This window comes from Salmo salar, chromosome 12 (assembly GCF_965601325.2).
Source record: "Salmo salar chromosome 12, fSalSal1, whole genome shotgun sequence".
Taxonomy (NCBI): Eukaryota; Metazoa; Chordata; class Actinopteri; order Salmoniformes; family Salmonidae; genus Salmo; species Salmo salar.
The window spans coordinates 104,796,976-104,869,064 of NC_138302.1; the positions used below are offsets into that span (position 1 = coordinate 104,796,976).

The window sequence follows — 72,089 nt, forward strand, 5'->3', positions numbered from 1 at the left end:
GAAACCCATTACACTGTCTAGTCTTGTAAGTAACCTCTCTCTCTAACCCATTACACTGTCTAGTCTAGTAAGTAACCTCTCTCTCTCTAACACATTACACTGTCTAGTAAGTAACCTCTCTCTCTCTCTAACCCATTACACTGTCTAGTAAGTAACCTCTCTCTCTCTCTAACCCATTACACTGTCTAGTCTAGTAAGTAACCTCTCTCTCTCTAACCCATTACACTGTCTAGTCTAGTAAGTAACCTCTCTCTCTCTAACCCATTACACTGTCTAGTCTAGTAAGTAACCCCTCTCTCTCTAACCCATTACACTGTCTAGTAAGTAACCTCTCTCTCTATAACCCATTACACTGTCTAGTCTTGTAAGTAATCTCTCTCTCTAACCCATTACACTGTCTAGTAAGTAACCTCTCTCTCTCTCTAACCCATTACACTGTCTAGTAAGTAACCTCTCTCTCTAACCCATTACACTGTCTAGTCTAGTAAGTAACCTCTCTCTCTCTCTAACCCATTACACTGTCTAGTAAGTAACCTCTCTCTCTCTAACCCATTACACTGTCTAGTAAGTAACCTCTCTCTCTCTAACCCATTACACTGTCTAGTAAGTAACCTCTCTCTCTCTAACCCATTACACTGTCTAGTCTAGTAAGTAACCTCTCTCTCTCTCTAACCCATTACACTGTCTAGTAAGTAACCTCTCTCTCTAACCCATTACACTGTCTAGTAAGTAACCTCTCTCTCTCTCTAACCCATTACACTGTCTAGTAAGTAACCTCTCTCTCTCTAACCCCTTACACTGTCTAGTAAGTAACCTCTCTCTCTAACCCATTACACTGTCTAGTAAGTAACCCTCTCTCTCTAACCCATTACACTGTCTAGTAAGTAACCTCTCTCTCTAACCCATTACACTGTCTAGTAAGTAACCTCTCTCTCTCTAACCCATTACACTGTCTAGTAAGTAACCGCTCTCTCTCTAACCCATTACACTGTCTAGTAAGTAACCTCTCTCTCTCTAACCCATTACACTATCTAGTCTAGTAAGTAACCTCTCTCTCTCTCTAACCCATTACACTGTCTAGTCTAGTAAGTAACCTCTCTCTCTCTCTAACCCATTACACTATCTAGTCTAGTAAGTAACCTCTCTCTCTCTCTAACCCATTACACTGTCTAGTAAGTAACCTCTCTCTCTCTCTAACCCATTACACTGTCTAGTAAGTAACCTCTCTCTCTCTCTAACCCATTACACTGTCTAGTCTAGTAAGTAACCTCTCTCTCTCTCTCTAACCCATTACACTGTCTAGTAAGTAACCTCTCTCTCTCTACCCCATTACACTGTCTAGTAAGTAACCTCTCTCTCTCTTACCCATTACACTGTGTAGTAAGTAACCTCTCTCTCTCTAACCCATTACACTGTCTAGTCTAGTAAGTAACCTCTCTCTCTCTCTAACCCATTACACTGTCTAGTAAGTAACCTCTCTCTCTAACCCATTACACTGTCTAGTAAGTAACCTCTCTCTCTCTCTAACCCATTACACTGTCTAGTAAGTAACCTCTCTCTCTCTAACCCATTACACTGTCTAGTAAGTAACCTCTCTCACTAACCCATTACACTGTCTAGTAAGTAACCTCTCTCTCTAACCCATTACACTGTCTAGTAAGTAACCTCTCTCTCTCTCTCTAACCCATTACACTGTCTAGTAAGTAATCTCTCTCTCTCTAACCCATTACACTGTCTAGTCTAGTAAGTAACCTCTCTCTCTCTCTAACCCATTACACTGTCTAGTAAGTAACCTCTCTCTCTCTCTAACCCATTACACTGTCTAGTCTAGTAACTAACCTCTCTCTCTCTCTAACCCATTACACTGTCTAGTAAGTAACCTCTCTCTCTCTAACCCATTACACTGTCTAGTAAGTAACCTCTCTCTCTAACCCATTACACTGTCTAGTAAGTAACCTCTCTCTCTCTAACCCATTACACTGTCTAGTCTAGTAAGTAACCTCTCTCTCTCTCTAACCCATTACACTGTCTAGTAAGTAACCTCTCTCTCTCTAACCCATTACACTGTCTAGTAAGTAACCTCTCTCTCTAACCCATTACACTGTCTAGTAAGTAACCTCTCTCTCTCTAACCCATTACACTGTCTAGTAAGTAACCTCTCTCTCTAACCCATTACACTGTCTAGTAAGTAACCGCTCTCTCTCTAACCCATTACACTGTCTAGTAAGTAACCTCTCTCTCTAACCCATTACACTGTCTAGTCTAGTAAGTAACCTCTCTCTCTCTCTAACCCATTACACTGTCTAGTAAGTAACCTCTCTCTCTCTAACCCATTACACTGTCTAGTAAGTAACCTCTCTCTCTCTAACCCATTACACTGTCTAGTAAGTAACCTCTCTCTCTCTAACCCATTACACTGTCTAGTCTAGTAAGTAACCTCTCTCTCTCTCTAACCCATTACACTGTCTAGTAAGTAACCTCTCTCTCTAACCCATTACACTGTCTAGTAAGTAACCTCTCTCTCTCTCTAACCCATTACACTGTCTAGTAAGTAACCTCTCTCTCTCTAACCCCTTACACTGTCTAGTAAGTAACCTCTCTCTCTAACCCATTACACTGTCTAGTAAGTAACCTCTCTCTCTAACCCATTACACTGTCTAGTAAGTAACCTCTCTCTCTAACCCATTACACTGTCTAGTAAGTAACCTCTCTCTCTCTAACCCATTACACTGTCTAGTAAGTAACCGCTCTCTCTCTAACCCATTACACTGTCTAGTAAGTAACCTCTCTCTCTCTAACCCATTACACTATCTAGTCTAGTAAGTAACCTCTCTCTCTCTCTAACCCATTACACTGTCTAGTCTAGTAAGTAACCTCTCTCTCTCTCTAACCCATTACACTATCTAGTCTAGTAAGTAACCTCTCTCTCTCTCTAACCCATTACACTGTCTAGTAAGTAACCTCTCTCTCTCTCTAACCCATTACACTGTCTAGTAAGTAACCTCTCTCTCTCTCTAACCCATTACACTGTCTAGTCTAGTAAGTAACCTCTCTCTCTCTCTAACCCATTACACTGTCTAGTAAGTAACCTCTCTCTCTCTAACCCATTACACTGTCTAGTAAGTAACCTCTCTCTCTCTTACCCATTACACTGTCTAGTAAGTAACCTCTCTCTCTCTAACCCATTACACTGTCTAGTCTAGTAAGTAACCTCTCTCTCTCTCTAACCCATTACACTGTCTAGTAAGTAACCTCTCTCTCTAACCCATTACACTGTCTAGTAAGTAACCTCTCTCTCTCTCTAACCCATTACACTGTCTAGTAAGTAACCTCTCTCTCTCTAACCCATTACACTGTCTAGTAAGTAACCTCTCTCACTAACCCATTACACTGTCTAGTAAGTAACCTCTCTCTCTAACCCATTACACTGTCTAGTAAGTAACATCTCTCTCTAACCCATTACACTGTCTAGTAAGTAACCTCTCTCTCTCTCTAACCCATTACACTGTCTAGTAAGTAACCGCTCTCTCTCTAACCCATTACACTGTCTAGTAAGTAATCTCTCTCTCTCTAACCCATTACACTATCTAGTCTAGTAAGTAACCTCTCTCTCTCTCTAACCCATTACACTGTCTAGTAAGTAACCTCTCTCTCTCTTTAACCCATTACACTGTTTAGTCTAGTAAGTCACCTCTCTCTCTCTCTAACCCATTACACTATCTAGTCTAGTAAGTAACCTCTCTCTCTCTCTAACCCATTACACTGTCTAGTCTAGTAAGTAACCTCTCTCTCTCTCTAACCCATTACACTGTCTAGTCTAGTAAGTAACCTCTCTCTCTCTCTAACCCATTACACTGTCTAGTAAGTAACCTCTCTCTCTCTCTAACCCATTACACTGTCTAGTCTAGTAAGTAATCTCTCTCTCTCTCTAACCCATTACACTATCTAGTCTAGTAAGTAACCTCTCTCTCTCTCTAACCCATTACACTGTCTAGTAAGTAACCTCTCTCTCTCTCTAACCCATTACACTGTCTACTAAGTAACCTCTCTCTCTCTCTAACCCATTACACTGTCTAGTCTAGTAAGTAACCTCTCTCTCTCTCTAACCCATTACACTGTCTAGTAAGTAACCTCTCTCTCTCTAACCCATTACACTGTCTAGTAAGTAACCTCTCTCTCTCTTACCCATTACACTGTCTAGTAAGTAACCTCTCTCTCTCTAACCCATTACACTGTCTAGTCTAGTAAGTAACCTCTCTCTCTCTCTAACCCATTACACTGTCTAGTAAGTAACCTCTCTCTCTAACCCATTACACTGTCTAGTAAGTAACCTCTCTCTCTCTCTAACCCATTACACTGTCTAGTAAGTAACCTCTCTCTCTCTAACCCATTACACTGTCTAGTAAGTAACCTCTCTCACTAACCCATTACACTGTCTAGTAAGTAACCTCTCTCTCTAACCCATTACACTGTCTAGTAAGTAACATCTCTCTCTAACCCATTACACTGTCTAGTAAGTAACCTCTCTCTCTCTCTAACCCATTACACTGTCTAGTAAGTAACCGCTCTCTCTCTAACCCATTACACTGTCTAGTAAGTAACCTCTCTCTCTCTAACCCATTACACTATCTAGTCTAGTAAGTAACCTCTCTCTCTCTCTAACCCATTACACTGTCTAGTAAGTAACCTCTCTCTCTCTTTAACCCATTACACTGTTTAGTCTAGTAAGTCACCTCTCTCTCTCTCTAACCCATTACACTATCTAGTCTAGTAAGTAACCTCTCTCTCTCTCTAACCCATTACACTGTCTAGTCTAGTAAGTAACCTCTCTCTCTCTCTAACCCATTACACTGTCTAGTCTAGTAAGTAACCTCTCTCTCTCTAACCCATTACACTGTCTAGTCTAGTAAGTAATCTCTCTCTCTCTCTAACCCATTACACTATCTAGTCTAGTAAGTAACCTCTCTCTCTCTCTAACCCATTACACTGTCTAGTAAGTAACCTCTCTCTCTCTCTAACCCATTACACTGTCTACTAAGTAACCTCTCTCTCTCTCTAACCCATTACACTGTCTAGTCTAGTAAGTAACCTCTCTCTCTCTCTAACCCATTACACTGTCTAGTAAGTAACCTCTCTCTCTCTAACCCATTACACTGTCTAGTAAGTAACCTCTCTCTCTCTTACCCATTACACTGTCTAGTAAGTAACCTCTCTCTCTCTAACCCATTACACTGTCTAGTCTAGTAAGTAACCTCTCTCTCTCTCTAACCCATTACACTGTCTAGTAAGTAACCTCTCTCTCTAACCCATTACACTGTCTAGTAAGTAACCTCTCTCTCTCTCTAACCCATTACACTGTCTAGTAAGTAACCTCTCTCTCTCTAACCCATTACACTGTCTAGTAAGTAACCTCTCTCACTAACCCATTACACTGTCTAGTAAGTAACCTCTCTCTCTAACCCATTACACTGTCTAGTAAGTAACATCTCTCTCTAACCCATTACACTGTCTAGTAAGTAACCTCTCTCTCTCTCTAACCCATTACACTGTCTAGTAAGTAACCGCTCTCTCTCTAACCCATTACACTGTCTAGTAAGTAACCTCTCTCTCTCTAACCCATTACACTATCTAGTCTAGTAAGTAACCTCTCTCTCTCTCTAACCCATTACACTGTCTAGTAAGTAACCTCTCTCTCTCTTTAACCCATTACACTGTTTAGTCTAGTAAGTCACCTCTCTCTCTCTCTAACCCATTACACTATCTAGTCTAGTAAGTAACCTCTCTCTCTCTCTAACCCATTACACTGTCTAGTCTAGTAAGTAACCTCTCTCTCTCTCTAACCCATTACACTGTCTAGTCTAGTAAGTAACCTCTCTCTCTCTAACCCATTACACTGTCTAGTCTAGTAAGTAATCTCTCTCTCTCTCTAACCCATTACACTATCTAGTCTAGTAAGTAACCTCTCTCTCTCTCTAACCCATTACACTGTCTAGTAAGTAACCTCTCTCTCTCTCTAACCCATTACACTGTATAGTAAGTAACCTCTCTCTCTCTCTAACCCATTACACGGTCTAGTCTAGTAAGTAACCTCTCTCTCTCTCTAACCCATTACACTGTCTAGCAAGTAACCTCTCTCTCTCTAACCCATTACACTGTCTAGTAAGTAACCTCTCTCTCTCTTACCCATTACACTGTCTAGTAAGTAACCTCTCTCTCTCTAACCCATTACACTGTCTAGTCTAGTAAGTAACCTCTCTCTCTCTCTAACCCATTACACTGTCTAGTAAGTAACCTCTCTCTCTAACCCATTACACTGTCTAGTAAGTAACCTCTCTCTCTCTCTAACCCATTACACTGTCTAGTAAGTAACCTCTCTCTCTCTAACCCATTACACTGTCTAGTAAGTAACCTCTCTCTCTAACCCATTACACTGTCTAGTAAGTAACCTCTCTCTCTAACCCATTACACTGTCTAGTAAGTAACCTCTCTCTCTAACCCATTACACTGTCTAGTAAGTAACCTCTCTCTCTCTCTAACCCATTACACTGTCTAGTAAGTAACCGCTCTCTCTCTAACCCATTACACTGTCTAGTAAGTAACCTCTCTCTCTCTAACCCATTACACTATCTAGTCTAGTCATTAACCTCTCTCTCTCTCTAACCCATTACACTGTCTAGTAAGTAACCTCTCTCTCTCTCTAACCCATTACACTATCTAGTCTAGTAAGTAACCTCTCTCTCTCTCTAACCCATTACACTGTCTAGTAAGTAACCTCGCTCTCTCTCTAACCCATTACACTGTCTAGTCCAGTAAGTAACCTCTCTCTCTCTCTAACCCATTACACTGTCTAGTAAGTAACCTCTCTCTCTAACCCCTTACACTGTCTAGTAAGTAACCTCTCTCTCTAACCCATTACACTGTCTAGTAAGTAACCTCTCTCTCTAACCCATTACACTGTCTAGTAAGTAACCTCTCTCTCTAACCCATTACACTGTCTAGTAAGTAACCTCTCTCTCTCTCTAACCCATTACACTGTCTAGTAAGTAACCACTCTCTCTCTAACCCATTACACTATCTAGTCTAGTAAGTAACCTCTCTCTCTCTCTAACCCATTACACTGTCTAGTAAGTAACCGCTCTCTCTCTCTAACCCATTACACTGTCTAGTAAGTAACCTCTCTCTCTCTCTAACCCATTACACTGTCTAGTCTAGTAAGTAACCTCTCTCTCTCTAACCCATTACACTGTCTAGTCTAGTAAGTAACCTCTCTCTCTCTAACCCATTACACTGTCTAGTCTAGTAAGTAACCCCTCTCTCTCTAACCCATTACACTGTCTAGTAAGTAACCTCTCTCTCTATAACCCATTACACTGTCTAGTCTTGTAAGTAACCTCTCTCTCTAACCCATTACACTGTCTAGTAAGTAACCTCTCTCTCTCTCTAACCCATTACACTGTCTAGTAAGTAACCTCTCTCTCTAACCCATTACACTGTCTAGTCTAGTAAGTAACCTCTCTCTCTCTCTAACCCATTACACTGTCTAGTAAGTAACCTCTCTCTCTCTAACCCATTACACTGTCTAGTAAGTAACCTCTCTCTCTCTAACCCATTACACTGTCTAGTAAGTAACCTCTCTCTCTCTAACCCATTACACTGTCTAGTCTAGTAAGTAACCTCTCTCTCTCTCTAACCCATTACACTGTCTAGTAAGTAACCTCTCTCTCTAACCCATTACACTGTCTAGTAAGTAACCTCTCTCTCTCTCTAACCCATTACACTGTCTAGTAAGTAACCTCTCTCTCTCTCTAACCCCTTACACTGTCTAGTAAGTAACCTCTCTCTCTAACCCATTACACTGTCTAGTAAGTAACCTCTCTCTCTAACCCATTACACTGTCTAGTCTAGTAAGTAACCTCTCTCTCTCTCTAACCCATTACACTGTCTAGTAAGTAACCTCTCTCTCTCTAACCCATTACACTGTCTAGTAAGTAACCTCTCTCTCTCTAACCCATTACACTGTCTAGTAAGTAACCTCTCTCTCTCTAACCCATTACACTGTCTAGTCTAGTAAGTAACCTCTCTCTCTCTCTAACCCATTACACTGTCTAGTAAGTAACCTCTCTCTCTAACCCATTACACTGTCTAGTAAGTAACCTCTCTCTCTCTCTAACCCATTACACTGTCTAGTAAGTAACCTCTCTCTCTCTCTAACCCCTTACACTGTCTAGTAAGTAACCTCTCTCTCTAACCCATTACACTGTCTAGTAAGTAACCTCTCTCTCTAACCCATTACACTGTCTAGTAAGTAACCTCTCTCTCTAACCCATTACACTGTCTAGTAAGTAACCTCTCTCTCTCTAACCCATTACACTGTCTAGTAAGTAACCGCTCTCTCTCTAACCCATTACACTGTCTAGTAAGTAACCTCTCTCTCTCTAACCCATTACACTATCTAGTCTAGTAAGTAACCTCTCTCTCTCTCTAACCCATTACACTGTCTAGTCTAGTAAGTAACCTCTCTCTCTCTCTAACCCATTACACTATCTAGTCTAGTAAGTAACCTCTCTCTCTCTCTAACCCATTACACTGTCTAGTAAGTAACCTCTCTCTCTCTCTAACCCATTACACTGTCTAGTAAGTAACCTCTCTCTCTCTCTAACCCATTACACTGTCTAGTCTAGTAAGTAACCTCTCTCTCTCTCTAACCCATTACACTGTCTAGTAAGTAACCTCTCTCTCTCTAACCCATTACACTGTCTAGTAAGTAACCTCTCTCTCTCTTACCCATTACACTGTCTAGTAAGTAACCTCTCTCTCTCTAACCCATTACACTGTCTAGTCTAGTAAGTAACCTCTCTCTCTCTCTAACCCATTACACTGTCTAGTAAGTAACCTCTCTCTCTAACCCATTACACTGTCTAGTAAGTAACCTCTCTCTCTCTCTAACCCATTACACTGTCTAGTAAGTAACCTCTCTCTCTCTAACCCATTACACTGTCTAGTAAGTAACCTCTCTCACTAACCCATTACACTGTCTAGTAAGTAACCTCTCTCTCTAACCCATTACACTGTCTAGTAAGTAACCTCTCTCTCTCTCTAACCCATTACACTGTCTAGTAAGTAATCTCTCTCTCTCTAACCCATTACACTGTCTAGTCTAGTAAGTAACCTCTCTCTCTCTCTAACCCATTACACTGTCTAGTAAGTAACCTCTCTCTCTCTAACCCATTACACTGTCTAGTAAGTAACCTCTCTCTCTCTAACCCATTACACTGTCTAGTAAGTAACCTCTCTCTCTCTCTAACCCATTACACTGTCTAGTAAGTAACCTCTCTCTCTCTCTAACCCATTACACTGTCTAGTAAGTAACCTCTCTCTCTCTCTAACCCATTACACTGTCTAGTCTAGTAAGTAACCTCTCTCTCTCTCTAACCCATTACACTGTCTAGTAAGTAACCTCTCTCTCTCTAACCCATTACACTGTCTAGTAAGTAACCTCTCTCTCTCTAACCCATTACACTGTCTAGTAAGTAACCTCTCTCTCTCTAACCCATTACACTGTCTAGTCTAGTAAGTAACCTCTCTCTCTCTCTAACCCATTACACTGTCTAGTAAGTAACCTCTCTCTCTCTAACCCATTACACTGTCTAGTAAGTAACCTCTCTCTCTAACCCATTACACTGTCTAGTAAGTAACCTCTCTCTCTCTAACCCATTACACTGTCTAGTAAGTAACCTCTCTCTCTAACCCATTACACTGTCTAGTAAGTAACCGCTCTCTCTCTAACCCATTACACTGTCTAGTAAGTAACCTCTCTCTCTAACCCATTACACTGTCTAGTCTAGTAAGTAACCTCTCTCTCTCTCTAACCCATTACACTGTCTAGTAAGTAACCTCTCTCTCTCTAACCCATTACACTGTCTAGTCTAGTAAGTAACCTCTCTCTCTCTAACCCATTACACTGTCTAGTCTAGTAAGTAACCCCTCTCTCTCTAACCCATTACACTGTCTAGTAAGTAACCTCTCTCTCTATAACCCATTACACTGTCTAGTCTTGTAAGTAACCTCTCTCTCTAACCCATTACACTGTCTAGTAAGTAACCTCTCTCTCTCTAACCCATTACACTGTCTAGTAAGTAACCTCTCTCTCTAACCCATTACACTGTCTAGTCTAGTAAGTAACCTCTCTCTCTCTCTAACCCATTACACTGTCTAGTAAGTAACCTCTCTCTCTCTAACCCATTACACTGTCTAGTAAGTAACCTCTCTCTCTCTAACCCATTACACTGTCTAGTAAGTAACCTCTCTCTCTCTAACCCATTACACTGTCTAGTCTAGTAAGTAACCTCTCTCTCTCTCTAACCCATTACACTGTCTAGTAAGTAACCTCTCTCTCTAACCCATTACACTGTCTAGTAAGTAACCTCTCTCTCTCTCTAACCCATTACACTGTCTAGTAAGTAACCTCTCTCTCTCTCTAACCCCTTACACTGTCTAGTAAGTAACCTCTCTCTCTAACCCATTACACTGTCTAGTAAGTAACCTCTCTCTCTCTCTAACCCATTACACTGTCTAGTAAGTAACCTCTCTCTCTAACCCATTACACTGTCTAGTCTAGTAAGTAACCTCTCTCTCTCTCTAACCCATTACACTGTCTAGTAAGTAACCTCTCTCTCTCTAACCCATTACACTGTCTAGTAAGTAACCTCTCTCTCTCTAACCCATTACACTGTCTAGTAAGTAACCTCTCTCTCTCTAACCCATTACACTGTCTAGTCTAGTAAGTAACCTCTCTCTCTCTCTAACCCATTACACTGTCTAGTAAGTAACCTCTCTCTCTAACCCATTACACTGTCTAGTAAGTAACCTCTCTCTCTCTCTAACCCATTACACTGTCTAGTAAGTAACCTCTCTCTCTCTCTAACCCCTTACACTGTCTAGTAAGTAACCTCTCTCTCTAACCCATTACACTGTCTAGTAAGTAACCTCTCTCTCTAACCCATTACACTGTCTAGTAAGTAACCTCTCTCTCTAACCCATTACACTGTCTAGTAAGTAACCTCTCTCTCTCTAACCCATTACACTGTCTAGTAAGTAACCGCTCTCTCTCTAACCCATTACACTGTCTAGTAAGTAACCTCTCTCTCTCTAACCCATTACACTATCTAGTCTAGTAAGTAACCTCTCTCTCTCTCTAACCCATTACACTGTCTAGTCTAGTAAGTAACCTCTCTCTCTCTCTAACCCATTACACTATCTAGTCTAGTAAGTAACCTCTCTCTCTCTCTAACCCATTACACTGTCTAGTAAGTAACCTCTCTCTCTCTCTAACCCATTACACTGTCTAGTAAGTAACCTCTCTCTCTCTCTAACCCATTACACTGTCTAGTCTAGTAAGTAACCTCTCTCTCTCTCTAACCCATTACACTGTCTAGTAAGTAACCTCTCTCTCTCTAACCCATTACACTGTCTAGTAAGTAACCTCTCTCTCTCTTACCCATTACACTGTCTAGTAAGTAACCTCTCTCTCTCTAACCCATTACACTGTCTAGTCTAGTAAGTAACCTCTCTCTCTCTCTAACCCATTACACTGTCTAGTATGTAACCTCTCTCTCTAACCCATTACACTGTCTAGTAAGTAACCTCTCTCTCTCTCTAACCCATTACACTGTCTAGTAAGTAATCTCTCTCTCTCTAACCCATTACACTGTCTAGTCTAGTAAGTAACCTCTCTCTCTCTCTAACCCATTACACTGTCTAGTAAGTAACCTCTCTCTCTCTAACCCATTACACTGTCTAGTAAGTAACCTCTCTCTCTCTAACCCATTACACTGTCTAGTAAGTAACCTCTCTCTCTCTCTAACCCATTACACTGTCTAGTAAGTAACCTCTCTCTCTCTCTAACCCATTACACTGTCTAGTAAGTAACCTCTCTCTCTCTCTAACCCATTACACTGTCTAGTCTAGTAAGTAACCTCTCTCTCTCTCTAACCCATTACACTGTCTAGTAAGTAACCTCTCTCTCTCTAACCCATTACACTGTCTAGTAAGTAACCTCTCTCTCTCTAACCCATTACACTGTCTAGTAAGTAACCTCTCTCTCTCTAACCCATTACACTGTCTAGTCTAGTAAGTAACCTCTCTCTCTCTCTAACCCATTACACTGTCTAGTAAGTAACCTCTCTCTCTCTAACCCATTACACTGTCTAGTAAGTAACCTCTCTCTCTAACCCATTACACTGTCTAGTAAGTAACCTCTCTCTCTCTAACCCATTACACTGTCTAGTAAGTAACCTCTCTCTCTAACCCATTACACTGTCTAGTAAGTAACCGCTCTCTCTCTAACCCATTACACTGTCTAGTAAGTAACCTCTCTCTCTAACCCATTACACTGTCTAGTCTAGTAAGTAACCTCTCTCTCTCTCTAACCCATTACACTGTCTAGTAAGTAACCTCTCTCTCTCTAACCCATTACACTGTCTAGTAAGTAACCTCTCTCTCTCTAACCCATTACACTGTCTAGTAAGTAACCTCTCTCTCTCTAACCCATTACACTGTCTAGTCTAGTAAGTATCTCTCTCTCTCTCTAACCCATTACACTGTCTAGTAAGTAACCTCTCTCTCTAACCCATTACACTGTCTAGTAAGTAACCTCTCTCTCTCTCTAACCCATTACACTGTCTAGTAAGTAACCTCTCTCTCTCTAACCCCTTACACTGTCTAGTAAGTAACCTCTCTCTCTAACCCATTACACTGTCTAGTAAGTAACCTCTCTCTCTAACCCATTACACTGTCTAGTAAGTAACCTCTCTCTCTAACCCATTACACTGTCTAGTAAGTAACCTCTCTCTCTCTAACCCATTACACTGTCTAGTAAGTAACCGCTCTCTCTCTAACCCATTACACTGTCTAGTAAGTAACCTCTCTCTCTCTCTAACCCATTACACTATCTAGTCTAGTAAGTAACCTCTCTCTCTCTCTAACCCATTACACTGTCTAGTAAGTAACCTCTCTCTCTCTCTAACCCATTACACTGTCTAGTAAGTAACCTCTCTCTCTCTCTAACCCATTACACTGTCTAGTCTAGTAAGTAACCTCTCTCTCTCTCTAACCCATTACACTGTCTAGTAAGTAACCTCTCTCTCTCTAACCCATTACACTGTCTAGTAAGTAACCTCTCTCTCTCTTACCCATTACACTGTCTAGTAAGTAACCTCTCTCTCTCTAATCCATTACACTGTCTAGTCTAGTAAGTAACCTCTCTCTCTCTCTAACCCATTACACTGTCTAGTAAGTAACCTCTCTCTCTAACCCATTACACTGTCTAGTAAGTAACCTCTCTCTCTCTCTAACCCATTACACTGTCTAGTAAGTAACCTCTCTCTCTCTAACCCATTACACTGTCTAGTAAGTAACCTCTCTCACTAACCCATTACACTGTCTAGTAAGTAACCTCTCTCTCTAACCCATTACACTGTCTAGTAAGTAACATCTCTCTCTAACCCATTACACTGTCTAGTAAGTAACCTCTCTCTCTCTCTAACCCATTACACTGTCTAGTAAGTAACCGCTCTCTCTCTAACCCATTACACTGTCTAGTAAGTAACCTCTCTCTCTCTAACCCATTACACTATCTAGTCTAGTAAGTAACCTCTCTCTCTCTCTAACCCATTACACTGTCTAGTAAGTAACCTCTCTCTCTCTTTAACCCATTACACTGTTTAGTCTAGTAAGTCACCTCTCTCTCTCTCTAACCTATTACACTATCTAGTCTAGTAAGTAACCTCTCTCTCTCTCTAACCCATTACACTGTCTAGTCTAGTAAGTAACCTCTCTCTCTCTCTAACCCATTACACTGTCTAGTCTAGTAAGTAACCTCTCTCTCTCTCTAACCCATTACACTGTCTAGTAAGTAACCTCTCTCTCTCTCTAACCCATTACACTGTCTAGTCTAGTAAGTAATCTCTCTCTCTCTCTAACCCATTACACTATCTAGTCTAGTAAGTAACCTCTCTCTCTCTCTAACCCATTACACTGTCTAGTAAGTAACCTCTCTCTCTCTCTAACCCATTACACTGTATAGTAAGTAACCTCTCTCTCTCTCTAACCCATTACACTGTCTAGTCTAGTAAGTAACCTCTCTCTCTCTCTAACCCATTACACTGTCTAGTAAGTAACCTCTCTCTCTCTAACCCATTACACTGTCTAGTAAGTAACCTCTCTCTCTCTTACCCATTACACTGTCTAGTAAGTAACCTCTCTCTCTCTAACCCATTACACTGTCTAGTCTAGTAAGTAACCTCTCTCTCTCTCTAACCCATTACACTGTCTAGTAAGTAACCTCTCTCTCTAACCCATTACACTGTCTAGTAAGTAACCTCTCTCTCTCTCTAACCCATTACACTGTCTAGTAAGTAACCTCTCTCTCTCTAACCCATTACACTGTCTAGTAAGTAACCTCTCTCTCTAACCCATTACACTGTCTAGTAAGTAACCTCTCTCTCTAACCCATTACACTGTCTAGTAAGTAACCTCTCTCTCTAACCCATTACACTGTCTAGTAAGTAACCTCTCTCTCTCTCTAACCCATTACACTGTCTAGTAAGTAACCTCTCTCTCTCTCTAACCCATTACACTGTCTAGTAAGTAACCGCTCTCTCTCTAACCCATTACACTGTCTAGTAAGTAACCTCTCTCTCTCTAACCCATTACACTGTCTAGTAAGTAACCTCTCTCTCTCTAACCCATTACACTATCTAGTCTAGTCATTAACCTCTCTCTCTCTCTAACCCATTACACTGTCTAGTAAGTAACCTCTCTCTCTCTCTAACCCATTACACTATCTAGTCTAGTAAGTAACCTCTCTCTCTCTCTAACCCATTACACTGTCTAGTAAGTAACCTCGCTCTCTCTCTAACCCATTACACTGTCTAGTCCAGTAAGTAACCTCTCTCTCTCTCTAACCCATTACACTGTCTAGTAAGTAACCTCTCTCTCTAACCCCTTACACTGTCTAGTAAGTAACCTCTCTCTCTAACCCATTACACTGTCTAGTAAGTAACCTCTCTCTCTAACCCATTACACTGTCTAGTAAGTAACCTCTCTCTCTAACCCATTACACTGTCTAGTAAGTAACCTCTCTCTCTCTCTAACCCATTACACTGTCTAGTAAGTAACCGCTCTCTCTCTAACCCATTACACTATCTAGTCTAGTAAGTAACCTCTCTCTCTCTCTAACCCATTACACTGTCTAGTAAGTAACCGCTCTCTCTCTAACCCATTACACTGTCTAGTAAGTAACCTCTCTCTCTCTAACCCATTACACTATCTAGTCTAGTAAGTAACCTCTCTCTCTCTCTAACCCATTACACTGTCTAGTAAGTAACCTCTCTCTCTCTCTAACCCATTACACTGTCCAGTCTAGTAATTAACCTCTCCCTCTCTAACCCATTACACTATCTAGTCTAATAAGTAACCTCTCTCTCTCTCTAACCCATTACACTGTCTAGTAAGTAACCTCTCTCTCTCTCTAACCCATTACACTGTCCAGTCTAGTAAGTAACCTCTCTCTCTCTCTAACCCATTACACTATCTAGTCTACTAAGTAACCTCTCTCTCTCTCTAACCCATTACACTGTCTAGTAAGTAACCTCTCTCTCTCTCTAACCCATTACACTGTCTAGTAAGTAACCTCTCTCTCTCTCTAACCCATTACACTGTCTAGTCTAGTAAGTAACCTCTCTCTCTCTCTAACCCATTACACTGTCTAGTAAGTAACCTCTCTCTCTCTAACCCATTACACTGTCTAGTAAGTAACCTCTCTCTCTCTAACCCATTACACTGTCTAGTAAGTAACCTCTCTCTCTCTAACCCATTACACTGTCTAGTAAGTAACCTCTCTCTCTCTAACCCATTACACTGTCTAGTAAGTAACCTCTCTCTCTAACCCATTACACTGTCTAGTAAGTAACCTCTCTCTCTCTAACCCATTACACTGTCTAGTAAGTAACCTCTCTCTCTAACCCATTACACTGTCTAGTAAGTAACCGCTCTCTCTCTAACCCATTACACTGTCTAGTAAGTAACCTCTCTCTCTCTAACCCATTACACTGTCTAGTAAGTAACCTCTCTCTCTCTCTAACCCATTACACTATCTAGTCTAGTAAGTAACCTCTCTCTCTCTCTAACCCATTACACTGTCTAGTAAGTAACCTCTCTCTCTAACCCATTACACTGTCTAGTAAGTAACCTCTCTCTCTCTAACCCATTACACTGTCTATTCTAGTCATTAACCTCTCTCTCTCTCTAACCCATTACACTGTCTAGTAAGTAACCTCTCTCTCTCTCTAACCCATTACACTGTCTAGTCTATTAAGTAACCTCTCTCTCTCTCTAACCCATTACACTGTCTAGTCTATTAAGTAACCTCGCTCTCTCTCTAACCCATTACACTGTCTAGTCTAGTAAGTAACCTCTCTCTCTCTCTAACCCATTACACTGTCTAGTAAGTAACCTCTCTCTCTCTCTAACCCATTACACTGTCTAGTAAGTAACCTCTCTCTCTCTCTAACCCATTACACTGTCTAGTAAGTAACCTCTCTCTCTCTAACCCATTACACTGTCTAGTAAGTAACCTCTCTCTCTCTAACCCATTACACTGTCTAGTAAGTAACCTCTCTCTCTAACCCATTACACTGTCTAGTAAGTAACCTCTCTCTCTCTAACCCATTACACTGTCTAGTAAGTAACCTCTCTCTCTAACCCATTACACTGTCTAGTAAGTAACCGCTCTCTCTCTAACCCATTACACTGTCTAGTAAGTAACCTCTCTCTCTCTAACCCATTACACTGTCTAGTAAGTAACCTCTCTCTCTCTCTAACCCATTACACTATCTAGTCTAGTAAGTAACCTCTCTCTCTCTCTAACCCATTACACTGTCTAGTAAGTAACCTCTCTCTCTAACCCATTACACTGTCTAGTAAGTAACCTCTCTCTCTCTAACCCATTACACTGTCTATTCTAGTCATTAACCTCTCTCTCTCTCTAACCCATTACACTGTCTAGTAAGTAACCTCTCTCTCTCTCTAACCCATTACACTGTCTAGTCTATTAAGTAACCTCTCTCTCTCTCTAACCCATTACACTGTCTAGTCTATTAAGTAACCTCGCTCTCTCTCTAACCCATTACACTGTCTAGTCTAGTAAGTAACCTCTCTCTCTCTCTAACCCATTACACTGTCTAGTAAGTAACCTCTCTCTCTCTCTAACCCATTACACTGTCTAGTAAGTAACCTCTCTCTCTCTCTAACCCATTACACTGTCTAGTAAGTAACCTCTCTCTCTCTAACCCATTACACTGTCTAGTAAGTAACCCCTCTCTCTCTAACCCATTACACTGTCTAGTAAGTAACCTCTCTCTCTCTAACCCATTACACTGTCTAGTCTAGTAAGTAACCTCTCTCTCTCTCTCTAACCCATTACACTGTCTAGTCTAGTAAGTAACCTCTCTCTCTCTCTCTAACCCATTACACTGTCTAGTCTAGTAAGTAACCTCTCTCTCTCTCTAACCCATTACACTGTCTTGTAACCTCTCCGTTCTTTTATCTTTCAGAGTCTGACTGCGGCTCGGCAGCCTTTCCTTCCCCAGGCTTCTGTGAGCGTAGCGTAGCGTAGCAGAGCAGTCTCCTCTCCTACTCTGTCTCTCCGTCTGTTTTAAAACTTGCATTTGCTTGGCAGTGTAGAGCACTCGGTCATTCAACTGTCTTGGGAGAGTGAAGAAACAACTTGGCCTTGCACCGTACAGACAGCCTGCCTGCGAACCTCCGGTAAAGTACACTGGGTTGTCTCACTGCTCTTTTATTCTGCTTTCTGGCTGTCGCTAATCATTAAGTTTACTGTGTTGGAGTTTTGATGAGGCTGCATTGAGGGTTGTGTTCTGTGTTGTGAGGCTAGTATTGATCTTTGTCCTGTCTGGAACATGTATCCTGTTTTCATGTAAGTGATGAGCAGCAACTTTTAGTTTACTGTAATGTTAGTAAACCGGCTTTAAAAGTCAGTTCCGGGTTTTTTTTCTTCTGTTTAGAAGCTGTTTTAAATCAAAGAACTTCAAGTCTTTTTCCTTCTGATTTTGTCAACAAATCCTGTCAGCATTACATCACATCCAACTATTTCGTAAGACTTAAAAAAAAAATGTTTTACTTGTAAATGTTTTAGTTAAGATAGTTGTTACAGCCTTGAAAAAGACTGTTCCAGAGGCAAACTGTATCGTGGATTTCATTATTACAATCTAAAAATGGTGTCATTCAGTGTGTCATCCTCTCCTCGAGGTTATTTTCTATTTTAGTCAGCTCTGTATCCCTCCCTCCCTCCCTCCCTCCCTCCCTCCCTCCCTCCCTCCCTCCCTCCCTCCCTCCCTCCCTCCCTCCCTCCCTCCCTCCCTCCCTCCCTCCCTCTTCTGTTTGTATTGAGTTCCTCCATGTGAGCCTAGTCATCCAGAGGGTCACTGTTAATGTTTTCCTCTCTTTCCCCTCCTCTCTTCTCCCTCTCTTTCCCCTCCTCTCTTCTCCCTCTCTTTCCCCTCCTCTCTTCTCCCTCTCTTTCCCCTCCTCTCTTCTCCCTCTCTTTCCCCTCCTCTCTTCTCCCTCTCTTTCCCCTCCTCTCTTCTCCCTCTCTTTCCCCTCCTCTCTTCTCCCTCTCTTTCCCCTCCTCTCTTCTCCCTCTCTTTCCCCTCCTCTCTTCTCCCCTCTGAGTGGATGGAGGCGAGTGTCCCAAAGGGCACTCTATTCCCTTCAAAAGTAGTACACTATATAGGGAATATGGTGGCATTTTGGACAAAGAAGGGCTTTTAATGCTTCAATTCCAGGGACAATTTATGACTAAACACTGAGTCAACAGTACTGGCGTTCTGTTGAAGGATGGTCTCCTGGGAAGGTTGAGGAAACAGTTCCCATATCCCAGTATCTGTTTACAATAGAAACTAGTTTGGAGTAAATAAAACCCAATCCTCAACAGGACTGATTCTCCTCTGCCTCAGAGCTAAAGCTCAACACCGCTTCATTGAGGCAAGAGCTAACGAAATCAAACAAGTACGTTAAACAGCTGAAACCATTCTGCTTGTTCAAGGAATACAGGTCTTTGTTTTCTCTAGAAGCTGTTGTCTAGGTGACGGGATGGTTGTAGATCCTGTATTAACAGCTGTTGTCTAGGTGACGGGATGGATGTAGATCCTGTATTAACAGCTGTTGTCTAGGTGACGGGATGGTTGTAGATCCAGTATTAACAGCTGTTGTCTAGGTGACGGGATGGTTGTAGATCCTGTATTAACAGCTGTTGTCTAGGTGACGGGATGGTTGTAGATCTGTAATAACTAACAGCTGTTGTCTAGGTGACGGGATGGTTGTAGAACTGTAATAACTAACAGCTGTTGTCTAGGTGACAGGATGGTTGTAGATCTGTAATAACTAACAGCTGTTGTCTAGGTGACGGGATGGTTGTAGATCTGTATTAACTAACAGCTGTTGTCTAGGTGACAGGATGGTTGTAGATCTGTAATAACTAACAGCTGTTGTCTAGGTGACGGGATGGTTGTAGATCTGTATTAACTAACAGCTGTTGTCTAGGTGACGGGATGGTTGTAGATCCTGTATTAACTAACAGCTGTTGTCTAGGTGACAGGATGGATGTAGATCCTGTATTAACAGCTGTTGTCTAGGTGACGGGATGGTTGTAGATCCTGTATTAACTAACAGCTGTTGTCTAGGTGACAGGATGGATGTAGATCCTGTATTAACAGCTGTTGTCTAGGTGACAGGATGGTTGTAGATCCTGTATTAACTAACAGCTGTTGTCTAGGTGACGGGATGGATGTAGATCCTGTATTAACCAACAGCTGTTGTCTAGGTGACGGGATGGTTGTAGATCCTGTATTAACAGCTGTTGTCTAGGTGACGGGATGGTTCTAGATCTGTAATAACTAACAGCTGTTGTCTAGGTGACGGGATGGTTGTAGATCCTGTATTAACAGCTGTTGTCTAGGTGACGGGATGGTTGTAGATCTGTAATAACTAACAGCTGTTGTCTAGGTGATGGGATGGTTGTAGATCTGTAATAACTAACAGCTGTTGTCTAGGTGACGGGATGGTTGTAGATCCTTTATTAACTAACAGCTGTTGTCCTGGTGACGGGATGGATGTAGATCCTGTATTAACCAACAGCTGTTGTCTAGGTGACGGGATGGTTGAAGATCCTGTAGTAACAGCTGTTGTCTAGGTGACGGGATGGTTGTAGATCTGTAATAACTAACAGCTGTTGTCTAGGTGACGGGATGGTTGTAGATCCTGTATTAACTAACAGCTGTTGTCTAGGTGACAGGATGGATGTAGATCCTGTATTAACAGCTGTTGTCTAGGTGACGGGATGGTTTTAGATCCTGTAATAACTAACAGCTGTTGTCTAGGTGACGGGATGGTTGTAGATCCTGTATTAACAGCTGTTGTCTAGGTGACAGGATGGTTGTAGTTCTGTATTAACTAACAGCTGTTGTCTAGGTGACGGGATGGATGTAGATCCTGTATTAACCAACAGCTGGTGTCTAGGTGACGGGATGGTTGTAGATCCTGTATTAACAGCTGTTGTCCTGGTGACGGGATGGTTGTAGATCCTGTATTAACTAACAGCTGTTGTCTAGGTGACGGGATGGTTGAAGATCTGTAATAACTAACAGCTGTTGTCTAGGTGACGGGATGGTTGTAGATCTGTAATAACTAACAGCTGTTGTCTAGGTGACAGGATGGTTGTAGTTCTGTATTAACTAACAGCTGTTGTCTAGGTGACGGGATGGTTGTAGATCCTGTTTTAACAGCTGTTGTCTAGGTGACGGGATGGTTGTAGATCCTGTATTAGCTAACAGCTGTTGTCTAGGTGACAGGATGGTTGTAGATCCTGTATTAACAGCTGTTGTCTAGGTGACGGGATGGATGTAGATCCTGTATTAACAGCTGTTGTCTAGGTGACGGGATGGTTGTAGATCTGTAATAACTAACAGCTGTTGTCTAGGTGACGGGATGGTTGAAGATCTGTAATAACTAACAGCTGTTGTCTAGGTGACGGGATGGTTGTAGATCCTGTTTTAACAGCTGTTGTCTAGGTGACGGGATGGTTGAAGATCCTGTATTAACTAACAGCTGTTGTCTAGGTGACGGGATGGATGTAGATCTGTAATAACTAACATCTGTTGTCTAGGTGACAGGATGGTTGTAGATCCTGTATTAACTAACCGCTGTTGTCTAGGTGACGGGATGGATGTAGATCTGTAATAACTGACAGCTGTTGTCTTGGTGACGGGATGGTTGAAGATCTGTAATAACTAACAGCTGTTGTCTAGGTGACGGGATGGTTGTAGATCCTGTAATAACTAACAGCTGTTGTCTAGGTGACGGGATGGTTGTAGATCCTGTTTTAACTGCTGTTGTCTAGGTGACAGGATGGTTGTAGATCCTGTATTAACTAACAGCTGTTGTCTAGGTGACGGGATGGTTGTAGATCTGTAATAACTAACAGCTGTTGTCTAGGTGACAGGATGGTTGTAGTTCTGTATTAACTAACAGCTGTTGTCTAGGTGACGGGATGGTTGTAGATCCTGTATTAACTAACAGCTGTTGTCTAGGTGACAGGATGGTTGTAGATCCTGTATTAACAGCTGTTGTCTAGGTGACAGGATGGATGTAGATCTGTAATAACTAACAGCTCTTGTCTAGGTGACGGGATGGTTGTAGATCCTGTAATAACTAACAGCTGTTGTCTAGGTGACGGGATGGTTGAAGATCTGTAATAACTAACAGCTGTTGTCTAGGTGACGGGATGGTTGTAGATCCTGTAATAACTAACAGCTTTTGTCTAGGTGACGGGATGGTTGTAGATCCTGTATTAACTAACCGCTGTTGTCTAGGTGACGGGATGGATGTAGATTTGTAATAACTGACAGCTGTTGTCTTGGTGACGGGATGGTTGAAGATCTGTAATAACTAACAGCTGTTGTCTAGGTGACGGGTTGGTTGTAGATCTGTAATAACTAACAGCTGTTTTCTAGGTGACGGGATGGTTGTAGATCCTGTAATAACTAACAGCTGTTGTCTAGGTGACGGGATGGTTGTAGATCCTGTATTAACTAACAGCTGTTGTCTAGGTGATGGGATGGATGTAGATCCTGTATTAACAGCTGTTGTCTAGGTGACAGGATGGTTGTAGATCCTGTATTAACTAACCGCTGTTGTCTAGGTGACGGGACGTTTGAAGGTCTGTAATAATTAACAGCTGTTGTCTAGGTGACGGGATGGTTGTAGATCCTGTATTAACAGCTGTTGTCTAGGTGACGGGATGGTTGTAGATCTGTATTAACTAACAGCTGTTGTCTAGGTGACGGGATGGTTGAAGATCTGTAATAACTAACAGCTGTTGTCTAGGTGACGGGATGGTTGTAGATCTGTAATAACTAACAGCTGTTGTCTAGGTGACAGGATGGTTGTAGATCCTGTATAAACAGCTGTTGTCTAGGTGACAGGATGGTTGTAGATCTGTAATAACTAACAGCTGTTGTCTAGGTGACGGGATGGTTGTAGATCCTGTAATAACTAACAGCTGTTGTCTAGGTGACGGGATGGTTGTAGATCCTGTATTAACAGCTGTTGTCTAGGTGACGGGATGGTTGTAGATCCTGTATTAACAGCTGTTGTCTAGGTGACGGGATGGATGTAGATCTGTAATAACTAACAGCTGTTGTCTAGGTGACAGGATGCCTGTAGATCCTGTACTAGCAGCTGTTGTCTAGGTGACAGGGTGGATGTACAGTCGTGGCCAAAAGTTTTGAGAATGACACAAATATTAATTTTCAGTCTGCTGCCTCAGTTTGTATGATGGCAATTTGCATATACTCCAGAATGTTATGAAGAGTGATCAGATGAATTGCAATTATTTGCCAAGTCCCTCTTTGCCATGCAAATGAACTGAATCCCCCAAAAACATTTCCCACTGCATTTCAGCCCTGCCACAAAAGGACCAGCTGACATCATGTCAGTAATTCTCTCGTTAACACAGGTGTGTGTGTTGACGAGGACAAGGCTGGAGATCACTCTGTCATGCTGATTGAGTTCGAATAACAGACTGGAAGCTTCAAAAAGGAGGGTGGTGCTTGGAATCATTGTTCTTCCTCTGTCAACCATGGTTACCTGCAAGGAAACACGTGCCGTCATCATTGCTTTGAACAAAAAGGGCTTCACAGGCAAGGATATTGCTGCCAGTAAGATTGTACCTAAATCAACCATTTATCAGATCATCAAGAACTTCAAGGAGAGCGGTTCAATTGTTGTGAAGAAGGCTTCAGGGCACCCAAGAAAGTCCAGCAAGCACCAGGACCGTCTCCTAAAGTTGATTCAGCTGCGGGATCGGGGTACCACCAGTACAGAGCTTGCACAGGAATGGTAGCAGGCAGGTGTGAGTGCATCTGCACGCACAGTGAAGTGAAGACTTTTGGAGGATGGCCTGGTGTCAAGAAGGGCAGCAAAGAAGCCACTTCTCTCCAGGAAAAACATCAGGGACAGACTGATATTCTGCAAAAGGTACAGGGATTGGACTGCTGAGGACTGGGGTAAAGTCATTTTCTCTGATGAATCCCCTTTCCGATTGTTTGGGGCATCCGGAAAAAAGCTTGTCCGGAGAAGACAAGGTGAGCGCTACCATCAGTCCTGTGTCATGCCAACAGTAAAGCATCCTGAGACCATTCATGTGTGGGGTTGCTTCTCAGCCAAGGGAGTGGGCTCACTCACAGTTTTGCCTAAGAACACAGCCATGAATAAAGAATGGTACCAATACATCCTCTGAGAGCAACTTCTCCCAACCATCCAGGAACAGTTTGGTGACGAGCAATGCCTTTTCCAGCATGATGGAGCACCTTGCCATAAGGCAAAATCAATAACTAAGTGGCTCGGGGAACAAAACATCGATATTTTGGGTCCATGACCAAGACACTCCCCAGACCTTAATCCCATTGAGAACTTGTGGTCAATCCTCAAGAGGCGGGTGGACAAACAAAAACCCACAAATTCTGACAAACTCCAAGCATTGATTATGCAAGAATGGGTTGCCATCAGTCAGGATGTGGCCCAGAAGTTAATTGACAGCATGCCAGGGCGGATTGCAAAGGTCTTGAAAAAGAAGGGTCACTGCAAATATTGACTCTATGCATCAACTATATGTATTTGTCAATAAAAGCCTTCTGTAGATTCTGTATTAACAGCTGTTGTCTAGGTGACGGGATGGATGTAGATTCTGTATTAACAGCTGTTGTCTAGGTGACGGGATGGATGTAGATTCTGTATTAACAGCTGTTGTCTAGGTGACGGGATGGATGTAGATTCTGTATTAACAGCTGTTGTCTAGGTGACGGGATGGATGTAGATTCTGTATTAACAGCTGTTGTCTAGGTGACGGGATGGATGTAGATTCTGTATTATCAGCTGTTGTCTAGGTGACGGGATGGATGTAGATTCTGTATTAACTAACAGCTGTTGTCTAGGTGCACTATAGCCCTACCGCTGGCCAATCGGATGGCTCAGATGACCGTGTCTGCAGTAATGTAGCAGCATAAAGAAAGATACAGCAAAGAGCTGCTGTGGGATTTCAGAATGTTTAAAACCACGACTAGAGAGTGAGTTCATGTTTCAGTTCTTACTCAGCACTGTCAACACTTTGTATTCAACACTTTTATAATCCATAAAATGCACGTTCTTCCTATTTCCACTCAGTGCTACAACAAGCACTGCAGCAGTAATGACGAATGAGTAGGAAAGGTTATCTATATGCTTGCGTTGTTGTTTTCATTGGGTCTTTTTTTATATTTAAATGTATGCTCAGTCAGCCGTGCTTCACAAGTAATACAACAACGGATCTATTACCGGTGTGATCATATAGCATAACCTACCTCAAATTTTGAAATATAATTTAAAAAAATGGCCTGAACAACGATGGGCAGGGCATATCAAGCAAAGCCAATATGCGGAGATAATGTATTGGGCCTATAGCTCACTGCACAAACCTCATTGCTACAGTACTGTTTTTAATTGGTTAATGTTGCATAGGCTTCCGTTTTCTAAATCATGTAAAAGATAATAATCTGAGCGGTTGATCTCGGTTTGCATTTTGACTCAAAACGCCATCTTGACTCAGAAAAGGTTGGTGACCACTGTTCTAGAGTTTTCACTGTTCTAGAGTTTTCACTGTTCTAGAGTTTTCACTGTTCTAGAGTTTTCTCTGTTAACTCTAGCAATGTTTCCCTTTACTGTGGAAATTGTGATCGAATCAATGCAATATTAGCCACTTTCAATGCAACATAACGAAACAAAACGAACTATGCAAGAGATTTTGTTGTGGGCAGAACGCATCGGAGTAGGATTATATTGCATTGACATGCACGACTCAGCCCGTACTCTACACAGACCAGTGCCGTATAACCAATCAGAGCTGCAGTAGACCTATATGCAAATAGGCCATTGCTATGTATGGATCTGTGCCATTTACTTTGAACTGGACTGTGTTTACAGCATGAGCGGTCGTGATTAGATGAACTTGTTTTGAGATCAAAGCAAGAGCTACATGTAGCCATGTGTGTACATTTTGTTCATAGCCGTTGCTAGTTAGTGAGTTATTAGCCCAGTTATAAATAATGTAGTCAGCAATAGGGGAGTGACGGCTTCTTACAAGAACATGCTCTTGTAAGAAGAAAAAATAAGCAAGTCAGGTAAAAATATATTTTTTTGTCTTAAAGGGGCAGTGTTGTATTTTGAGACAGTCTTGAAGCTAAGTTACCAATAGACGGAGGGTAGCATAATTTGTCTAACCCGAAAGATGTGATCAAAGGTGTCAAAGTTATCTAGAATATTGACTCTAGCAGAGCTAGATGTGTAATGCCAGCAGTCTGCTGAATCTTTCACATCTGCGGCCCAACGATGGTACCGGACCTGAAATGATTGGCCGTTTTTTTTCGCGTTCTTTTAAAGCTAAAATCACTTATTTTAAAATCAATTTTCAAATGTTTTCAGAGCTAGCCCTCCTGATGTCGTTTGACCTCACATGAACTACAACAATGTCAGCTCCCGGCATCAGAATCAGCCTTGTGATGTCCTGTACTCGCGCTCCTGGGTAGAACAAGGTTTTTACCTTGGGAACCGAGATGTTTCTCACCATAGAGCTGCCTATGATGACAGCTGGTGATGTTGAATGGGCCGGTCTCTCAGGCAGCCTCACGGTCTGATGAGGCTGGGAGCTCAGAGGATCTGAACCCGAGGTAGAAGCCACCGGAGAAGGAGACAGAACAGAGGACGAAGACGCAGGTACCAACGGATCCGATCTTGAATGGGAAGCCCCCAAGGAAGAAGGCACCGGAACTTCTGGATCCAGGGCAGCAAAGCTGTTTCTGGTCTGTGTCAGATCTGGGCTCAACATCTCCATGGAGACCCCCCGTTGCCAGAGGACGCGTTCTTCGACTTCCACGGCGAGTGACGTTCCTCCATGGCTGGTTGGTTGGGTCGAGAACAGCTCCGTTCTCCAGGGAAGGGAGAGACCCCTTCGTGGATGGAACCCTGCTGAGCACCGGCCAGTTGGCTGTGGAGACCCGACACTGCAGCGAAACTTCCACCAGAGCGGCGTCCGGCTACTGATGTAAAATAAAAAGTATGCGGGCGTGGGTTCCCCAGTAGCTTGTGTAGGTTTGCTACTTGCTTGCTAAGAGTAGCCAATTCGCTCACGTAGTCCTCTGCAAGCAAGTAGTTGCTACATTTAAAGTCAGCGAGGTCCACATCGTCCCGGAACAAAGCAAAGTAAACACAGCTCCTGCAGCACTGGAAACGTTCAATAGCGGCCTCCATTTGAGAGGGCCGAGCCAGCTAGGCTAGCTGGGCTTTCACGTCTCTCCCCCTATGCGGAAACTGGCAGGATCCCAGGACAGATAGCAGCGCTCACAGCAATTTAGCCCAACAGAGGATCCAAAATAAATTACAAGTATATTAAAACTCTGTTAGCTTTTAAACCGAGGTCTTTAGTTTAGGTTTCAGCATTCAACAACAAACATACGTCTTGCTTTGATGACACGCTCTCCCTCATCTTTTATTTATTTCACCTTTATTTAACCAGGTATTTATATATTATATATATAACCCTAACCCTTTATTTATAACCAGGTAGGCCAGTTGAGAACAAGTCCTTTATTTAACCAGGTTGGCCAGTTAAGAACAAGTTCTCATTTACAACTGAGACCTGGCCAAGACTAAAGCAAAGCAGTGCGACACAAACAACAGAGTTACACATGGAATAAACAAACATACAGTCAGTAATACAATAGAAAAATCTATATGCAGTGTATGAAAATGTAGTAAGATTAGGGAGGTAAGGCAATAAATAGGCAATAGTAGTGAAATAATTACAATTTAGCATTAACACTGGAGTGATAGATGTGCAGAAGATGAATGTGCAAGTAGAGATACTGGGGTGCAAAGGAGCAAAAAAATAAATTACAATATGGGGATGAGGTGATGGGCTATTTACAGATGGGCTGTGTACAGGTGCAATGATCAGTAAGCTGCTCTGACAGCTGGTGCTTAAAGTTAGAGAGGGAGATATGAATCTCCAGCTTCAGTGACTTTTGCAATTCGTTCCAGTCATTGGCAGCAGAGAACTGGAAGGAAAGGCGGCCAAAGGAGGTGTTGGCTTTGGGGGTGACCAGTGAGATATACCTGCTAGAGCGCGTGCTACGGGTGGGTGCTGCTATGGTGACCAGTGAGCTGAGATAAGGTGGGGCTTTACCTAGCATAGACTTATAGATGACCTGGAGCCAGTGGGTTTGCGACGAATATGTAGCGAGGGCCAACCAACGAGAGCGTACAGGTCACAGTGGTGGGTAGTATATGGGGCTTTGGTGACGAAACGGATGGCACTGTGATAGACTGCATCCAATTTGCTGAGTAGTGTGTTGGAGGCTATTTTGTAAATGACATCGCCGAAGAAGTCGAGGATCGGTAAGATGGTCAGTTTTACGAGGGTATGTTTGGCAGCATGAGTGAAGGATGCTTTGTTGCGAAATAAGAAGCTGATTCTAGATTTAATTTTGGATTGGAGATGGTTAATGTGAGTCTGGAAGGAGAGTTTTACAGTCTAACCAGACACCCAGGTATTTGTAGTTGTCCACATATTCTACTGTCTGTCTGTCTAACTGGGACCAGAGACCAGAGGCTTGTTATTATGGAGGTATAGCGTGTGAAAACTGCACATTATGGGTGCATCCCAAATGGCACCCTATTCCCTATATAGTGCACTACTTTTGACCAGAGCCCTATGGGGAATAGGACTATATAGGGAATAGGGTGCCATTTTGCTACGCAGTGTCCGATAGCTCTCTATATCAAGGGCTTTACCGGCATCTAAACGCCCTCGTTCAAATGTTTTACCCATGAAGCTTTTTAATGAGTATAATTGATGAGGTCTTCCTATTGGAAGATGTTGCCTGTTTTCCACAGAGTAGGATAGAAAACAACACTGGAATCAGATTATTATTTTAGGGATACTATGGTGCATGTGCCTTTTGTGTGTCTTCATATGATTTTGTATTTTTTAATCATGTGTTGGTCATTGTTGCATGTCTTGTCATTGTAATTCGTTGACGATGCATGCTGGGATTAAAACAATTTCCCAAGTTGGACTTAATAAAAGTAATACTCTACTCTCTCTACTCTACAGACTAGCCTGACTTTCTCCTGAGCCTCTATGGAGCGCCGGATTCTCTTCTCTCTATCGCTCCTGGTCTACCTGTATTTGGAGGTGTCTGGAGCTAAAGCTGGGGCCCAGGACCAGAGAGCGCTGGCTGGCCAGGGGAGGAAGAGGAGAGGACCAGGGGAACCAGGGGGCCCGGAGTTGAACCAGCCCCAGCGAGGAGAGCTAGAATGGGGGAAGAGGAGGAAGGCAGGAGGGCCTGGGCAGGGGAGAGCCAGGGGGAACAGGGATAATCAGCGATCTCAAACCCCCCTGGGTCTGACGAGGCTGGGGAGCCTTCCAGCCAACGCCAGAGGAGACGATGGAGCGTCTATTTTCATTGAGTCATACAAGAGTGTTGACGAGAGACAGACTAACTACAATGTCATCCCGGGTTGGTTCACCACCACACCTCTCTCTCTCTGTCTTCCTCCCTCTCTCTCTCTCTCTCTCTCTCTCTCTCTCTCTCTCTCTCTCTGGCCCTCTCTCTCTCTCTGGCCCTCTCTCTCTCTCTGGCCCTCTCTCTCTCTCACTCTCTGGCCCTCTCTCACTCTCTGGTCCTCTCTCCCCCTCTTTAATTCTGGCCCTGTCTCTCTTTCTCTCTCTTCCTCTCTCTGGCTTTCTCTCTCTGGCCCTCCTCTTTTAATTCTCTCCCTCAATCATCATCAATGGAGGTGTCCAGGGCACCGACAGATTTAATGGAGGTGTCCAGGGTCACCGACAGATTTAGTGGAGGTGTCCAGGGCACCGACAGATTTAGTGGAGGTGTCCAGGGCACCGACAGATTTAATGGAGGTGTCCAGGGCACCGACAGATTTAATGGAGGTGTCCAGGGCACCGACAGATTTAGTGGAGGTGTCCAGGGCACCGACAGATTTAGTGGAGGTGTCCATGGCACCGACAGATTTAATGGAGGTGTCCAGGGGCACCGCCAGATTTAGTGGAGGTGTCCAGGGCACCGACAGATTTAGTGGAGGTGTCCAGGGCACCGACAGATTTAGTGGAGGTGTCCAGGGCACCGACAGATTTAGTGGAGGTGTCCATGGCACCGACAGATTTAATGGAGGTGTCCAGGGCACCGACAGATTTAGTGGAGGTGTCCAGGGCACCGACAGATTTAATGGAGGTGTCCAGGGCACCGACAGATTTAGTGGAGGTGTCCAGGGCACCGACAGATTTAGTGGAGGTGTCCAGGGCACCGACAGATTTAGTGGAGGTGTCCAGGGCACCGACAGATTTAGTGGAGGTGTCCAGGGCACCGACAGATTTAGTGGAGGTGTCCAGGGTCACCGACAGATTTAGTGGAGGTGTCCAGGGGCACCGACAGATTTAGTGGAGGTGTCCAGGGCACCGACAGATTTAGTGGAGGTGTCCAGGGCACCGACAGATTTAGTGGAGGTGTCAAGGGCTTAAATCTCATTGATCAACATCTCTAACAAATATTACCCAACTTCCCATGTTGAAATTACATGGTGTGCCCAGTGGGTGGTTCTTCTACCATGACCTTTGAATTCCATCCTGGTCATGTCATGCATTTCAGGATGATTTCAGCCCCTCTGCCTCATCTCTCCCTCCAGGTATCTGCCCCGTCTCTCCCTCCAGGTATCAGCCCCGTCTCTCCCTCCAGGTATCAGCCCCGTATCTCCCTCCAGGTATCTGCCCTGTCTCTCCCTCCAGGTATCTGCCCCATCACTCCCTCCAGGTATCAGCCCCTCTGCCCCGTCTCTCCCTCCAGGTATCTGCCCCGTCTCTCCCTCCAGGTATCAGTCCCTCTGCCCCGTCTCTCCCTCCAGGTATCTGCCCCGTCTCTCCCTCCAGGTATCTGCCCCGTCTCTCCCTCCAGGTATCAACCCCTCTGCCCCTCCAGGTATCAGCCCCTCTGCCCCTCCAGGTATCAGCCCCTCTGCCCCGTCTCTCCCTCCAGGTATCTGCCCCGTCTCTCCCTCCAGGTATCAACCCCTCTGCCCCTCCAGGTATCAGCCCCTCTGCCCCGTCTCTCCCTCCAGGTATCAGCCCCTCTGCCCCGTCTCTCCCTCCAGGTATCAGCCCCTCTGCCCCGTCTCTCCCTCCGGGTATCAGCCCCTCTGCCCCGTCTCTGCCTCCAGGTATCAGCCCCGTCTCTCCCTCCCAGGTATCAGCCCCTCTACCCCGTCTCTCCCTCCAGAACTAAGGGCCAAAGTGTGTACCGGAGCATCACCATGTTTCTCTCTCCTCTCTTTGTCTCTCCCTCCAGGTATCAGCCCCGTCTCTCCCTCCCAGGTATCAGCCCCGTCTCTCCCTCCCAGGTATCAGCCCCGTCTCTCCCTCCAGGTATCAGCCCCGTCTCTCCCTCCCAGGTATCAGCCCCGTCTCTCCCTCCCAGGTATCAGCCCCGTCTCTCCCTCCCAGGTATCAGCCCCGTCTCTCCCTCCCAGGTGTCAGCCCCGTCTCTCCCTCCCAGGTATCAGCCCCGTCTCTCCCTCCCAGGTGTCAGCCCCGTCTCTCCCTCCAGGTATCAGCCCCTCTACCCCGTCTCTCCCTCCAGAACTAAGGGCCAAAGTGTGTACCGGAGCATCACCATGTTTCTCTCTCCTCTCTTTGTCTCTCCCTCCAGGTATCAGCCCCTCTACCCCGTCTCTCCCTCCAGAACTAAGGGCCAAAGTGTGTACCGGAGCATCACCATGTTTCTCTCTCCTCTCTTTGTCTCTCCCTCCAGGTATCAGCCCCTCTACCCCGTCTCTCCCTCCAGAACTAAGGGCCAAAGTGTGTACCGGAGCATCACCATGTTTCTCTCTCCTCTCTTTGTCTCTCCCTCCAGGTATCAGCCCCTCTACCCCGTCTCTCCCTCCCAGGTGTCAGCCCCGTCTCTCCCTCCCAGGTATCAGCCCCTCTACCCCGTCTCTCCCTCCAGAACTAAGGGCCAAAGTGTGTACCGGAGCATCACCATGTTTCTCTCTCCTCTCTTTGTCTCTCCCTCCCAGGTATCAGCCCCTCTACCCCGTCTCTCCCTCCAGAACTAAGGGCCAAAGTGTGTACCGGAGCATCACCATGTTTCTCTCTCCTCTCTTTGTCTCTCCCTCCAGGTATCAGCCCCTCTACCCCGTCTCTCCCTCCAGAACTAAGGGCCAAAGTGTGTACCGGAGCATCACCATGTTTCTCTCTCCTCTCTTTGTCTCTCCCTCCCAGGTATCAGCCCCTCTACCCCGTCTCTCCCTCCAGAACTAAGGGCCAAAGTGTGTACCGGAGCATCACCATGTTTCTCTCTCCTCTCTTTGTCTCTCACTCCCAGGTGTCAGCCCCGTCTCTCCCTCCCAGGTATCAGCCCCTCTACCCCGTCTCTCCCTCCAGAACTAAGGGCCAAAGTGTGTACCGGAGCATCACCATGTTTCTCTCTCCTCTCTTTGTCTCTCCCTCCCAGGTGTCAGCCCCGTCTCTCCCTCCCAGGTATCAGCCCCTCTACCCCGTCTCTCCCTCCAGAACTAAGGGCCAAAGTGTGTAGCGGAGCATCACCATGTTTCTCTCTCCTCTCTTTGTCTCTCCCTCCAGGTATCAGCCCCTCTACCCCGTCTCTCCCTCCAGAACTAAGGGCCAAAGTGTGTACCGGAGCATCACCATGTTTCTCTCTCCTCTCTTTGTCTCTCCCTCCCAGGTGTCAGCCCCGTCTCTCCCTCCCAGGTATCAGCCCCGTCTCTCCCTCCCAGGTATCAGCCCCGTCTCTCCCTCCCAGGTATCAGCCCCGTCTCTCCCTCCAGGTATCAGCCCCGTCTCTCCCTCCCAGGTATCAGCCCCGTCTCTCCCTCCCAGGTGTCAGCCCCGTCTCTCCCTCCAGGTATCAGCCCCTCTACCCCGTCTCTCCCTCCAGAACTAAGGGCCAAAGTGTGTACCGGAGCATCACCATGTTTCTCTCTCCTCTCTTTGTCTCTCCCTCCAGGTATCAGCCCCTCTACCCCGTCTCTCCCTCCAGAACTAAGGGCCAAAGTGTGTACCGGAGCATCACCATGTTTCTCTCTCCTCTCTTTGTCTCTCCCTCCAGGTATCAGCCCCTCTACCCCGTCTCTCCCTCCAGAACTAAGGGCCAAAGTGTGTACCGGAGCATCACCATGTTTCTCTCTCCTCTCTTTGTCTCTCCCTCCCAGGTGTCAGCCCCGTCTCTCCCTCCCAGGTATCAGCCCCTCTACCCCGTCTCTCCCTCCAGAACTAAGGGCCAAAGTGTGTAGCGGAGCATCACCATGTTTCTCTCTCCTCTCTTTGTCTCTCCCTCCAGGTATCAGCCCCTCTACCCCGTCTCTCCCTCCAGAACTAAGGGCCAAAGTGTGTACCGGAGCATCACCATGTTTCTCTCTCCTCTCTTTGTCTCTCCCTCCCAGGTGTCAGCCCCGTCTCTCCCTCCCAGGTATCAGCCCCGTCTCTCCCTCCCAGGTATCAGCCCCGTCTCTCCCTCCCAGGTATCAGCCCCGTCTCTCCCTCCAGGTATCAGCCCCGTCTCTCCCTCCCAGGTATCAGCCCCGTCTCTCCCTCCCAGGTGTCAGCCCCGTCTCTCCCTCCAGGTATCAGCCCCTCTACCCCGTCTCTCCCTCCAGAACTAAGGGCCAAAGTGTGTACCGGAGCATCACCATGTTTCTCTCTCCTCTCTTTGTCTCTCCCTCCAGGTATCAGCCCCTCTACCCCGTCTCTCCCTCCAGAACTAAGGGCCAAAGTGTGTACCGGAGCATCACCATGTTTCTCTCTCCTCTCTTTGTCTCTCCCTCCCAGGTGTCAGCCCCGTCTCTCCCTCCCAGGTATCAGCCCCGTCTCTCCCTCCCAGGTATCAGCCCCGTCTCTCCCTCCCAGGTATCAGCCCCGTCTCTCCCTCCAGGTATCAGCCCCGTCTCTCCCTCCCAGGTATCAGCCCCGTCTCTCCCTCCCAGGTGTCAGCCCCGTCTCTCCCTCCAGGTATCAGCCCCTCTACCCCGTCTCTCCCTCCAGAACTAAGGGCCAAAGTGTGTACCGGAGCATCACCATGTTTCTCTCTCCTCTCTTTGTCTCTCCCTCCAGGTATCCGCCCCTCTACCCCGTCTCTCCCTCCAGAACTAAGGGCCAAAGTGTGTACCGGAGCATCACCATGTTTCTCTCTCCTCTCTTTGTCTCTCCCTCCAGGTATCAGCCCCTCTACCCCGTCTCTCCCTCCAGAACTAAGGGCCAAAGTGTGTACCGGAGCATCACCATGTTTCTCTCTCCTCTCTTTGTCTCTCCCTCCCAGGTGTCAGCCCCGTCTCTCCCTCCCAGGTATCAGCCCCTCTACCCCGTCTCTCCCTCCAGAACTAAGGGCCAAAGTGTGTACCGGAGCATCACCATGTTTCTCTCTCCTCTCTTTGTCTCTCCCTCCAGGTATCAGCCCCTCTACCCCGTCTCTCCCTCCAGAACTAAGGGCCAAAGTGTGTACCGGAGCATCACCATGTTTCTCTCTCCTCTCTTTGTCTCTCACTTCTCCCCCTTCTGTTTCTTTCCCTCCAGCAGGTAAGAAGGGCATATGTATGCCAAGGCCTCAGCATGTTGGAGTCGTAGAGAAGGAAAGAGGTCTCAACATTTTCTATCTGTGCCATTATGGCATGTGTGACAGCATGGGCAGCTCCATTGAGGATATATTGAACCAGGTTTTTTTTGTCATGTATTTATTGTGACCACTAGATGGCAGGATATAGTTTAAAGCCATTTCCAAACTAGGCAAACCAATTAGAGTCAAATCAAATGTTATTTGTCATGCTTACTTACAGAAGACAATGCTCTCTGATCATTGGCTGACGCCTCCCAACCAATAGGAAGCCCTACCCAGTTAATACTTTAAAATGGTGGAAGCCCTCAATGGCAACACAGACAGAACAAGGAGCCAGATGTTTCAATGAATGTATAAATCTGAAACAGCTGGTTGGATTTTCCAGGAAGCCCAGTGGCCGGCAGTGGAGCGAGATGGAATTGGGCCGACATTCTGACGATTTTTCTCACAGTTTTCTGTTCCCAAAACTAGGATCTTTTACACACAAAGTGCACAAAGTTTTGTAGAATTGACCCTTTGCCAAAGTTGAAAAAAAATGGCATTGTTTACAAGGAGTTGAAAGGTGATGGCACACGTGCACTTCACAGAGAAGGCATTACTTAACCGACTTGATTGTTTTGCCCACTATGCTTCATTTGCTCCCACTGGAAACGACACGTATGAATTATCTTGGGTATAGTTATTAATATCTTTGATGGCAATGTTCATGAAAAAAAAAAAAGGTTATTTCCAAGTAGAGATTACATTTACATTTACATTTTAGTCATTTAGCAGACGCTCTTATCCAGAGCGACTTACAGTAGTGAATGCATACATTTCTTTCCGTACTGGTCCCCCGTGGGAATCGAACCCACAACCCTGGCGTTGCAAACACCATGCTCTACCAACTGAGCCACACGAGATCTCTATACATTTCTATGGTTGGAGCAGGCCGCCGGTCCCCCAAGCCATGTGTCACCTAGCATCTCCTAACAAACCTGCCCTTCCCCATCTCTCCCGCAGGTAAAAAAGGCCAGTGTGTGTACCAGGGCATCACCATGTTTGAGCAGGCCGTCTGGTCCCCCAAGCCGTGTGTTACCTGTCTGTGTAGCGGAGGGCAGGTGCTGTGTGACGAGGTCACATGTCCTCCTCTACGATGTCACTTCCCCTACACCCCGCCTGGCGAGTGCTGCCCTGTCTGCATGGACACAGGTAGGTGATGTTTGTCTTAATGATGTGATTGTGTTAAAGGGTATCATTATCTAGCTTAACTTAGCTTAAAGGTCCAATGCAGTTATTTTTTTTCAATCTCAATATCCAATCATTTCTAGGTAACAATTAAGTACCTCACTGTGATTTATTTTAGACTTTTTAATTTAAAAACAATAAAAATTGCTTCTTCGCAAAGAACAATTTCTCAAGCAAGAATTTTGCTACGACTTTCTGAGTGGGAAAACTGAAAAGTTATTTTTATTTATTTAACTAGGCAAGTCAGTTTTGTAAATAAGAATTTGTTCCTATCTGTTATTGGCACTTCTCTTTCTTATTGGTTTATTAACTAATTTACCACCTGGTGATTTAACCAGACAGGCCAAAACACCAGACAGGCCAAAACACCAGACAGGCCAAAACACCAGACAGGTCAAAACACTGGACATTTGCACTGACTCTCTGCACCTTAGTACACATGCATAGACACACACACACACACATACACACACACACACACACACACACACACACACACACACACACACACACACACACACACACACACACACACACACACACACATTCAATGCTACACACGTCACAACTGCTGCGACCAGACTCTTATTAAACTGCTCAGTTTATACACAACCCCCCCCCTTCTCCAATACATGTGTAAATATTGTTCTATAAATGCTGCTGATGCTATAATATTTATTCTGTTCTACTGACATTTTATTTTATTCTTCTTCTTTTTGTTTCTTATTGTTGTTGCATTGTCAAGATGGAACCTCCCAGTAAGCATTTCATTGGACGATGCATAATATGCGTATCCCGTACACATGACTAATTAAAACACAGGATAATCCGTTTTTTTGACTGCACTGGGCCTTTAACTATGGTCGTTCTGCACTGGGCCTTTAACTATGGTAGTTCTGTCTTCACTGACCTTGTCCTATCATCAGATTGGAAATGTCCTATCATCAGATTGGAAATGTCTTCACTGACCTTGTCCTATCATCAGATTGGAAATGTCTTCACTGACCCTTGTCCTATCATCAGATTGGAAATGTCTTCACTGACCTTGTCCTATCATCAGATTGGAAATGTCTTCACTGACCTTGTCCTATCATCAGATTGGAAATGTCTTCACTGACCTTGTCCTATCATCAGCATCAGGCACAGGTCTTACAAAGAACTCATGTGAAATAGCAGTTAATACCTTTTTAAATGATAATTGACGGAGACATGAATTCTCACTGGGCCATTTCTGATTCCCTCTTTCCCCTCTCTCCGTCCTCCTCTCTAACACTCTGTGGTTCTGATTGGCTGGGCCAGCTTCCCGTGGTGATGACCTTGACTTCTCTGGCGATTCCCCAGTAGCCAACGACCCTGACTCTGTGGCCCCTGACCTTGACCCAATCCTTGACCCCGTGGTGACCCGCACCAAGGCCGAGATCGAGCTCCTGAATAGAGAGGAGGAGGAGGAGGAGCGTCTCCTCAAGAAGGAAAAGAGGAGGAAGAAACAGAAGGAGGAGGCGGAGAGACAGCGGAGGAGGCAGGAGGAGAAGAGGCGGCAGCAGGAGGAGAGGCTGCGAATGGAGAAGGAAGAGAGGAGGCAGGAGGAGGCAAGGAGACTAAAGGAGGAGGTGGCCATGAAGGAGCGGGAGAGGAAGCTGGAGGAGGAGAGGAGAAGACATGAGGAGGAACTGAAGGAGAAACTGAGGGAACTAGCAGAGCTGGAAGAGGAGGAGGAGGAAGAAGAAGAGGAGGAAGAGGAGATGGAGTGGCTGCTGAGAGGAGACGTTTTCCAGATGTTTCCAGACGAGCCGACCGAAGAGGACCTCCTTCCTCCTCCCCTGGCTAAGCCCACTGACAGAGAAGAGGAGGATGGAAAAGGAGTGGTGGTACGTAGACCTGGGATCACCCTCCCGCTAGGCTGTGATATTTCTGATGTCACTGTGACGTGTGAGAACGCTAAACTGACCAACTTCCCTCCTCTCAACATCCCTGAGCTCAAGTCCCTAAGTCTGGAGGGTAAGTCTGTGTATGTTACCCTTCCCTGAACGCTGTTACAGGCATAGACCATACAGTAAGGGATTATAGGTCATCAACTTCTATTTAGTCTCTGAAAAATGTTGTGGTTTTAAAACTGAGTTGTTTCCCAAAATATTACATAAAGTTATAAAGTTGCGACTTGAAAGTCGCTTGTTATTTACCTACTGCCTCAGACCACTCGTAGAACCTCTGAGTGTGTTGTTGGACGAACCTCTGTGTTGTTGGATGAACCTCTGTGTTGTTGGATGAACCTCTGTGTTGTTGGATGAACCTCTGTGTTGTTGGATGAACCTCTAAGTGTGTTGTTGGATGAACCTCTGTGTTGTTGGATGAACCTCTGTGTTGTTGGATGAACCGCTGTGTTGTTGGATGAACCTCTGTGTTGTTGGATGAACCTCTAAGTGTGTTGTTGGATGAACCTCTGTGTTGTTGGATGAACCTCTGTGTTGTTGGATGAACCTCTGTGTTGTTGGATGAATCTCTGTGTTGTTGGATGAAGCTCTGTGTTGTTGGATGAACCTCTGTGTTGTTGGATGAACCTCTGTGTTGTTGGACGAACCTCTGTGTTGTTGGACGAACCTCTGTGTTGTTGGACGAACCTCTGTGTTGTTGGACGAACCTCTGTGTTGTTGGACGAACCTCTGTTGTTGGACGAACCTCTGTGTTGTTGGACGAACCTCTGTGTTGTTGGACGAACCTCTGTGTTGTTGGACGAACCTCTGTGTTGTTGGACGAACCTCTGTTGTTGGACGAACCTCTGTGTTGTTGGATGAACCTCTGTGTTGTTGGATGAACCTCTGTGTTGTTGGATGAACCTCTAAGTGTGTCGCTAGTGGCTTTTTTTTACCCTTCCGTGTCGTTTTATACACAGAAGACCTCTGCTAAACATACACTACATGACCAATAGTATGTGGACACCTTCTTATTGAATATCTCATTACAAAATCATGGGCTTTAATATGGAGTTGGTCCCCCCTTTACTGCTATAACAGCCTCCACTCTTCTGGGAAGTCATTAATATGGAGTTGGTCCCCCCCTTTGCTGCTATAACAACCTCCACTCTTCTGGGAAGTCATTAATATGGAGTTGGTCCCCCCTTTGCTGCTATAACAGCCTCCACTCTTCTGGGAAGTCATTAATATGGAGTTGGTCCCCCCCTTTACTGCGGTAACAGCCTCCACTCTTCTGGGAAGTCATTAATATGGAGTTGGTCCCCCCCTTTGCTGCTATAACAGCCTCCACTCTTCTGGGAAGTCATTAATATGGAGTTGGTCCCCCCCTTTGCTGCTATAACAGCCTCCACTCTTCTGGGAAGTCATTAATATGGAGTTGGTCCCCCCTTTGCTGCTATAACAGCCTCCACTCTTCTGGGAAGTCATTAATATGGAGTTGGTCCCCCCCTTTACTGCTGTAACAGCCTCCACTCTTCTGGGAAGTCATTAATATGGAGTTGGTCCCCCCCTTTGCTGCTATAACAGCCTCCACTCTTCTGGGAAGTCATTAATATGGAGTTGGTCCCCCCCCTTTGCTGCTATAACAGCCTCCACTCTTCTGGGAAGTCATTAATATGGAGTTGGTCCCCCCTTTGCTGCTATAACAGCCTCCACTCTTCTGGGAAGTCATTAATATGGAGTTGGTCCCCCCCTTTGCTGCTATAACAGCGTCCACTCTTCTGGGAAGTCATTAATATGGAGTTGGTCCCCCCCCCCTTTACTGCTATAACAGCCTCCACTCTTCTGGGAAGTCATTAATATGGAGTTGGTCCCCCCCTTTGCTGCTATAACAGCCTCCACTCTTCAGGGAAGTCATTAATATGGAGTTGGTCCCCCCCTTTACTGCTATACCAGCTTCCAGTCTTCTGGGAAGGCTTTCCACTAGATGTTGGAACATTGCTGCAGGGATTTGCTTCCATTCAGCCACAAGAGGATTAGTGAGGTCAGGCACTGATGTTGGGTGATTAGGCCTGGCTCGCAGTCGGCGTTCCAATTCATCCCAAAGGTGTTCGATGAGGTCGAGATCAGGACTCTGTGCAGGCCAATCAATTTCGGGGGCATTGTCATGCTGAAACAGGAAAGGGCATTCCCCACACTTTTGCCGCACAGACTCGTCTAGAATGTCATTGTATGCTATAGCGTTAATATTTGCCTTCATTGGAACTAAGGGGCCCGAACCATAAAAAAAGAGCCCAAGACCATTATTCCTCCTCCACCGAACTATAGTGCTTCCTGCATTCTCTTGGCACCTGCCAAACCCAGATTAGTCCATCGGACTGCCAGATGGTGAAGTGTGAATTATCACTCTAGAGGACGCGTTTCCACTGCTCCAGAGTCCAATAGCGGCAAGCTTTACACCACTCCAGCCGACGCTTGGCATTGCATATGGTGATTTTAGGCTTGTGTGTGGCTGCTCAGCCATAGAAAACCATTTCATGATGCTCCCTACTAACAGTTCTTGTGTGACGTTGCTTCGAGGAAGTTTGGAACTCGGAAGTGAGTGGCCCCGGTGCACAACTGAGCAATAGGACAAGTACATTAGAGTGTCTAGTTTGAGGAACAGACTCCTCACAAATCCTCAGCTTGCAGCTTCATTAAATAGTACCCGCAAAACACCAGTCTCAACATCAACAGTGAAGAGGCGAATCCGGGGTGCTGGCCTTCTAGGCGGAGTACCTCTGTCCAGTGTCTGTGTTCTTTTGCACATCATAATCTTTTATTTTAATTGGCCAGTCTGAGATATGGCTTTTTCTTTGCAACTGCATAGTGACTAGTGATCCATTTATTAAAGTGGCCAGCTATTGGGTCTCAATGTAGGCAGCAGCATCTCTGAGTTAATGATAGCTGTTTAGCAGTCTGATGGCCTTGAGATAGAAGCTGTTTCTCAGTCTCTCGGTCCCAGATTTGATGCACCTGTACTGACCTCGCCTTCTGGATGGTAGCGGCGTGAACAGGCAGTGGCTCGGGTGGTTGTTGTCTGATCTTTTTGCCTTCCTGTGACATTGGGTGCAGTAGGTGTCATGGAGGGCAGAAAGTTTGCCCCCGGTGATGTTTTGTGCAGACTACACCACCCTCTGGAGAGCCTTGCGGTTGAGGGCTGTGCAGTTGCCGTACCAGGCTGTGATATAGCCCGACAGGATGCTCTTGATTTTGCTTCTGTAGAAGTTTGTCAGGGTTTTGGGTGACAAGACACATTTATTCAGCCTCCTGAGGTTGAACAGGCGCTGTTGCGCCTTCTTCACCACACTGTCTGTGTGGGTGGACCTTTTCAGTTTGTCAGTGATGTGTACTCTGAGGAACTTAACTTTCCACCTTCTCCGCTGCTGTCCCTTCGATGTGGATAGGGGGGTGCTCCCTCTGCTGTTTCCTGAAGTCCACGATCATCTCCTTTGTTTTGTTGACGTTGAGTGAGAGGTTGTTTTCCTGACGCCACACTCTGAGGGCCCTCACCTCCTCCCTGTAGGCTCTCGTCGTTGTTGGTAATCAAGCCCACTACTGTTGTGTCATCTGCAAAACTTGATGATTGAGTTGGAGGCATGCATGGCCACGCAGTCGTTGGTGAACAGGGAGTACAGGAGGGGGCTGAGCACGCACCCTTGTGGGGCCCCAGTGTTGAGTGTCAGCGAAGTGGAGATGGTGTTTCCTACCTTCACCACATGGGGGGCGGCCCGTCAGAAAGTCCAGGACCCAGCTGCACGGGTTGAGACCCAGGGCCTCCAGCTTGATGATGAGCTTGGAGGGTACTATGGTGTTGAATGCTGAGCTGTAGTCAATGAAAAGCTTTCTTACATAGGTATCCCTTTTGTCCAGATGGAATAGGGTAGTGTGATGGCGAATTCATCGTCTGTGTACTTGTTTGGGCGGTATGCAAACTGAAGTGGGTCTAGGGTGTCAGGTAGGGTGGAGGTGATATGATCCTTGACTAGTCAAAGCACTTCATGATGACATCTGAGTGCTACATTTTTTTTTTTACATTTTACATTTTGCTATGGGACGGTAGTCATTTAGTTCAGTTATCTTTACCTTCTTGGGTACAAGAACAATGGTAGCCATCTTGAAGCATTTTGGGACAACAGACTGGGATATGGAGCGATTGAATATGTCCGTAAACACACCAGCCAGCTGGTCTGCGCATGACCTGAGGACGTGGCTAGGCATGCCGTCTGGGCTAGCAGCCTTGCAAGGGTTTTACTCACGTCGGCCACAGAGAAGGAGAGGGGTGGGGCGTGGTTATTGTTAGCGGGCTGCGACAGTGGCACTGTATAATCCTCAAAGCGTGCAAAGAAGGTGTTTAGTTTGTCTGGAAGGAATATGTCGGGGTCCGTGACGTGGCTGGTTTTCTTTTTGTAGTCCGTGATTGTTTGTAGACCCTGCCACATACGTCTCGTGTCTGAGCCGTTGAATTGCGACTCCACTTTGTCCCTGTACTGGCATTTCGCTTGTTTGATTGCCTTGCGGAGGGAATAACTACACTGTTCATATTCAGCCATATTTCCAGACCTCTTTCCATGGTTAGATGCATTGGTTTGCGCTTTCAGTTTTGCGCGAATGATGCCATCCATCCACAGGGTAGATTTGATTAGTCACAGTGGGTACAAGATCTCTAATGGACTTTATAAATTCACGGAGTCAGCGTATAGATCAATGTCATTCTTAGAAGCTGACCGGAACATATTCCAGTTCGCATGATCAAAACAATCTTGAAGCGTGGCATCAGATTGGTCAGACCAGTGTTCAATGGTTCTCTTCACTGGTTCATCCTGCTTGAGTTTCTGCCTATAGGACGGTAGGAGCAAGATGGCGTCGTGGTCGGATTTGCCGAAGGGAGGGCGGAGGAGGGCTTTGTATGCATCGCTGAAGTAAGAGTAGCAGTGGTCAAGTGTATTACCCCTGCGCGTAGTGTAATCAATGTGCTGTTAGAATTTAGGTTGCCTTGTTCTCAAATTTGCTTTGTTAAAATCCCCAGCTTCAATAAATGCAGCCTCAGGATATATGGTTTCCAGTTTACAGAGTCCAGTGAAGTTCCTTGAGGGCCGTCTTGGTGTCTGCTTGAAGGGGGATGTACACAGCAGTGAATATAACAGGCGAGAATTCTCTTTGTAGGTAAAATGGCCGGCATTTGATTGTATGGAATTCTAGGTCGGGTGAGCAGAAGGACATGAGTTCTGTATGTTATGATTAAACCATGAGTCTTTAATCATGAAGCATACGCCCTTCCTCTTCCCAGAGAGGTGTTTATCTCTGTCAGCACGATTCACGGAGAAGCCCGGTGGCTGAACCGATTCCGACAACATATTGCGAGAGAGCCATGTTTCCATGAAACAGAGCATATTACAGTCTCTGATGTCTCTCTGGAAGGAAACCCTTGCTCGCATTTCGTCTACCTTGATGTCAAGAGACTGGACATTGGCGAGTAGTATACTCGGGAGCGGTGGGCGATGTGCACGTCTACGGAGCCTGACCAGGAGGCCGCTCTGTCTGCGGCGCCGTTGTTTTGGGTCTGCTACAGGTATTAGGTCCAATGTCCAGGGTGGTGGTCCGAACAGAGGATCCACTTTGGGAAAGTCGTATTCCTGGTCGTAATGTCGGTAAGTTGACGTCGCTCTTATATCCAATAGTTCTTCCCGGTTGTATTTAATAACACTTACGATTTCCTGGGGTAATAATGTCAGAAATAATCCATAAAGTAACTAAATATTGCATAGTTTCCTAAGAACTCGAAGCGAGGTGGCCATCTTGCATATGGAGATTGCATAGCTGTATGCACAATTTTATACACCTGTCAGCAATGGGTGTGGCTGAAATAGCCGAATCCACTAATTTTAAGGGGTGTCCACATACTTTTGTATATATAGTGTCATTCATTTACTCATTGTGACACACTGAGGATCCAAACTCAGTTTTAGACCAGACTGACTCCTATTTTCACTTTGTAGTCAATTTTTAGGGGGCAGTCGCTCTTTAAGGTCTTGTTGAGCAGCTAATTAGTATAATCAGTGTTAAATTGGGACTGAAACCCCACAGGACTGTAGATCTCCAGGGAGAAGGTTGGACTGAAAACTCACAGGACTGTAGATCTCCAGGGAGAGGATTGGACTGAAAACCTACAGGACTGTAGATCTCCAGGGAGAGGATTGGACTGAAAACTCACAGGACTGTAGATCTCCAGGGAGAGGATTGGACTAAAAACCCATAGGACTGTAGATCTCCAGGGAGAAGGTTGGACTGAAAACTCACAGGACTGTAGATCTCCAGGGAGAGGATTGGACTGAAAACTCACAGGACAGTAGATCTCCAGGGAGAGGATTGGACTGAAAACTCACAGGACTGTAGATCTCCAGGGAGAGGATTGGACTGAAAACTCACAGGACAGTAGATCTCCAGGGAGAGGATTGGACAACCCTGATCTAGACTATCTAAGCATTGAGGATAATAATGTGAATGTTTCTGAACCATCAGGTAACTCCATCACAACTATCCCAGTGGGGGCGTTCAACGGCATCCCCAACCTGGAGTCGATCAACCTGGGAAAGAACAAGTTGACAACTGCTGGCATCGCCCCACACACCTTCAAAGTAAGAATCTTTCTTTCAAAATAAGAGTGCTTCACAAGCAGTTCCACACGTCTTGAAAGTAAGAATCATTCCTTCAAAATAAGTGTGCTTCACAAGCAGTTCCACACGTCTTGAAAGTAAGAGTCTCACCTTCATAATACAATAGTCTTTCTCTTTCGGCATCAGCCCGCACGCTTTCAAAGTAAGAGTCACACCGGCTGCATCAATGCTAGGTATGTTAATAGCACCACCCTCGATCGCATGGTGCTACAGAGGGTGGTGCGGACCGCGCAGTACATCACTGGAACCGCGCTCCCTGCCATCCAGGACATCAATATCAGGCTGTGTGAAGGCCTGGAAAATAATTAATAACTCCAAACCACCCAAGCCATAGACTGTTCTCTCTTCTTCCACACGGCAAGTGGTACCAGTTTATCAAGTCTGACACCAACAGGCTCCTGAACAGCTTCTATCCCCAATCCCTATCCCCTAAATAAATAACAAAATGGCTTCTATCCCCATCCCTATCCGCTAAATAGATAACAAAATGGCTTCTATCCCCATCCCTATCCCCTAAATAGATCAAATCAAATGTATTTATATAGCCCTTCGTACATCAGCTGATATCTCAAAGTGCTGTACAGAAACCCAGCCTAAAACCCCAAACAGCAAGCAATGCATGCGAAAGAAGCACGGTGGCTAGGAAAAACTCCCTAGGAAAAACTCCCTAGAAAGGCCAACAACCTAGGAAGAAACCTAGAGAGGAACCAGGCTATGAGGGGTGGCCAGTCCTCTTCTGGCTGTGCAGGGTGGATATTATAACAGAACATGGTCAAGATGTTAAAATGTTCATAAATGACCAGCATGGTCAAATAATAATAATCATAGTAGTTGTCGAGGGTGCAACAAGCACGTCCGGTGAACAGGTCAGGGTTCCATAGCCGCAGGCAGAACAGTTGAAACTGGAGCAGCAGCACGGCCAGGTGGACTGGGGACAGCAAGGAGTCATCATACCAGGTAGTCCTGAGGCATGGTCCTAGGGCTCAGGTCCTCACAGAGAAAGACAGAAAGAGAGAAAGAGAGAATTAGAGAGAGCATATTTAAATTCACACAGGACACCGGATAAGACAAGAGAAGATAACAAAATGGCTTCTATCCCCATCCCTATCCCCTAAATAGATAACAAAATGGCTTCTATCCCCATCCCTATCCCCTAAATAGATAACAAAATGGCTTCTATCCCCATCCCTATCCGCTAAATAGATAACAAAATGGCTTCTATCCCCATCCCTATCCGTTAAATAGATAACAAAATGGCTTCTATCCCCATCCCTATCTGCTAAATAGATAACAAAATGGCTACCTGGACTATTTGCATTGACCCCCTTATTTTATTACTATTTATTCATATGTTTTGCACTGACTCTCTTGAACTGACTCACTCACTGGACTCTAACCACACACACACATACAACACTGACTCTACAATACACATACACAAAACACACGTATTGACGCCAGACACGCAAACACTGCTGCTACTCTTTGTTTATTATCCAAGTCATTTTATCTACATGTACATATTGTATTCAGGACAAAAAGTAAATTGCTTTTGCCACATTTTTTTGCATTGGTACCTTGTTGCAAGTAGGATGCATGTTTTGGAATATTTTTATTCTGTACAGGCTTCCTTCTTTTCACTCGGTTATTTAGGTTAGTATTGTGGAGTAACTACAATGTTGTTGATCCATCATCATTTTTCTCCTATCACTGCCATTAAACTCTGTTTAAGTCACCATTAGACTCATGGGGAAATCCCTGAGTAGTTTCCTTCCTCTCTGGCAACTGAGTTAGGAAGGACACATGTATCTAGTGACTGGGTGTGTTGATAATAACTTCACCATGCTCAAATAGATTTTCAATGTCTGCTTTTTGTATTTTTACCCATCTACCAATCTGTGCTCTTCTTTGCGAGGCATTGGAAAATCTCCCTGGTCTTTGTGGTCGAATCTGTTTTTTTAAATATACTGCTCGACTGAGGGACCTTACAGATAATTGTATGTCTGGGTACAGAGATGAGGTAGTCATTCATTTAAAAAACATATTAAACACTATTCAACGTATTATGGGACTTGTTCAGCAACATTTTTACTCCTGAACTTATTTAGGTTTGCCATTACAAAAGGGTTGAATGCTTATTGACTCAAGACATTTAATCTTTTCAGTTTTTATTAATTAGTGCAATTTCAAAAAACACTCCGTTTTCACATTATGGGGTATTGTGTGTAGGCCAGTGCCAATTTTTTTAATCAATTTTAAATTCATGATTTAACATTTGAACAATGTTTTGTATGCTAAACATTTTTGGGAAGATTATATTATTTTATACTAATATACTTGCTCAGAGAAATATTTTGTTAAAGTGTATATATATATTTTTTTATAGACCGGTCAAATTATTGAATCTCCTGTTTTTCTACAGCATACTCCAGCACCCTGCCCTTACGAGGATCACAACACAGCCTTTTTCTAAAATGTTTTATGAGATTGGAAAAGACATTAGGAGGGATCTTAGATCGTTCCTCCATACAGAATCTTTCCAGATCCTTGATATCCTTTGTCTGCTCTTATGGACTGCCCTCTTCAAACTACTGAAGGTCAATGTGATTCACATCCGGAGACTGTTGATTTTGTGGTCATTTAAATATTTCCTTGTGGATTCTGATGTGTGCTTAAGGTTATTATCTTGCTGGAAGATCCACTTGTGGCCAAGTTTCATCCTCCTGGCAGAGGCAACCAGGTTTTTGGCTCTGTTTTAATCCAAGCGCCGTTTAGGGATATGTTTTTCTTCTCTATTTCCAAGGTCCCTTAAGGTGAGAATCTAGAGACAGTCAGGACTTTTCTATAATAAAAATAAAGCTTGATTATGTTAACAAGAAACTCCCTATCGTGACAGGAGTGCCAACATCAACAGTTGTCTTTCCAAACCCCTGCCACTCACTGCTACGGGCCAAGCACTCCCACCTAAAGTATTTCAAAGAAAATAAATAGGCCTGCTATTTCAATCCAGGTCTGATACTGAGTAGTTTACATTCAAATGTACAATATTTCAATTTATTTAACTGTTTCCACTTTGACAGAATGACAGATTATTATGATTACATGTCAATGATACATGTTTATTGGTCTACTTTATTAGCCAATACTATTACATGTCAATGATACATGTTTATTGATCTACTTTATTAGCCAATACTATTACATGTCAATGATACAACATGTTTATTGAAGGATCGGAACCCTTTTTTTCCAATTTTCGCCTGAAATGACATACCCAAATCTAACTGCCTGTAGCTCAGGACCTGAAGCAAGGATATGCATATTCTTAATACCATTTGAAAGGAAACACTTTGAAGTTTGTGGAAATGTGAAATGAATGTATGAGAATATAACACAATAGATCTGGTAAAAGATAATACAAAGAAAAAAAAACTATGCCTTGTGTTATATTTTTTCTGTACCATTTTTGAAATGCAAGAGAAAGGCCATAATGTATTATTCCAGCCCAGGTGCAATTTAGACTTCGGCCACTAGAAGGCAGCAGTGTATGTGCAAAGTTTTCAACTGATCCAATGAACCATTGCATTTCTGTTCAACATGTTGTATCAAGTCTGCCCAAAGGTGCATAGTTGGTTTATTAATGCATTTATGAGTTCATAACTGTGCACTCTCCTCAAACAATAGCATGGTATTATTTCACTGTAACAGCTACTGTAAATTGGACAGTGCAGTTAGATTAACAAGAATGTAAGCTTTCTGCCCAGATATGTCTATGTCCTGGGAAATGTTCTTGTACGTAACAACGTCATGCTAACCACATTAGCGCACGTTAGCTCAACCGTCCCGCTGGGGGGGACACCATAGAGGTTAACTTTATTACATGTCAACGAAACAAGGGACAGGGACATTTATCTTCTAGCTTTCGCAACACCCCAGCGTGCGCATACACACACGTTGTTAATGTTTGTTGTTGTTTAAGGGCCTGAAGTACCTGAGCCGTCTTTACCTGGACAACAACCTCCTAGAGAAGGTCCTACCAGACTTCCCATCAACACTACAGGAGCTGAAGATCAACGAGAATCACCTCAAAGGGATCGAAGAGAACAGCTTCCAAGGTAATACAAAGAAATAACTAATCTGCTTTCCGCTACTTACTTATAAGGCTTCAATCTAAAATACTTTGACAACAGAAACATACATAATTGTTATTGGAAGAGTATGAAACTATAAACAAACTCAGGGAGACGGTTTGACTTTGATAGGAACATATTTTAATTTCTGTGTAATTTCTCGAAGGTCTGAGCGACCTGTTGACCTTGGAGTTGGAGGGGAATCTCCTGAGTGAAGGGAACGTGGATCCTCTAGCTTTCAGACCCCTCTCCCAGCTCTCCTACCTCCGTCTGGGCAGAAACCACTTCAGGACCATCCCCCAGGGCTTGCCCCCATCTCTACTGGTGAGCTTTTATACATTTTATGGAAATTCCTTGGATAAATCTAAGGTACATTTTGTAGTTCCTCAAGGCTCTGTTCTTGACCACTACGTTTCTTTTGCTACCTTGCTGTAATTTCGATGAAACATGGTGAAGCAACTGCAGCCTTTTTTTTTCTTGATTTAAAAAGTCTTATCCAAGACTCGCTCTCATGCTCTGGTTAAAGGCAAGGCGCCATGTCAGTCCAGGAAGGAGTGGCTCTTTCTCCTTAAAACTACCACTGAGGTCTACCTGTGGGGGAAACGATGTGAACAAACATACAAACGATGGCTAACCCAAACAGTCAGGCTGACCACAGACATGGAGGCCTGCTTCAATGAACATCCAGTATAACATGTTCAATAACAACAGCTATGTATGTTGTGTATACACTAGAGGAACGAAGGGTCTCAACAGAGCGTCTCTCCCAGAGGAACGAAGGGTCTCATCAGAGCATCTCTCCCAGAGGAACGAAGGGTTTCAAAAGAGCATCTCTCCTAGAGGAACGAAGGGTTTCAACAGAGCATCTCTCCTAGAGGAACGAAGGGTCCCAACAGAGCATCTCTCCAAGAGGAACGAAGGGTCCCAACAGAGCATCTCTCCCAGAGGAACCAAGGGTCTCATCAGAGCATCTCTCCCAGAGGAACGAGGGGTCTCCACAGAGCATCTCTCCCAGAGGAACGAAGGGTCTCAATAGAGCATCTCTCCAAGAGGAACGAAGGGTCTCAACAGAGCATCTCTCCAAGAGGAACGAAGGGTCTCATCAGAGCATCTCTCCTAGAGGAACGAGGGGTCTCATCAGAGCATCTCTCCTAGAGGAACGAGGGGTCTCATCAGAGCATCTCTCCTAGAGGAACGAAGGGTCTCCACAGAGCGTCTCTCCAAGAGGAACGAGGGGTCTCATCAGAGCATCTCTCCTAGAGGAACGAGGGGTCTCATCAGAGCATCTCTCTCAGAGGAACGAGGGGTCTCATCAGAGCATCTCTCCTAGAGGAACGAGGGGTCTCATCAGAGCATCTCTCCTAGAGGAACGAGGGGTCTCATCAGAGCATCTCTCCTAGAGGAACGAGGGGTCTCATCAGAGCATCTCTCCTAGAGGAACGAAGGGTCTCCACAGAGCGTCTCTCCCAGAGGAATGAAGGGTCTCAAAAGAGCATCTCCATTCTTCATTGTATCATTCTGTTTCTTTGCAGGAGGTTTATCTTGAGAACAACCTAATAGAAGAGATATCTGACTCTGTCTTCAACCAAACCACTAACCTGAACGTGATCTCACTGAGACACAACAGACTGGATGAGTCCAGGATTGCACCTCTAGCATGGATCAATCACAAGTAAGAAAACAGCAATATTTCACAAGGCTTCTTTTTCTTATCAATAAATCTTACAGGGAATAACATTCTTGTCTCTTTCACGTGTTGGCGCTCTCTCTCTCTCTCTAACACACACACACACACACACACACACACACACACACACACACACACACACACACACACACACACACACACACACACACACACACACACACACACACACACACACACCATCCATCCATCCATCCATCCATCCATCAGGAACCTGGAGTCCATTGACCTGTCCTACAACCGTCTGTACCTAGTCCCATCCTACCTGCCCAGAGCTCTGGTTCACCTGGTCTTGGTAGGGAACCAGATCGAGAGGATCCCAGGTATTTACCGTCGAGGACAAGTGTTTTAATTAATACTTATTAAGTGCTATACTCTGGGAATACAATGTTCATTTTGTTCTTTGTTTTTAAAAATCAGGGTTTGTGTTTGCCCACATGGAGCCGGGGATAGAGTACCTGTACCTGTCCTACAACAAGCTGGATGGGGATGGAGTGGAGCCACAGTCCTTCTTGGGTACCTATACCTCCATGACAGAGCTGTGTTTAGACCACAACCAGCTGATAACGGTTCCCCCTGGTATCAACCAGATGAGCACTCTGCACTTCCTACGCCTCAATAACAACAAAATTAGGTGATTGGATTGTTTACTGTACATTGATGTAAATATTTATAGATGCAACATTTCACCATGTGCTATTTCAATAGGTACACTAGCTACAGTACACTGACTGCAGTAAAAACAAACTAAAGTTATTTATCCCAAGATGATGAAGTAACGAAATTCAAGTGATTGATCATTGGGCTGTAATAACCAAGCGGTAGGGCTGTAATAACCAAGCGGCATAACCATATGTGCAGATCTGAACCTTCAGTGCTAACCCTTTCTGATCAGTTTGTAGCTTTGGGAGAGGAGCATGATTTGAATAGGCCTTCACAGAACAGATAAGATTGATCAATTCAAGAATATTGACTTTCTTCTCGAAAGAAAACAGTCCAGTACAGAGTATCGGTAATCACTTCATGCTGTACAACCAATTAACTTTTCAACATCTTACAGGACGTTTGCAGACGACGCCATCTGTGACCCCCAGAACGACGAGGACGCTAACATATTGACGCTGCGTCTGGAGAACAACTACATCAACCCCAGGATGCTCTCGTCCGACGCCTTCTCCTGCGTACGCTCTTATTCCAGCATCGTCTTGAAACCTCAGCGGACCAAGTAACATTAATGACGCTGTTATTTTACTAAAAGTCCAGGGATTTTTTTTTTTTAAACTAAAATCACCAGTTGTGTTGAAACCTCAGTGGATAAAGTCACATGCCTCTAACATTGTGGCTGAATTCCAAACAGACCCCTTAGCCACTTCTCTTCAGGCACTCCTGTAGATCTGAAAGGTGGAAACAATATGGCTACATTTCCACACAGCCAATCAGAAGGCAAGATCAAGTAATTACCATATTGGTTCAATCCAATCACAAACATTTGACATTTTAGTCATTTAGCAGACACTCTTATCCAGAGCGACTTACAGCAGTGAGTGCATACATTTTTCATACTGGTCCCCCATGGGAATCGAACCCACAACCCTGGCGTTGCAAGTGCCATGCTCTACCAAGCGAGCCACACGGGACTAGAAACGAAGGGTCTCAAAGGAAGAAGAAGAAGAAGAATAAATGACGATGATCCTGTCAGATCAACAGGAAGTCCACGTGGAATTCAGCCTGTGTATTCTGTCTGTTATTCTTGTAAAAATTCAAAACCAAAGAAAATGTCACTGGCCGTTTCCCGAAATCTGTCAAGTACGGGTTGTTGCAGTATATCCAGAAAATGTCCCTAAATCACCATCACCAGCCTCCGACTGTGTCTCAATATTACTGAGTGATGCTTACAACCTGCTACACATGTTAATATACTGTAAAGTAAAAGGTCTGCTACGAAATGTAAACGCACTGTATGTACCATCCATTTCTTTCTGTTTTATTCATCTTTATTAAACTGTTTTTTTTTTTACCATGTATGGAAACTGTCTTGGGGATTGAGGCACAACTTCTTGGACTTTTTTTTTTCTTCTGAAACCTTTAATTTAAAGATTTAAAGAGTTACGTCCATAGTAGAGAAACCTCAGTCAATCAAAAGCACTGAGGTTGAATCTGGGCTGCTTATAGTGTACTAATTTTGACCAGGGCACATAGGGAATAGGGTGCCCTGTGAGACGCAGTCCTGGTGACGGAGGGTTACAATAAGGATGTAACATGTCCAGAGATCAAATCAAACTTTATTTGTCACATATGCCGAATACAAAAAAGCGTAGCCCTTACCGTGAAATGCTTACTTACAAGCCCTTTAACCAACAATGCAGTTCAAGAAAGAGTTGAGAAAATATTTAACAAATAGACTAAAGTAAAAAATATTAATAAAAAGTAACACAATAAGAATAACAAGGCTATGTACAAGGTATTACGGTACAGAGTTAATGTGGAGGCTATATACAGGGGGTACCGGTACAGAGTCAATGTGGAGGCTATATACAGGGTATTACGGTACAGAGTCAATGTGGAGGCTATATACAGGGTGTTACGGTACAGAGTTAATGTGGAGGCTATATACAGGGGGTACCGGTACAGAGTCAATGTGGAGGCTATATACAGGGGGTACCGGTACAGAGTCAATGTGGAGGCTATATACAGGGGGTACCGGTACAGAGTCAATGTGGAGGCTATATACAGGGGGTACCGGTACAGAGTCAATGTGGAGGCTATATACAGGGGGTACCGGTACAGAGTCAATGTGGAGGCTATATACAGGGGGTACCGGTACAGAGTCAATGTGGAGGCTATATACAGGGGGTACCGGTACAGAGTCAATGTAGAGGCTATATACAGGGGGTACCGGAACAGAGTCAATGTGGAGGCTATATACAGGGGGTACCGGTACAGAGTCAATGTGGAGGCTATATACAGGGGGTACCGGTACAGAGTCAATGTGGAGGCTATATACAGGGGGTACCAGTACAGAGTCAATGTGGAGGCTATATACAGGGGGTACCGGTACAGAGTCAATGTGGAGGCTATATACAGGGGGTACCGGTACAGAGTCAATGTGGAGGCTATATACAGGGGGTACCGGTACAGAGTCAATGTGGAGGCTATATACAGGGGGTACCGGTACAGAGTCAATGTGGAGGCTATATACAGGGGGTACCAGTACAGAGTCAATGTGGAGGCTATATACAGGGGGTACCGGTACAGAGTCAATGTGGAGGCTATATACAGGGGGTACCGGTACAGAGTCAATGTGGAGGCTATATACAGGGGGTACCGGTACAGAGTCAATGTAGAGGCTATATACAGGGGGTACCGGAACAGAGTCAATGTGGAGGCTATATACAGGGGGTACCGGTACAGAGTCAATGTGGAGGCTATATACAGGGGGTACCGGTACAGAGTCAATGTGGAGGCTATATACAGGGGGTACCAGTACAGAGTCAATGTGGAGGCTATATACAGGGGGTACCGGTACAGAGTCAATGTGGTGGCTATATACAGGGGGTACCGGTACAGAGTCAATGTGGAGGCTATATACAGGGGGTACCAGTACAGAGTCAATGTGGAGGCTATATACAGGGGGTACCGGTACAGAGTCAATGTGGAGGCTATATACAGGGGGTACCGGTACAGAGTCAATGTGGAGGCTATATACAGGGGGTACCGGTACAGAGTCAATGTGGAGGCTATATACAGGGGGTACCGGTACAGAGTCAATGTGGAGGCTATATACAGGGGGTACCGGTACAGAGTCAATGTGGAGGCTATATACAGGGGGTACCGGTACAGAGTCAATGTGGAGGCTATATACAGGGGGTACCGGTACAGAGTCAATGTGGAGGCTATATACAGGGTGTACCGGTACAGAGTCAATGTGGAGGCTATATACAGGGGGTACCGGTACAGAGTCAATGTGGAGGCTATATACAGGGGGTACCGGTACAGAGTCAATGTGGAGACTATATACAGGGGGTACCGGTACAGAGTCAATGTGGAGGCTATATACAGGGGGTACCGGTACAGAGTCAATGTGGAGGCTGTATACAGGGGGTACCGGTACAGAGTCAATGTGGAGGCTATATACAGGGGGTACCGGTACAGGGTCAATGTGGAGGCTATATACAGGGGGTACCAGTACAGAGTCAATGTGGAGGCTATATACAGGGGGTACCGGTACAGAGTCAATGTGGAGGCTATATACAGGGTATTACGGTACAGAGTCAATGTGGAGGCTATATACAGGGGGTACCGGTACAGAGTCAATGTGGAGGCTATATACAGGGGGTACCGGTACAGAGTCAATGTGGTGGCTATATACAGGGGGTACCGGTACAGAGTCAATGTGGAGGCTATATACAGGGGGTACCAGTACAGAGTCAATGTGGAGGCTATATACAGGGGGTACCGGTACAGAGTCAATGTGGAGGCTATATACAGGGGGTACCGGTACAGAGTCAATGTGGAGGCTATATACAGGGGGGTACCGGTACAGAGTCAATGTGGAGGCTATATACAGGGGGCACCGGTACAGAGTCACTATACAGGGGCTACCGTCAATGTGCAGGAATACAGGTTAGTTGAGGTAATTTGTACATGTAGGTGGCGGTGAAGTGACTATGCATAGATGATAAACAGCGAGTAGCAGCAGTGTACAAAACAAATGGGGGGGGGGTAAGTGTAAATAGTCCGATGGCCATTTGAGGAATTGTTCCGCAGTCTTATGGTTTGAGGGTAGAAGCTGTTGAGGAAGGAGCCTTTTTGTCCTAGACTTGGCGCTATAGTACCGCTTGCCGTGCGGTAGCAGAGAAAACAGTTTATAACTTGGGTGACTGGAGTCTCTGACAATTTTATGGGCTTTCCTCTGACACCGGCTATTATATAGGTCCTGTATGGCAGGAAGTTTGGCTCCAGTGATGTCCTGGGACGTTCACACTACCCTCTGTAGCGCCTTGCGGTCAAATGCCGAGCAGTTGCCATACCAGGCGGTGATGCAACTGGTCAGAATGATCTCGATGGTGCAGCTGTAGAACTTTTTTAGGATCTGGGGACCCATGCCAAATCTTCTCAATCTCCTGAGGGGGAAAAGGTTTTGTCGTGCCCGCTTCACGACTGTCTTGGTATGTTTGGACATGATAGTTCGTTGGTGATGTTGACAAGGTACTTGAAACTCTCGACCCGCTCCACTACAGCCTCATCGATGTTAATGGGGGCCTGTTCGGCCTTCCTTTTTCTGTAGTCCACGATCAGCTCCTTTGTCTTGCTCACATTGAGGGAGAGGTTGTTGTCCTGGCACCACATTGCCAGTTCTCTGACTTCCTCTCTATAGGCCGTCTCATTGTTGTCGGTGATCAGGCCTACCACTGTTGTGTTGTCAGCAAACTTAATGATGGTGTTGGAGTCGTGTTTGGCCACGCAGTCGTGGGTGAACAGGGAGTACAGAAGGGGACTAAGTACACACCCCTGAGGGGCCCCAGTGTTAAGGATCAGCGTGGCAAAAGTGTTGTTAACTACTCTTACCACCTGGGGGCGGCCCGTCAGGAATTCCAGGATCCAGTCTCAGATGGAGTTGTTTAGTCCCAGAGTCCTTAGCTTAGTGATGAGCTTTGAGGGCACTATGGTGTTGAACGCTGAGCTGTAGTCAATGGAACAGCATTCTCACATAGGTGTTCCTTTTGTCCAGGTGAGAAAAAGCAGTGTGGAGTGTGATTGAGATTGCGTCATCTGTTGATCTGTTAGGGCGGTATGCGAATTGGAGTGGGTCTGGGGTGTCCGGGAGGATGCTGTTGATATGAGCCATTACCAGCCTTTCAAAGCACTTAATGGCTACCGAAGTGAGTGCTACGGGGCGGTAATCATTTAGGCAGGTTACCTTCGCTTCCTTGGGCACAGGGACTATGGTGGTCTGCTTGAAACATGTAGGTATTACAGACTCGGTCAGGGAGAGGTTGAAAATATCAGTGAAGACACTTGGCAGTTGGTCCGCGCATGCTTTGAGTACACGTCCTGGTAATTCATCTGGCCCTGCGGCTTTGTGAATGTTGACCTGTTTACAGGTTTTGTTCACATCGGTTACCAAGAGTGTTATCACGCAGTCATCCAGAACAGCTGGTGCTCTCGTGCATGCTTCAGTGTTGCTTGCCTCGAAGCGAGCATAAAAGGCATTTAGCTCGTCTGGTGGGCTTGCGTCACTGGGCACTGCGCGTCTGGGTTTCCCTTTGTAGTCCGTAATAGTTTTCAAGCCCTGCCACATCCGACGAGCGTCAGAGCCGGTGTAGTAGGATTCAATCTTAGTCCTATATTGACCCTTGCATGCATGAAAGCAGCAGCTCTACCCTTTAGCTCGGTGCGGGTGTTGCCTGTAATACATGGCTTCTGGTTGGGATATGTATGTATTGTCACTGTGGGGACGACGTCGTCAATGCACTTATTGATGAAGCCGATGACTGAGGTGGAGTATTTCTGGATGAATCCCGGAACATATTCCAGTCCTGTAGAGTAGCATCCGCGTCATCAGACCACTTCCGTATTGAGCAAGTCACTGGTACTTCCTGCTATAGTTTTTGCTTATAAGCAGGAATCAGGAGGATAGAATTATGGTCAGATTTGCCAAATGGAGGGCGGGGGAAAGCTTTGTATGCATCTCTGTGTGTGGAGTAAAGGTGGTCTAGAGTTTACTTTTTCTCCTCTGGTTGCACATGTGACATGCTGGTAAAAATGTGGTAAATCTGATGTGAGTTTACCTGCATTAAAGTCCCCGGCCACTAGGAGTGCTGCTTCTGGGTGAGCATTTTCTTATTTTCTTATGGCCTTATAGAGTTGGTTGAGTGCGGGCTTAGTGCCAGCATCGGTCTGTGGTGGTAAATAGATGGCTACGAATAATATAGATGAGAACTCTCTTGGTAGATAGTGTGGTCTACAGCTTATCATGAGGTTCTCTACCTCAGGCGAGCAATACTTCGAGACTTCTTTAATATTAGACATCGTGCACCAGCTGTTATTGACAAAATAGACACACTCCCCCACCCCTCGTCTTTCCAGTGTTAGCTGCTCTGTTCTGTCGGTGCATAAAAAATCCTGCCAGCTCTATATTATCGATATCATCGTTCAGCCACGTCTCGGTGAAACACAAGATATTACAGTTTTTAATGTCCCGTTGGTAGGATAGTCTTAATCGTAGGTCATCAATTTTACTTTCCAATGATTACACGTTACCAAGAAGAACAGATGGCAGTGGGAGTTTAACGGAATCTCAGAAGGCAGCCCAATCTGCGGCCCCTTTTCCTGCGTCTTTTCTTCAAGCAAATTACTGGGCCTGTTCCAGTGAAAGCAGTATATCCTTCTCGTCGGACTCGCTAAAGCAAAAAGTAATCACTGTTCTGATGTCCAGAAGTTATTTTCGGTCATAAGAGATGGTATCAGCAACATTATGTACAAAATAAGTAATAAAGTAAGTTGCACAAAACGCAAAAATTGGTTGGGACAAAGTAAAACATCAGCCATGTTCTTTCGGCGCCATCTTCATATTTTGGTCATTGTCACTAGACTAAGAGAACAGATGAATCAACTTAATACCACACATCTTAAAGTTATGATCTACAATAGGGAAAGACTCCACTGATGTAGTGCCTTGCAAAAGTCCTGTCCTCCCAGCCAGGTGAGAAATCCGACCCCTTGGATTTCCTTACTTTTTTTTTTACGTCACACATAGTGAAGTGGGATTAAAATGTATGTAAATGTCATTTTTTTTGTAATAAAAAAATGAATAAAAAATGCAATAACTAAAATAAATATAGTAATTGCATAAGTACTAGAGGTCGACCGATTAATCGGAAATGGCCGATTAATTAGGGCCGATTTCACGTTTTCATAACAATCAGTAATCTGCATTTTTGGACACTGATCATGGCCGATTACATTGCACTCCACGAGGAGACTGCCTGACTACCTGTTATGCGAGTGCAGCAAGGAGCCAAGGTAAGGTGCTAGCTAGCATTAAACGTATCTTATAAAAAACAATGAATCATAACACAATCACTAGTTAACTACACATGGTTGATGATATTACTAGTTTATCTAGCTTGTCCTGTGTTGCATATAATCGATGCTGTGCCTGTTAATTTATCATTGAATCATAGCCTAGTTAAGCCAAATGGGTGATTTAACAAGCACATTCGCGAAAAAAGCACTGTCAGCACTGTCGTTGCACCAATGTGTACCTAACCATAAACATCAAAGCCTTTCTTCAAATCAATACACAAGTATATATTTTTAAACCTGCATATTTAGTTAATATAACCTGCTAACATGAATTTCTTTTAACTAGAGAAATTGTGTCACTTCTCTTGCGTTCTGTGCAACAGAGTCAGGGTATATGCAGCAGTTTGGGCCGCCTGGCTCGTTGCGAACTGTGAGAAGACTATTTCTTCCTAACAAAGACTGCCAATTTCGCCAAACGGGTGATGATTTAACAAAAGAGCATTAGCGAAAAAAGCATAATCGTTGCACGAATGTACCTAACCATAAACATCAATGCCTTTCTTCAAATCAATACACAGAAGTATATATTTTTAAACCTGCATATTTAGTTAAAAGAAATTCATGTTAGCAGGCAATATTAAACTAGCCAAATTGTGGCACTTCTCTTGCGTTCATTGCACGCAGAGTCAGGGTATATGCAACAGTTTGGGCCGCCTGGCTCGTTGCGAACTAATTTGCCAGAATTTTACGTAATTATGACAGAACATTGAAGGTTGTGCAATGTAACAGGAATATTTAGACTTATGGATGCCACCCGTTAGATAAAATACGGAACGGTATTTCACTGAAAGAATAAACGTTTTACTGATCAAACTGATCAACTCCCGAGATTAGGCTAGTGTAACCGATGTGAAATGGCAAGCTAGTTAGCGGGGTGCGCGCTAATAGCGTTTCAAACGTCACTCGCTCTGAGACTTGGAGTAGTTGTTCCCCTTCCTCTACATGGGTAACGCTGCTTCGAGGGTGGCTGTTGTCGATGTGTTCCTGGTTCGAGCCCAGGTAGGGGCGAGGAGAGAGACGGAAGCTATACTGTTACACTGGCAATACTAAAGTGCCTATAAGAACATCCAATAGTCAAAGGTATATGAAATACAAATGGTATAGAGCGAAATAGTCCTATAATTCCTATAATAACCTCAACCTAAAACTTCTTACCTGGGAATATTGAAGACTCATGTTAAAAGGAACCACCAGCTTTCATATGTTCTCATGTTCTGAGCAAGGAACTTAAACGTTAGCTTTTTTACATGGCACATATTGCACTTTTACTTTCTTCTCCAACACTTTGTTTTTGCATTATTTAAACCAAATTGAACATGTTTCATTATTTATTTGAGGCTAAATTGATTTGATTGATGTATTATATTAAGTTAAAATAAAAGTGTTAATTCAGTATTGTTGTAACTGTCATTATTACAAATAAATAAATAAAAGAAATCGGCCGATTAATCGATAGCGGCTTTTTTTGGTCCTCCAATAATCGGTATCGGCGTTGAAAAACCATAATCGTTCGACCTCTAATAAGTACTCCCTCAGTCAATACATGTTAGAAACTTTTGGCATCGATTTACAGTGAAATTCTTCAAGCTCTGTCAGTGTTGGGGATCACGGCTCAGCAGATCAAGTATTGCCATAGATTCTCAAGCAGATTTCAGTCCAAACTTTAACTTGCAGTGTAGATTTGGTCTTGTGTTGTAGGTTATTGTCCTGCTGAAATGTGAATTTCTCTCCCAGTCTCTGGTGTAAAGCAGACTGAAGCAGGCTTTCCTCTAGGATTTTGTCCAGTTTATTTTTATCCTGAAAAACTCCCCAGTATTTGCCGATGTTAAGCATACCCATAACGTGATGCAGCCACCACCATGCTTGAAAATAAGGAGGCAGTTATTCAGTGATGTGTTGGATTTGCCCCAAATATATATAAATATATATATAAATGCTTTGCATTTAAGCCAAAAAGTGAATTGCTTTGCCACCTGTGACTTAAACCATACCCCTACTAATACGACCAGGTGATCAGACTGTAGAATGAACCAAGAAGGACAGATTTTGATAACTTGACACCGAAATGCCTATTATTTTGACAAAATAAATATTGGCAAAGTGATAATTTAAACATCTAACAGAATAATTAATTAGATTGGAAAGAAAAAGCCATATCTCAGAGTGTCCAATAAAAATAAAAGATTAAGATGGGCAAAAGAACACAGACACTGGACAGAGGAACTCTGCCTAGAAGGCCAGCACCCCGGAGTCGCCTCTTCACTGTTGACCTTGAGACTGGTGTTTTGCGGGTACTATTTAATGAAGCTGCCAGTTGAGGACTTGTGAGGCATCTGTTTCTAAAACTAGACACTCTAATGTACTTGTCCTCTTGCTCAGTTGTGCACCGGGGCCTCCCACTCCTCTTTCTATTCTGGTTAGAGCCAGTTTGCATTGTCCTGTGAAGGGAGTAGTACACAGCGTTGTTCGAAATCTTCAGTTTCTTGGACATTTCTCGCATGGAATAGCCTTCATTTCTCAGAACAAGAATAGACTGACAAGTTTCAGAAGAAAGTTCTTTGTTTCTTGCCATTTTGAGCCTGTAATCGAAGCCACAAATGCTGATGCTCCAGATACGCAACTAGTCTAAAGAAGGACAGTTTTATTTCTTCTTTACTCAGTACAACAGTTTTCAGCTGTGCTAACATGATTGCAAAAGGGTTTTCTAATGATCAATTAGCCTTTTAAAATGATAAACTTGGATTAGCTAACACAACGTGCCATTGGAACACAGGAGTGATGGTTGCTGATAATGGGCCTCTGTACGCCTATGTAGATATTCCATAAACAATCAGCCATTTCCAGCTACAAGAGTCATTTACAACATTAACAATGTCTACACTATATTTCTGATCAGTTTGATGTTATTTTAATGGACAAAAAATTTGCTTTTCTTTCAAAAACAAAGACATTTCTAAGTGACCCCACATTTTTGAACGGTAGTGTACATGTGATATGAGTAGTGTAAGATAGGTGAACATTATTAAAGTGCCATTATTTAGAGTGTAGAAAGTGACCAGTAATCAGCCATGAACCACTGATCACGTCTCTTCCTGTCACATGACTTCTGTTCTGATGATGCAGTAAGTAGGTATGAAAATTCACTTTACCGTAAGCTGCCGAGTCATATTTTCCCCTAATTTCAACGAGAACATCATACCTGGGTTCAAATACAATTTGAAAACTTTCAAGTAATTTGAGCGTTTGCTTCATCCTTCCTGGGGTGCTAAATGGGCTGGGTTTACAGTTTTGGGACTAATTTTATTGGTTTCATTAAGCCAGGCAAGCTCAATCAAGCACAGCTAATGTATTTGAAACTATTTCAAATAGTATTTGAACCGAGGTCTGGAGGACATACACAGTTTATTGGTGTCCATGGAAATAACTGTCTTGTACTAAGCTAATTGGACTTTAATAAGGGCATATCATGTTTATACTGAATGGAACTCGTCGACTATCTATAGATCTCATGAGCACAGACATAACTGATTGACATCATGGTCATAGAATAGAAATGGAGAGGGCTCTTTATTCATGTTTCAATATAGTAAATATGATAGTATTGATTCTTGAATGATTTGGATCCTTTCAATATGTAAGCATGCGAAATGTGAGAGGAAGTGTGAAGCAGGCTCTATGCTTGATACCGAATCATCTGGTTGTGTTGTGAATATGCATAATTCGCTTCTATTTTATTGAACCTTTATTTATTCGTGCAGGTCAGTTAAAGAACAAATCTGTTTTTACAATGATGGCCTTAAAGTCTAATGAATCTGAACAATGCAGAAAAAAAATCTAATGAAAATGATTCGTACGGATTCTTGAAAGACTTTGATTGATAGAGAGTGAAGCCGGATTTAATGTACACAATACCAAGCTATGATGTTAGCGACTGCTCTTCTGTAGGAAAATATTACACACCAACTCAATACAATAGAGACGATACTGAAACATGATTAAACCTCCCTGTCCATTATAGCTGGGTGTTTCAGCCAAACCCTAACCTAGTTGGACCCTCTGGGTTTCACATAATCTACCCTTCAGATTGCCGTTTGTGCTGTGGCAAGCAAATATCAGATGACACAATTGTTTTTTTTGAAGCACTGAAGGAAACATGCACTTAAACCTATTCTGTGCTTTTTGTTGAGCATGAGTTAGCGACATTTCTGGTAATTCCAACCTATTTCAAATGGTTATTTTGGCCATGACTCATTCCTAAAACAGAACTCAAAAGTGAAACTGGGAAGTGAGAATGCAATCCCAGCTGCTGCTAAAGAGTGTGAATGAGAGACGCATTAACTAGCATAGTTATGGAGCCATTTTAGAGACGCATTAACTAGCATAGTTATGGGGCCATTTTAGAGACGCATTAACTAGCTTAGCTATGGGGCCATTTTAGGGACGCATTAACTAGCTTAGCTATGGGGGCCATTTTAGAGACGCATTAACTAGCTTAGCTATGGGGCCATTTTAGGGATGCATTAACTAGCTTAGCTATGGGGGCCATTTAAGCTACACAGCAGAGACAAAAAACTTTCCCATTGGCACTGCTCATTGTATAGTAGCCTAATAGTTAGAAACTTAGTTTGAGCACTTAAAAACTTCTTAAGAATCTGCCCCTTTAAAAAAAATGTTTAGCCTAAATTAACAAATGCAAATCTAACTGCCTGCACCTCATGACCTGAAGCAAGGACATGTATATTCTTGATACCATTTTAAAGGGAACACTTTGAAGTTTGTGGAAATGTGCAATGACTGTGAGAATATAACACATTAGATCTGGTAAAATACAAATAAAAATTGTATTTGTATTTTTTTGTACCATCTTTGAAATGGAAGAGAAAGGCCATAATATATTATTCCAGCCCAGTTGCAATTTACAATTTAGCCACTAGATGGCAGCAGTGCATGTACAACGTTTTAGACTGATTCAATGAACCATTGCATGTCTGTTCAAAATGTTGTATCAAGACTGCCCAAATGTGCCTAATTTGTTTGTTAATAACTTTTCAGGTTCATAACTGTGCACTCTCCTCAAACAATAGCATGGTATTCTTTCACATCGGGACCCACCGATCTGTAGAGGCTAATGATAAAAATAACTGAATACATTAGTGCTTCCATGAAACAAATAATTCCAGCTAAACGGCACACAAAAGCTGCCTGGCAAATGGATTATACTTCAAATAGGCTATCATGCTCAAATATGTCTTCCCAACATAAAATAAGCCACAGGGGCACATAATCATGGTTAGACCCATTTGTCATCATAGCGACCTGAGACTGGACCAGACAGGTAGACAGACATACAGACAGGCAAGCAGGCAGGCAGACTGTTAGCACTTAGTGGTTTATAGCAGATTCCCACAATACTGGGCTTTAGGTGAGGCAGGTGAACCTGTAGTCATATTACTTCAACAGCCATTAACATGAGGTCGTCTCGTAGCTTTACAGGAATATGACTCTGAGCATAAAAGGCAACACCTCCACCATTGGCATTCCTGTATCTTGTGAAGATGTTAAAACCATGTATTGCTTCCACTGTATCATGAAAGATATTATTTAAAACTTCTTTGGGAAAGCTGGGACGGTAGCGTCCCACCTGGCCAACATCCGGTGAAATGGCAGAGCGCCAAATTCAAATTAAATTACTATAAATATTTAACTTTCATGAAATCACAAGTGCAATACATCAAAATAAAGCTTAAATTGTTGTTAATCCAGCCAAGGTGTCAGATTTCAAAAAGGCTTTACGGCAAAAGCAAACCATGCGATTATCTGAGGACAGCGGAATCAGATGATACAAAAGAGAGGTTGAACAGGCTAGTTATAGGGGTTGCAGCAATTGCGGCCGATAATCTTAGAAAGAGAGGGTCCAGATTGTCTAGCCCGGCTGATTTGTAGGGATTTTGCAGGTCTTTCAGAACATCAGCTATCTGGATTTGGGTGAAGGAGTAATGGGGAGGCTTGGGCAAGTTGCTGTGGGGGGTGCAGAGCTGTTGACTGGGGTTGGGGTAGCCAGGTGGAAAGCATGGCCAACCGTAGAGAAATGATTATTGAAATTCTCAATTGTCGTGGAATATCGGTGGTGACAGTGTTTCCTATCCTCAGTGGAGTGGGAAGCTGGGAGGAGGTGCTCTTATTCTCCATGGACTTTACAGTGTCCCAGAACATTTTGGAATTAGTGCTGCAGGATGCACATTTCTGTTTGAAAAAGCTAGCCTTTGCTTTCTTAACTGACTGCGAATATTGGTTCCTGACTTCCCTGAAAAGTTGCATATCGCGGATGCTATTCGATGCTAGTGCAGTACGCCACATGATGTTTTTGTGCTGGTCGAAGGCAGTCAGGTCTGGAGTGAACCAAGGGCTATATCTGTTCTTAGTTCCACATTTTTTGAATGGGGCATGCTTATTTAAGATGGTGAGGAAAGCACTTTTAAAGAGCAACCAGCATCCTCTTCTAACGGGATGAGGTCAATACCCTTCCAGGATACCCGGGCCAGGTCAATTAGGAAGGCCTGTCCGCAGAAGTGTTTTAGGGAGCGTTTGACAGTGATGAGGGGTTGTTGTTTGACTGCAGACCCATAACGGACACAGGCAATGAGGCAGTGATTGCTGAGATCCTGGTTGAAAACAGCAGAGGTGTATTTAGAGGGAGAGTTGGTCAGGATGATATCTGAGGGTGCCCATGTTTATGGGCTTATGGTTGTACCTGGTAGGTTCCTTGATGATTTGTGTGAGATTGAGGGCATCTAGCTTAGATTGAAGGACGGCCGGGGTGTTAACCATATCCCAGTTCAGGTCACCTAACAGCACGTACTCAGACAATAGATGGGGGGAAATCAATTCACATATGGTGTCCAGGGCACGGCTGGGAGCTGAAGGGGGTCTATAACAAGTGGCAACAGTGAGGGACTTAATTCTGGATAGATGGATTTTTTTAAAGTAGAAGCTCGAACTGTTTGGGCACAGACCTGGATAGTATGACAGAACTCTGCAGGCGATCTCTGCAGTAGATTGCAACTCCCCCCCCCTTTGGAAGTTCTATCTTGACGGAAAATGTTGTAATTGGGGATGGAAATTAAAAAATGTTAGTGGCCTTCCTAAGCCAGGATTCAGACACGGCAAGGACATTGGCAGAGTGTGCTAAAGCAGTGAATAAAACAAACTTAGGGAGGAGGCTTCTGATGTTAACATGCATGAAACCAAGGCTATTACGGTTACAGAAGTCAACAAATGAGAGCACCTGGGGACACGCAGGGCCTGGGTTAACCTCTACATCACCAGAGGAACAGAGGAGGAGTAGGATAAGGGTACGGCTAAAGGCTATAAGAACTGGTCGTCTAGTGCGTTGGGGACAGAGAATAAAAGGAGCACATTTCTGGGTGTGGTAGAATAGATTCAGAGCATAATGTACAGACAAGGGTATGGTAGGGTGCGAGTACAGTGGAGGTAAACCTAGGCATTGAGTGACGATGAGAGAGGGGATAGACACCCCCCCCCCCATCCATCTCCATCCTCAGCTTCAGCTCCATTGAGAAAAGGCTGTTCCTTTTTTTATATCACAACCCCCACCAGTCTTCTTGATCCCCATTCAGCAGAATTCCAATGAATGTACAGTATTTAACAGAAGCGGGCCACCTATGATATTTATAGGATAGGAGGGTTGGGGAGCAGGGGACTGGGACCTACTGGTAAGTAGGTTGGTTCTACATAAAGTCACCATTTTGGCCTCGGTTCGAGTACTGATTAGAACCACATGATCAGCAGCGGGTAACAATGTGTGTATGAGAGTGTGTGTGTGTGTGTGTGTGTGAGTGTGCGTGTAAGTGTGTGTGTGAGAGGTCTTTATTCAGCAGCTGCAACAGAGAGGTCCGTTCAGAGAGTTACTGTTTCTCTCTGTGGTGTGTGTGAGAGGTCATTATTCAGATCCTGATCCTGTAAACCCGGACTCCTGTTCCTGATCCTCCAGACCCAGACTCCTGATCCTGCACACACTGATCCTGATCCTGCACACTCTGATCCTGATCCTGCACACTCTGATCCTGATCCTGCACACCCTGTTCCTGATCCTGCACACCCTGTTCCTGATCCTGCGCACCCTGTTCCTGATCCTGCACACCCTGACTCCTGTTCCTGATCCTGCTCACCCTGACTCCTGATCCTGCACTCCTGCACACTCCTGATCCTGATCCTGCAGACCCAGACTCCTGATCCTGATCCTGTACACCCTGTTCCTGATCCTGCACACCCTGTTCCTGATCCTGCACACCCTGTTCCTGATCCTGCACACCCTGACTCCTGATCCTGATCCTGCACACCCTGATCCTGATCCTGCTTACCCTGACTCCGGATCCTGCACACCCAGACTCCTGATCCTGATCCTGATCCTGCAGACCCAGACTCCTGATCCTGATCCTGCACACCCAGACTCCTGATCCTGATCCTGCACACCCAGACTCCTGATCCTGATCCTGCACACCCTGACTCCTGATCCGGATCCTGCACACCCACTCTTGATCCTGATCCTGCAGACTCCTTCTTTGGATATAGTAAAAAGCTTTGGTTCATGTTCTCCCTGGAGGCTATCAACCTACCTGACTGAGAATGGGTTCAAGAAATATACATTATTTTAAGGGGTTGTGATGTCTCTGTACTGTTGTTGCAGTTGTCAAATATATGTGGAGGGTGTTATTATTATTATTGGTGATATTATATGTTCTGTTACATGTGATCTGGTAATGTCTTTTCAATTGCCCCTAAAAGGGATCAATTAAGTAATACATTTTATTAGGGAAAAATTAGGGGAAAACGGCCACTGACTGACAGGTGCAGACAGAGATCAGTGTGATGTTTTGGAATTTATCAACTTGATTTAATGCTTCCTCTCCTCACAAATGTTTGAATATACTGTATATTGAGATTTTTTTCTCCTCAATTTACAGCCTGGTCTCATAGACTAAATGTAACATAGTAAATGTAAACCCGGGACACTGAAATGAGTATGATATGTTACGTTTGGTATGGTTACATAAGGTAGACGCGAGGTGGATTGGTGGGCGTAGAACACGAACGTCTAGCAACCCAAAAGTTGCATGTTCAAATCTCATCGTGGACAACTTTAGCATTTTAGCTAATTAACAACTCTAACGACTTACTACTTTTTAGCTACTTTACAACTACTGTACTTAGCATGTTAGTACTTGGGAGTATGACTAGATGGTACACTGTGCTTCTCTCAGCACATATCAAAGCTGCAGGCTAAAGTTAAATCTAGACTTGGTTTCCTCTATCGTAAAATTCCCCTAACCCTAACCTTAACCCTTTAACCTACACTACTGGTCAGAAGTTTTAGAACACCTACTCATTCAAGGGTTTTTCTATATTTTTACTATTTTCTACATCGTAGAATAATAGTGAAGACATCAAACTATGCAGTAACACATATGGAATCATGTAGTAACCAAAAAAGTGTTAAAGAAATTCTTCAAATAGCCACCCTTTGCCTTAATGACAGCTTTGCACACTCTTGGCATTCTCTCAACCAGCTTCATATTGTAGTCCTGGATCAATCCAAGATGGCGTAGCAGACAGACGTCTTTGTCCTTCGTCTTGTCGTGTCCCATGTATATATATTTACATCTTTTCTTCGCATATCTTTTTATATATTTTTTTCTAAAAACTCTACCTCAAAACACTCTCCTGAAACCCGCCTCACCAATAAAAAAAAAAGTACTATTTACCTCAAATCTGAAATCTGAAATCCTCAACAGAAGCTAGCCAGAGGTTAGCCAGAGGTTAGCCAGTTCACTGGCTAACGTTGCAGTTCAGCTAGTCACGGTTGGCTATCATCAGCTATCCCTTAACTCGAAAAGCTATCGCCAGTTTTGTACAGCGCGACTCAGACCAGAGCATAACGGACCTATTTTCTCTCCATATCCCTGGATTTCTACTGCAGGCTCTGGACATTTACACCTGGATCTTGCAGCTAGCTAGCTGCTACCCGAGTGACTATTGGCTAACGTCGGTCCCGGAGCTAACATCAATTATTCCGGAGCTAGCCAGCTGAAGAGTTCCATCAGCCACTCCTGGGCTACAATCACCTATCCGGACCCGTTTTACTGCCGATGCGGAGCCCCATCGTGCCTTCACGACTGGATTACCGACGTTATCTGCCCGAGGGAGTTATCCAATTGGCCCCTCCGTCGCGACGTAACCTGAATGCCCATCTGCGGCCTGCTAATTGTTAGCTGTCTTATCGGCTGCTATCTGAATAGGTCTATCGGACAATTTTCTTGGGCAACTATAACTATAACTATTTTGCCAATTGGATTGGTCCCCTCTACCACACGGAACCCCACTAATCTACAGACGGAAACGCACGAGGTGGCTAAAAACAGACCTCCCTCCATCTTCTGCCAGCTTGCTACTTATGGCCCTGCTAGCTGTCTGAATCTCACGGGACCCTTATGATCACTCGGCTAAGCATGCCTCTCCTTAATGTCAATATGCCTTGTCCATTGCTGTTCTGGTTAGTGTTTATTGGCTTATTTCACTGTAGAGCCTCTAGCCCAGCTCATTATACCTTATCCAACCTTTCAGTTCCACCTCCCACACATGCTATGACATCTTCTGGTTTCAATTATGTTTCTAGAGACTATATCTCTCTCATCATCACTCAATGCCTAAGTTTACCTCCACTGTATTTACATCCTACCATACCTTTGTCTGTACATTATACCTTGAAGCTATTTTATCACCCCCAGAAACCTGTTCCTTGTACTCTCTATTCTGGATGTCATAGACGACCAATTCTCATAACTTTTAGTCGTACCCTTATTCTACTCCTCCTCTGTTCCTCTGGTGATGTAGAGGTGAACCCAGGCCCTGCAGTGCCTAGCTCCACTCTTATTCCCCAGGCGCTCTCTTTTGATGACTTCTGTAACCGTAATAGCCTTGGTTTCATGCATGTTAACATTAGAAGCCTTCTCCCTAAGTTTGTTTTATTCACTGCTTTAGCACACTCTGCCAATGTCCTTGCCGTGTCTGAATCCTGGCTTAGGAAGTCCACCAAAAACTCTGAAATCTTCCGTCCCTAACTACAACATTTTCAGACAAGATGGAATGGCCAAAGGGGGCGGTGTTGCAATCTACTGCAGAGATAGCCTGCAGAGTTCTGTCCTACTATCCAGGTCTGTACCCAAACAATTTGAACTTCTACTTTTAAAAATCCATCTCTCTAAAAACAAGTCTCTCACCGTTGCCGCCTGCTATAGACCACCCTCTGCCCCCAGCTGTGCTCTGGACACCATATGTGAACTGACTGCCCCCCATCTATCTTCAGAGCTTGTGCTGCTAGATGACCTAAACTGGGACATGCTTAACACCCCAGCCATCCTACAATCTAAGTTTGATGCCCTCAATCTCACACAAATTATCAATGAACCTACCAGGCACCACCCCAAAGCCGTAAACACGGGCACCCTCATAGATATCATCCTAACCAACTTACCCTCTAAATACACCTCTGCTGTTTCAACCAAGATCTCAGCGATCACTGCCTCATTGCCTGCATCCGTAATGGGTCAGCGGTCAAACGACCTCCCCTCATCACTGCCAAACGCTCCCTGAAACATTTCAGCGAGCAACCCTTTCTAATGGACCTGGCCCGGGTATCCTGGAAGGATATTGACCTCATCCCGTCAGTAGAGGATGCCTGGTCGTTCTTTAAAAGTAATTTCCTCACCATCTTAAATAAGCATGTCCCTTTCAAGAAATTTAGAACCAGGAACAGATATAGCCCTTGGTTCTCTCCAGACCTGACTGCCCTTAACCGACACAAAAACATCATGTGGCGTTCTGCATTAGCATCGAACAGCCCCCATGATATGCAACTTTTCAGGGAAGTTAGAAACCAATATACACAGGCAGTTAGAAAAGCCAAGGCTAGATTTTTCAAGCAGAAATTTGCTTCCTGCAACACAAACTCAAAAAAGTTCTGGGACACTGTAAAGTCCATGGAGAATAAGAACACCTCCTCCCAGCTGCCCACTGCACTGAGGATAGGAAACTCTGTCACCTCCGATAAATCCACTACAATTGAGAATTTCAACAAGCATTTTTCTAAGGCTGGCCATGCTTTCCATCTGGCTACCCCTACTGCGGTCAACAGCACTGCACCCCCCACAGCTACTCGCCCAACCCTTCCCCATTTCTCCTTATCCCAAATCCAGTCAGCTGATGTTCTGAAAGAGCTGCAAAATCTGTGCCCCTACAAATCAGCCAGGCTAGACAATCTGGACCCTTTCTTTCTAAAATTATCTACCGAAATTGTTGCAACCCCTATTTCTAGCCTGTTCAACCTCTCTTTCGTGTCGTCTGAGATTCCAAAAGATTGGAAAGCAGCTGCTGTCATCCCCCTCTTCAAAGGAGGGGACACTCTTGACCCAAACTGCTACAGACCTATATCTATCCTACCCTGCCTTTGTAAGGTCTTTGAAAGTCAAGTCAACAAACAAATTACCGACCATTTGGAATCCCAACGCACCTTCTCCGCTATGCAATCTGGTTTCAGAGCTGGTCATGGGTGCACCTCAGCCATGCTCAAGGTCCTAAATGATATCGTAACCGCCTTCGATAAGAAACAATACTCTGCTGCCGTATTCATTGACCTGGCCAAGGCTTTCGACTCTGTCAATCACCACATCCTCATCGGCAGACTCAATAGCCTTGGTTTCTCAAATGATTGCCTCGCCTGGTTCACCAACTACTTCTCTGATGGAGTTCAATGTGTCAAATCGGAGGGCCTGTTGTCCGGACCTCTGGCAGTCTCTATGGGGGTGCCACAGGGTTCAATTCTTGGGCCGACTCTTTTCTCTGTATACATCAATGATGTCGCTCTTGCTGCTGGTGAGTCTCTGATCCACCTCTACGCAGATGACACCATTCTGTATACTTCTGGCCCTTCTTTGGACACTGTGTTAACAACCCTCCAGACGAGCTTCAACGACATACAACTCTCCTTCCGTGGCCTCCAACTGCTCTTAAATACAAGTAAAACTAAATGCATGCTCTTCAACCGATTGCTGCCCGCCCGTCCAGCATCACTACTCTGGACGGTTCTTACTTAGAATATGTGGACAACTACAAATACCTAGGTGTCTGGTTAGACTGTAAGCTCTCCTTCCAGACTCACATCAAACATCTCCAATCTAAAGTTAAATCTAGAATTGGCTTCCTATTTCACAACAAAGCATCCTTTACTCATGCTGCCAAACATACCCTCGTAAAACTGACCATCCTACCGATCCTCGACTTCGGCAATGTCATTTACAAAATAGCCTCCAATACCCCACTCAATAAACGGGATGCAGTCTGTCACAGTGCCATCTGTTTTGTCACCAAAGCCCCATATACTACCCACCACTGCGACCTGTATGCTCTTATTGGCTGGCCCTCGCTTCATACTCGTCGCCAAACCCACTGCCTCCAGGTCATCTTCAAGACCCTGCTAGGTAAAGTCCCCCCTTATCTCAGCTCACTGGTCACCGTAGCAGCACCCACCTGTAGCACGCGCTCCAGCAGGTATATCTCTCTGGTCACCCCCAAAGCCAATTCCTCCTTTGGCCATCTCTCCTTCCAGTTCTCTGCTGCCAATGACTGGAACGAACTACAAACATCTTATCTCCCTCACTATCTCCCTCACTAGCTTTAAGCACCAACTGTCAGAGCAGCTCACAGATCACTGCACCTGTACATAGCCCATCTATAATTTAGCCCAAACAACTACCGCTTCCCCCACTGTATTTATTTATGTTGCTCCTTTACACCCCATTATTTCTACTTTGCACTTTCTTCCACTACAAATCTACCATTCCAGTGTTTCACTTGCTATATTGTATTTACTTTGCCACCATGGCCTTTTTTGCCTTTACCTCCCTTATCTCACCTCATTTGCTCACATTGTAAAT

At 44.5% G+C, this 72,089-nt stretch overlaps 1 protein-coding gene across 2 annotated transcripts; it reads left to right on the forward strand.

The window, feature by feature from the left end:
• The first annotated feature begins 17,607 nt into the window (after positions 1-17,607).
• LOC106566246 (extracellular matrix protein 2) lies at positions 17,608-52,007 on the forward strand. Of its 2 annotated transcripts, none has more exons than XM_045691989.2 (11): positions 17,608-17,826; positions 28,781-29,186; positions 35,307-35,495; positions 36,831-37,529; positions 44,003-44,118; positions 48,137-48,272; positions 48,454-48,611; positions 49,820-49,959; positions 50,203-50,315; positions 50,413-50,626; positions 51,053-52,007. In XM_045691989.2, exons 2-11 carry the CDS (start codon positions 28,808-28,810, stop codon positions 51,219-51,221), a joined length of 2,313 nt encoding a protein of 770 aa, XP_045547945.2. In that variant the 5' UTR covers positions 17,608-17,826; positions 28,781-28,807; the 3' UTR covers positions 51,222-52,007. The 2 variants fall into 2 exon arrangements, with proteins under 2 accessions (XP_045547945.2, XP_045547946.2); XM_045691990.2 differs by lacking the exon at positions 17,608-17,826 and adding an exon at positions 17,855-17,995.
• The last annotated feature ends 20,082 nt before the right edge of the window (positions 52,008-72,089 follow it).

Coding starts and splice junctions, on each gene's coding strand:
- LOC106566246 (XM_045691989.2), top strand. CDS start 28,808: ATGGAGCGCCGGATTCTCTTCTCTCTATCGCTCCTGGTCTACCTGTAT. Junction 44,119..48,136: donor TCGCCCCACACACCTTCAAA/GTAAGAATCTTT, acceptor TTGTTGTTTAAG/GGCCTGAAGTACCTGAGCCG. Junction 49,960..50,202: donor CTAGCATGGATCAATCACAA/GTAAGAAAACAG, acceptor TCCATCCATCAG/GAACCTGGAGTCCATTGACC.